The sequence below is a fragment of the Gossypium hirsutum genome, chromosome D03 (assembly GCF_007990345.1).
Source record: "Gossypium hirsutum isolate 1008001.06 chromosome D03, Gossypium_hirsutum_v2.1, whole genome shotgun sequence".
NCBI classification, from domain to species: Eukaryota; Viridiplantae; Streptophyta; class Magnoliopsida; order Malvales; family Malvaceae; genus Gossypium; species Gossypium hirsutum.
In genome coordinates this window covers 31,737,555-31,808,896 of record NC_053439.1, presented here as the reverse complement: position 1 = coordinate 31,808,896, position 71,342 = coordinate 31,737,555, and the positions used below count along the sequence as shown (strand labels likewise).

The 71,342-nt window shown below is 35.0% G+C and overlaps 6 protein-coding genes across 13 annotated transcripts in view; 4 read left to right on the top strand and 2 right to left on the bottom strand.

The window, feature by feature from the left end:
• Nucleotides 1-36,061: 36,061 nt before the first annotated feature.
• On the top strand, nt 36,062-39,873 carry LOC107949500 (serine/threonine-protein phosphatase PP1). Of its 2 annotated transcripts, none has more exons than XM_016884161.2 (4): nt 36,062-36,431; nt 38,038-38,597; nt 38,844-39,056; nt 39,501-39,873. In XM_016884161.2, the coding sequence occupies exons 1-4, from the start codon at nt 36,254-36,256 to the stop codon at nt 39,513-39,515; spliced, it is 966 nt and encodes a 321-aa protein (XP_016739650.1). In that variant the 5' UTR covers nt 36,062-36,253; the 3' UTR covers nt 39,516-39,873. The 2 variants fall into 2 exon arrangements, 1 of the variants encoding a protein (XP_016739650.1); XR_005911278.1 differs by lacking the exon at nt 39,501-39,873 and adding an exon at nt 38,686-38,760 and having other exon boundaries at nt 36,083-36,431; nt 38,844-39,032.
• A 436-nt stretch (nt 39,874-40,309) lies between these two features.
• LOC107949501 (uncharacterized) lies at nt 40,310-49,226 on the top strand. 5 transcript variants are annotated; one of them, XM_016884162.2, is made up of 9 exons: nt 40,313-40,716; nt 40,954-43,629; nt 43,717-43,820; nt 44,586-44,655; nt 45,542-46,351; nt 46,836-47,038; nt 47,987-48,110; nt 48,343-48,549; nt 48,749-49,226. In XM_016884162.2, the coding sequence occupies exons 1-9, from the start codon at nt 40,561-40,563 to the stop codon at nt 48,884-48,886; spliced, it is 4,488 nt and encodes a 1,495-aa protein (XP_016739651.2). In that variant the 5' UTR covers nt 40,313-40,560; the 3' UTR covers nt 48,887-49,226. The 5 variants fall into 5 exon arrangements, with proteins under 5 accessions (XP_040945891.1, XP_016739653.2, XP_040945892.1 ...); XM_016884163.2 differs by lacking the exon at nt 40,313-40,716 and having other exon boundaries at nt 40,950-41,059; nt 41,145-43,629; XM_041089957.1 differs by lacking the exons at nt 47,987-48,110; nt 48,343-48,549; nt 48,749-49,226 and having other exon boundaries at nt 40,310-40,716; nt 45,542-46,371.
• Nucleotides 49,227-52,902: 3,676 nt separating this feature from the next.
• Nucleotides 52,903-54,181, bottom strand: LOC107949502 (probable WRKY transcription factor 29). 2 transcript variants are annotated; one of them, XM_041089449.1, is made up of 3 exons: nt 53,740-54,181; nt 53,530-53,646; nt 52,903-53,454 (listed from the first exon to the last, which is right to left on the bottom strand). In XM_041089449.1, the coding sequence occupies exons 1-3, from the start codon at nt 54,081-54,083 to the stop codon at nt 53,076-53,078; spliced, it is 840 nt and encodes a 279-aa protein (XP_040945383.1). In that variant the 5' UTR covers nt 54,084-54,181; the 3' UTR covers nt 52,903-53,075. The 2 variants fall into 2 exon arrangements, with proteins under 2 accessions (XP_040945383.1, NP_001314487.1); NM_001327558.1 differs by having other exon boundaries at nt 53,035-53,454; nt 53,530-53,643; nt 53,740-54,135.
• Nucleotides 54,182-60,257: 6,076 nt separating this feature from the next.
• On the bottom strand, nt 60,258-64,079 carry LOC107949503 (G-patch domain-containing protein 1). The gene is made up of 11 exons (XM_016884166.2): nt 63,768-64,079; nt 63,598-63,682; nt 63,024-63,100; nt 62,909-62,936; nt 62,730-62,820; nt 62,554-62,620; nt 61,750-61,846; nt 61,255-61,433; nt 60,783-61,010; nt 60,587-60,703; nt 60,258-60,478 (listed from the first exon to the last, which is right to left on the bottom strand). Exons 1-11 carry the CDS (start codon nt 63,843-63,845, stop codon nt 60,413-60,415), a joined length of 1,113 nt encoding a protein of 370 aa, XP_016739655.2. The 5' UTR covers nt 63,846-64,079; the 3' UTR covers nt 60,258-60,412.
• Nucleotides 64,080-64,788: 709 nt separating this feature from the next.
• On the top strand, nt 64,789-68,331 carry LOC121215455 (DET1- and DDB1-associated protein 1). Of its 2 annotated transcripts, none has more exons than XM_041089955.1 (4): nt 64,789-65,240; nt 66,319-66,379; nt 67,877-67,938; nt 68,059-68,331. In XM_041089955.1, the coding sequence occupies exons 1-4, from the start codon at nt 65,154-65,156 to the stop codon at nt 68,140-68,142; spliced, it is 294 nt and encodes a 97-aa protein (XP_040945889.1). In that variant the 5' UTR covers nt 64,789-65,153; the 3' UTR covers nt 68,143-68,331. The 2 variants fall into 2 exon arrangements, with proteins under 2 accessions (XP_040945889.1, XP_040945890.1); XM_041089956.1 differs by having other exon boundaries at nt 64,929-65,240; nt 67,892-67,938.
• Nucleotides 68,332-68,934: 603 nt separating this feature from the next.
• LOC107949505 (2-C-methyl-D-erythritol 2,4-cyclodiphosphate synthase, chloroplastic) overlaps nt 68,935-71,342 on the top strand; it is a 6,575-nt gene continuing 4,167 nt past the window's right edge. The window contains exons 1-2 of the mRNA XM_016884167.2: nt 68,935-69,394; nt 69,521-69,651. Coding sequence (XP_016739656.1) covers nt 69,046-69,394; nt 69,521-69,651 — 480 coding nt within the window. The 5' untranslated portion in view covers nt 68,935-69,045. The remainder of the gene's footprint in view (nt 69,395-69,520; nt 69,652-71,342) is intronic.

The following is a 71,342-nucleotide window of genomic DNA, read 5'->3' as shown; positions in this document are numbered from 1 at the left end:
TATGGTACGAAAACGTGGTGTTTTTAGAAAAAAAACATACATCTTTTGAAAATTCGTGTCCTACTTCTATCAGATATGAATTAAAATAAGTAAAATCCCAAAATTAAAAAGTTTTAAAGAAAAATTTAAAGAGGCCTTATTACAGAACAAATACCCAAAATAAATTTCTTATAAATAAAAAGTCAAATATAAAGCAGGTGCGGTTGTGTGGCCACCTCCGAGTCCCTCGCAACATCGGTCCCTAAGATTGGGGATTACTTGTAAGATAAATAGAGGGGTGAGTTTACGAAAACTCAGTATGTAACCCCATATAAGCAAATAGCCAATGCATTTACAGTCTTGGCTTAAGCCCAATTCATTAACAGTTCAGTTCAGTTGGGCCTTTGCCCATTACAGTGACAGTAATAGTTCAGACATGCAATCAGAAATCCTACCCAATCAGCCTCTACACTCCACCCTGTCCAGCCCAACACTCCATGTGGGGATAATATCACCTACCCATCCCTACACTCTAAAATTAGCACCGGTTGCGGAACTAAATAGTATATGCAGCAGAGCTGCCAGTACAGTACACTTCCTCCAATAATAATCCAATTCCCATGCAACATATCATACACGTATGCAACATATATATATCGTGGCATGTTTATATACAGTCATACATAACATTAACATAGGGGCATAACAGTCATTTTACCACGTGGGGGCATAACAGTAATTTTATATCAGTTTGGGAGTCTAGGTCTACTTACTGACCCATTAGTAGGTCCATAGTTGTCCCGGGCGACCAGTGCAACCTTAACAGTCAAACAGTGAAATTAGGCCCAAGGCCCATAATGCAGGCCAATGTGGGCCCACACACTCGTGGCCCACATAGCCCAGAATTGGCCCCGATCGTAACATTACATAGTTTGGACCAATTTTCTCCACATGCTCGTGTGGTTTACCCGTGTGGGGCCCACAAGCCCATTGGACCCACACGGCTCATTTCGGCCCAACATGGCCTAAAACGGCCAAAGACCACGATTTGCTCATGGTGGCCTCAACAGTCTAATGCTCATATTTCTGGCTTTTCCCGGTTTATGTTTGGGCAGTGTTTACACACCTGGTATGGTTTTTGGTATGCACACACTTCTGAGACAAAAAGCACCTAAACAATAACAATTCCATGTCTAAAATCAGTCGCGCTTAAAACTAATACCATTAAAACATCAATAATTGAACTTCAATTATGTTGCTTACCCTTACCGCTCCAAAAGATGTATCCTACGATTCTGAAGGTGGAACAAGTTCGTTGCGATTTGATGCTGCCAAACACAATTCGACACCACAAAGTGTTAGGAACTTAACAAGTTAGTAAATAAAACTTCTCCAAAACATTTGAGGCATAACTTCTCCCCCTTACCAAAAGTCTTACCAACTGAATGCATCCCACGTTGAACCGGAATATCAACTTAAAGGAGAAGTCGACAGAAAATGGAGAAAGAGGGGGAGTCAAGTATTCGGCTAAGGGAAGCAGAGAAGAACCAACGGCAATTTTCCCTTTTCCGAAAGAAGCCGCAAATTAAGAGTGAAGAAAGTACAAGAATTCAGCAAAGGTTTTAAGGAAAAGAGAGAAACTGAGGTAAGTAAACCAACGAAAGAAAACGAATCGTTAGGGACAGGAAATATAAAATCGCCAGCACAATAGTGATCTTAGGGAAAGCAACGGTGGCAAAGGGAGGAGTTTAGGGAGCAAATAATTCGCCAGAAAAAAAAACAAGACTAAGAAAAATAGAGAGAAAGCCCTTCCCAAGCAGAAATATTGAGAGAAGAAAAGCAAAAACAAAATAAAATAAAATAAAAAAGTATTCAAATTTGGCACCAACTCTCATCATATCCCTAAAACTTCTCCTCAAAGTCCTCATTAACAACCCACCATAATTCTCTCAACAACTGAAACCAACCTTCACTCAAACACTTCAAAATTTCGGCTGGACCAAAATGTCTACCCGACACAAGCAATAAAATAAAACACTCCCTCGCACACACCAAGACTCAAACTCAAAACCTTCAGTACTTTCCACTCTACTTATCCACCAGACCAGCAGGTCCATTCTGACATATTTCACTAACATTTATTTATAAGCCTATTGGCTAAAGATAGAGGTTTATTCAATTAAAAAAAATTTGCCCAAGCTAAGGCTAGAACTTGGGACCTCTTAGACACTTCCCAGAACACTTAACCACTGAAGTAGACATGTATTTATGTCACAAACATACGAAAATAGATATATAAAAGATTTTTGGGGCATTGCAACTCTACCCCCTAAAAAAAATTTCGGCCTCGAAATTTACCTGATCAAAACAGATGAGGGTACTATTGTCGCATTGCCTCTTCAGGTTCCACGTGGCCTTTTCTGAGCTGTGATTGCGCCAAAGCACCTTAACTAGTGGAATAGACTTCTTCCTCAGAATTTTCACATCACGATCTAAAATCTGAACTGGTTCTTCCTCAAAAGTTAGGTCCGGCCTAACCTCAATCTACTCAGTCGAAATCACGTGTGTGGGATTAGAGCAATAACGCCTCAGCATAGAGACGTGAAACACATCATGAATCTGATCCAACTCTGGAGGTAACTCAAGTTGGTAGGCAATCGTCCCCACACGTTTTAGTAGACGATAAGGCCCAATAAACCTAGGGCTCAACTTGCCCTTCCATCCAAATCTTAGTACCTTCTTCCATGGCGAGACCTTAAGAAAGACAAAGTCCCCCACAAAATACTCAATCTCCTTGCGCTTCAAATCCGCGTACGACTTCTGTCTGTCAGATGCCGCCTTCAGCCGATCCCGAATTAATCTAACTTTATCCTCGGTATCAGAAACTAATTCAGGGCCCAAAATATGCCGCTCACCCAAATCAGTCCAACACGAAGGAGTACGACACCTACGACCATATAATGCCTCGTAAGGTGCCATCTGCATGCTAGACTGGTAGCTATTGTTGTAAAAAACTCTGCCAAAGGCAAATAGTCTTCCCAAGAGCCTCGAAAATCAATTACACAACACCTTAACATATCTTCCAATATTTGAATCACCCTTTCGATTGACCATCTGTCTAGGGTTGTAATGCAGTACTAAAGTCCAGTCTAGTACCCAAAGCCTCATGTAACTTCTTCTAGAACCGAGATGTGAAGCGAGGATCTCTATCTGGTATTATGGAAATCGGTACCCCATGTAGTCCCACTATCTCAAACACATACAGTTTAGCCAGCTTCTGTAGAGAGTAGTCAGTACGAACCGGTATGTAGTTGGTGGACTTGGTTAATCGATCCATGATAACCCATACAGAATCCTTCTTAGTAGGTGTGATGGGTAACCCACTAACGAAGTCCATAGTCACTCTCTCCCACTTCCAAAGCGGAATCTTGACTGGCTGCAACAAACCCAAAGGTAACTGATGCTCAGCCTTAACCTGCTGACATGTTAGACAGTTAGCCACAAATTCGATAACCTCTCGCTTAAGACATGGCCACCAGTATAACTCACGAAGGTCGCGGTACATCTTATTTCTGCCAGGATGCATAGCATAAGGGCTACTATGCGCCTCTCGCAGTATAAACTACCTCAATTCAGTATCTTTCGGTACACATATTCTCCCACGGAAATAGAGCACCCCTTCCTTATTCATTCCAAAATCTTTGGTATTCCCACTCTCAACTTGTCGAAAACGAAGTCCCAACGACTCATCCTCTATCTGCTTACCCTTAATCTGCTCTACCCATGTCGGTTTAATTTGAAGTTCGGCCAACAGACTACCATCATCAAATAAACTGAGGCAAACAAACATCGCTCTCAGGTCAGTCATAGCTCTACGGCTCAGTGCGTCGGCTACCATATTAGCCTTACCAAGGTGGTATTCAATAGTACAGTCATAGTCTTCAAGTACCTCAATCCATCTACGCTGCCTAAGATTCAGCTCCTTCTGAGTGAGGAGGTACTTAAGGCTCTTGTGATCAGTGTAAATGATACACTTCTAACCAAACAAGTAATGCCTCCAGATTTTTAGTGCGAATACCACTGTGGCCAACTTCAAGTCATGCGTCGGATAATTTGCCTCATGAGTTTTAAGCTGACGAGATGCGTAAGCTACCACCTTACCCTCTTACATCAATACACATCCCAAACCGACATGTGATGAATCACAGTAAATAGTGAATTCTTTCCCAGACTCTGGTTGTATTAAGACAGGGGCCTCCGTCAGAACCTTCTTAAGTTTCTCAAAACCCTATTGTTGCTTACCAGTCTAGACACACGGTACCCTTTTACCCAACGGTTTAGTCAGAGGTGCAGCAATCAAAGAAAACCCTTAACAAAATGTTTATAATACCTTGCCAAACCCAAAAAATTTCGAATCTTAGATATCGTCTTGGGCGACTTCCAATCCAGAACAGCTTCAATTTTCTGAAGATCAACTCTAATTCCCTCAATAGATACCACATGACCTAGAAATGTTACTTCACATAACCAGAACTCACATTTACTGAACTTGGCGTACAGTTGTTTCTCTTGTAGAATTTGTAGAACCACTCTGAGATGTGCGTCATGTTCATCCTCAATTCTCAAATACAGCAAGATGTCATCTATAAAATCCACTGCGAACCGATCCAAATAAGGTTGGAACACTCAGTTCATCAGATCCATAAAAGATGTCGGTGATTCGTCAGTCTAAATGGCATCACTAGGAACTCGTAGTGACCATAACGAGTCCTAAATGCTATCTTATGTACATCAGCCTCTTTAACTTTCAGTTGATGATACCCCGATCAGAGATCAATCTTAGAGAAGACTGAAGCTCCTCGAAACTGATCGAATAGATCTTCAATCCTCAGCAGGGGGTACTTGTTCTTAATAGTCAATTTATTCAGTTGCTGGTAGTCAATGCACATACGCATGGATCCATCCTTTTTTTCACAAACAGAACCGGTGTTCCCCACGAAGACACACTAGGACAGATGAACACACGATCCAATAGCTCTTGAATCTAAGCCTTAAGCTCTACTAGCTCCTCTAGTGTCATTCTATAGGGAGCGATGGACACCGGAGCTCTACCCGGTAGGAGCTCAATCCCAAATTCAACTTTACGGTTTGGAGGTAGTCCAGGTAGTTTATCGGGGAAAACATCTAGAAAATCCTTGACTGTTCTGATATCTTTAACAGACAGAGCCTCAGTATCAACACCATTGACGTAAGTTACATACGCCTCACAACCCTTATGAACCAACTTCTCGGCCCTCAGAGAAGAAATCACATTTAACAGATAATTTTGACGCTCCCTATTGGCACCACCTCATCCCCCTCCACAGTTTTCAGTACCACCCGTTTAGTAGCACAGTCCAAATTCACCTTATGCTTAACCAGCCAGTCTATGCCCAATATTAAGTCAAATTTTCCAAAAGGAAGTTCCATTAAGTCCGTCAAAAAGATGGTTCCCTAAACCTCCAATGGTACATCTCTGAACAATCTGTTCACCTTAACTGACTGCTCCGAATGACTCAACACACTAATTTCACTCACAGTGGTTTCAGCCATTATACTCAAAATCTCAGACACCGAGCATGTTATATATGAATGTGTAGACCCAACATCAATCAGTGCAGTATAAGGTACATTTAAGATAAATAAAGTACCAGTAATAACATCAGGGGCGTCTCCGTCCTCTCAGTGACGTGCAACATAAACCAAAGCTGGCTGCCTCGTCTCAGTATGACCAGCACCTCTGCCCTGTTCTCCTCGACCATTGCCCATACAATTCCCATCTCTATCCTAGCCACGGCCTCCTAGTGGCTGCTGAACACCGCTCAACGGTTGAATAGTACCCCGACCCATAGCTTCCATCTGCTCAGGCCTCCATGGACAGTCTTTGATACGGTGCTCTGATGATCTGCACCTCAAACTTGCCCTAATACTTTTCCAGCACTCGCCCTGATGGCGTCTACCACAGTCAACACATGTGTGCGGTCCAGTAGTAGCAATTGGGGGCCCAACTTTGATAGGCCCATCCACTCTGGCCATTTTTTTCAGCCTCTAAGCGGAACTCGGAGGCTCCGAATCCCTCTTATTCCTACCCTTTTCTATGTTCAGACGCTCAGTATGCTTCACCTCCTCGGTGATCTTCGCCTTGTCCACCAGTGTGGCAAAATCCCGCTCCCTCTGTGGAGCTATCAAAACTCTCAGACTATCCCTGAGGCCGTCCTCAAACCGAACACACCGCTCATAATCGATTGCCACCATACCACGTGCATAGTGGCTTAATCACAAAAATTTAGCTTCATACTCAGCCACTGATTTATCCCCCTTAGTCAGATTCTGAAACTCCCTCCTCCGGGCATCCACATAATAAGTTCCCACATACTTTCCTTGGAAAATAGTTTTGAAGAATTCCCATCTCAATCAGTCAGCCTGAGTACCCTCTTTAACTGTAAGCCACCACTGATAGGCTTCGTCTCATAACAATGACACAGCTCCTTTTAATTTCTATTCCGGGGTGCAGTTGAGGTCATCCATGATCCTCTCTGTGGCCTCAATCCAATATTCAGCCACGTTAGGGGCAACTCCAGCTATACTCCTAAAAATCTCAGCCCTGTTAGACCGGAGTCATTCTGTAACCGACCCACAGCCTCTAGCTCCAATATGGGGCCCAGCGACCCTCTCTAAAATCCTTAACATGGCCTAAGACAGTGCGTCGTCCCCAGCCGCTCGGTCTTGTGACCCAATCTCAGTGACAGACGATACTGATATCTCGCTAGTGTCTAGATTTGGCATACTACCCAGTGAAGAGGACTCAGCTCGAGCCCCTCTACGGCCTCTACCTAGGCCTCTAGCACCTCGTCTGCGAGTACCTCATGCACTCCTCGTCTAGTCGCGATTATCTGAAATAAAATTTTTATGAATCAGTTTATTTTTCAATAGTTATTAGCAGATATTTTATGGAAACAGTTTCAGTAGTTCAAAGTTTGTTTTCGTACGATGCAGTATCTTCCAATGTTTATCGATTTTACTACAGTATTAGTATACACTAACCTAAGTGTTTCAGTGCGGTCTATCTATAGTAGTTTCAATTTTAAACAAATAATAGTTTTAGAGAACTTACAGAATCAGCACCGGAGGCTCGTTGTACCACACATTTAGTATAAATATTTCAAAATACTTCCAAATCGTTTAGAACAATTCTTTTTGAAAATTCCAAGTTTTAGAAAAACCTAAAAACCACAGTCGAGTTTTGAACCTAGCATTGATACCACTAAATGTAACACCCCACACCCGGCCTAGACGTTATGGTCGAATCTGGCGATATCACATTGAAGTATATTTCGAAAACATAGTTTCAATGATAAACATCTCTATATTAATTCTCGTTTACTGAAGCTCAAGTTGTCTTTAGCAGTTTGTTGTCACATTAGTTTGTTACTGCATTTAAAAAATTGTTTGATGCGGAAGCTTTTATTTTATGGTACGAAAACGTAGTGTTTTGAAAAAATATATACATCTTTTGAAAATCCGCGTCCTACTTCTATCAGATATGAATTAAAATAAGTAAAATCCCAAAATTAAAAATTTTTAAAGAAAAAATTTAAAGAGGCCTTATTACAGAACAAATACCCAAAATAAATTTCTTATAAATAAAAAGTCAAATATAAAAGTAGGTGTGGTTGTGTGGCCACCTCTGAGTCCCTCGCAACACCGGTCCCTAATATTGGGGATTACCTATAAGATAAATGGAGGGGTGAGTTTATGAAAACTCAGTGTGTAACCCCATATAAGCAAATAGCAAATGCATTTACAGTCTAGGCTTAAGCCTAATTTAATAACAGTTCAGTTTAGTTGGACCTTTGCCCATTACCGTGACAGTAATAGTTCAGACATGCAATCAGAAATCCTACCCAACTAGCCTCTACACTCCACTCCGTCCAGCCCAACACTCCATGTGGGGATAATATCACCCACCCATCCCTACACTCCAAAATTAGCACCAGTTGCGGCACTAAATAGTATATGCAGCAGAGCTGCCAGTATAGTACACTTCCTCCAATAATAATCCCATTCCCATGAAACATATCATACATGTATGCAACATATATATATATCGTGGCATGTTTATATACAGTCATATATAACATTAACATAGGGGCATAACAGTCATTTTACCACGTGGGGGCATAACAGTAATTTTATATCAGTTTAGGAGTCTAGGTCTACTTACCGACCCATCAATAGGTCCATAGTCGTCTAGGGCGACCCGTGCAACCCTAACAGTCAAACAGTGAAATTGGGCCCAAGGCCCATAATACGGGCCCATATAGGCCCACACACTCGTGTGGCCGACATAGCCCAGAATTGGTCTCGGTCATGAATACACAGTTTGGCCCAATTTTATCCACACGTTTGTGTGGTTTACCCGTGTGGCACCCACAAGCCCATTGGGCCTACACGGCCCAACATGGCCCAAAACGGCCAAAGACCACAATTCGCTCATGGTGGGCTCAACAGTCTAATGCCTACGTTTTATCCATTTGGATTACCACAAGAGCGAGCGTACGCTCGTGTAACGTCAATTGTCATATTTTCTGGCTTTTGCCGGTTTACGTTTGGGTAGTGTTTACACACCTGGTACGGTTTTTGGTACGCACACACTTCCGAGACAAAAAGCACCTAAACAATAACAATTCCATGTCTAAAATCAGTCGCGCTTAAAACTAATACCATTAAAACATCAATAATCAAACTTCAATTATGTTGCTTACCCCTGCCGCTCCAAAAGATGTAGCCTACGATTCCGAAGGTAGACCAAGTTCGTTTCGATTTGATGTTTCCAAACACAATTCGACACCACAAAGTGTCAGGAACTTAACAAGTTAGTAAATAAAACTTCTCCAAAACATTTGAGGCATAACTTCTCCTGCTTACCAGAAGACTTACCAACTGAATGCAGCCCACATTGAAACCGGAATATCAACTTAAAGGAGAAGTCGACAGAAAAGGGAGAAAGAGGGGGAGTCAAGTATTCGGCCAAGGGAAGCAGAGTAGAACCAATGCCAATTTTCCCTTCTCAGAAAGAAACCGCAAATTAAGAGTGAAGAAAGAACAAGAATTCAGCAAAGGTTTTAAGGAAAAGAGAGAAACTGAGGTAAGTAAACCAACGAAAGAAAATGAATGGATAGGGACAGGAAATATAAAATCGATAGCACAAGAGTGATCTTAGGGAAAGCAGCGGCGGCAAAGGGAGGAGTTTGGGGAGCAAATAATTCAGTAAAAAAAATAACAAGACTAAGAAAACTAGAGAGAAAGCCCTTCCCAAGCCGAAATATTGAGAGATGAAAAGAAAAAATGAAATAAAAAGTATTCAAATTCGGCACCAACTCTCATTGTATCCCTAAAACTTCTCCTTAAGACTTAAAATCCTCACTACCAACCCACCATAATTCTCTCAACAATCGAAATCAACCTTCATTCAAACATTTCAAAATTTTGGCTGGACCAAAATACCTACCTGACACAAGCAATAAAATAAAACACTCCCTCGCACACACCAAGACTCGAACTAAAGACCTCCAGTACTTACCACTCTACTTATCCACCAGACCAACAAGCCCATTCTGACATATTTCACTAACATTTATTTATAAGCCTATTGGCTTTGGGTTTATTAAATTAAAAACAAAATTTTGCTAAAGTTAAAGCTAGAACTTGGGACCTCTTAGAGACTTCCCAGAACATTTAACCACTGATGCAGACATGTATTTATGTCACAAACATACGAAAATAGATATATAAGGGATTTTTGGGGCGTTACAGGAATTGTAGATTATGAGATATAATAATTTTTGTGAGACAATGTCAGAATGATTTCGAGGTCCCCTATTCTAAATTTGAAAAATTATTATAAAATTTTAAAAAATATCTAGGAGATTAAAATTATATGGATAAAATCTTAATGAGTCTATTTTTAAGGGAAACAAAGGGATCATATATACATATATACACATGTACACAAAGGATGTGGGATAGAGAGGAGGAGGAAAATAATTGAAGAATTATAATACTAAGAAATTGTTACAAATGATGGTTTTGCTAATACATAAAGGAAATACAAATATTTTATTGAAACATTAAGTGACTGATATAAAAGTAATTAAGGAGGCCCTATTTGATAAATTGATTGGTAAATGTTAATAATAATGACATGTAGAGAGGATAAAGCATTTTTATAGTAGGTCCTCTAAAGGACTTATTTGTAAAAGGTTGATAACTGCGTTATTTTATAAATTTGGAATTAACGACATGATCATATGGTTCATTAAAAAATATCATATGTTTAAGAAATAAGTGGTTGGGTAATGACTTTTGATAATAATTTTGATATCTATTAAGGATGAAATGAAAAAAGGACTTAATTGTAAAACTTGAAATTTGCTGAGATAATTATATGCTCATGAATTGACACATGAAATTAGGATTAAAGGATATTTGGAGATAATTTGGAGATAATTTGGTAAATGGATTGGTATGGTTAAATTTGACAAGTAAATAGGGGCTATAAAGAGGTAAAATATGAAGGACTAAGGTGGTCACCACGAAATACTGCTTATTATTAGTTAAACAGTAGATAACAGTGAGCCAATATCTTCTTCCATTTTACTTTGCGTGCAAAAACTATTGAGGGCAATATAAAAATGGTATTAATGTAATTTATGAATAATTTTATTAAACCAATTTGTTCGGAAAAAAATACAAGTATGCAGAATGAATATACTACACTTAGAGCACTAGATCTAAAAGTGTCATTATTTTTGGGGAAACATGGAAAATGTGCGCAACAAAATTTTAAAGTTTTTAATACATATAGGATAAACTTGGATAGTTAAGAACAATTAGGTCATTGAAAATCTAATGCCTACATGTGTTCTAATCTACTTTAACAAGTTGGAGAAGTTGATTTGCGATTAAACTTTAATTGTTTGTAGAGAATTGCACTCATTTGCAAAAACAACCATATCTTGGGTTGTAGAACTTTAACTTTGTTTATTCTAAAGATCATGGCGAAGATGTAACACCCCCACCTATCTCAACCTATTGTACAAATGTGATGTGTCACCGGAGCACATACTTAAAAAAAATCTTAGAGAGTTTTAAAACTTTGAACATTAAAACAATTTTATAAAACCATAAAACCATGTTTAGAATAAGTAGGGCTTTAAAAACATTTTAAAATAGTTTAGAAGTGGTTTAGGCATGATCAGAGGTGTTTTGGACCCAAAACAAGCTCCTAGAAGCCAAAACGAGCAAAAAGAGTGTAATGGGCCATGTTTGGCCTAGATGTATCGGTACCTCTAGGGAGATGTACCAATACATTTAACTCAATGTGCCCATTTTCCTCTCTAACTTGGTTTTCTCGAAACAATTGCACCAGGTATTGATACATTGGTCCCTTGGAGCCAAAATTGAGCTTTTCACATAGTTGTTTCGATAACTAAATGCAAGATACTAAAAATTTGAAGCAAAGTACCAAAAATTAACTTAGAAACACCTCCAACACACACACACACAAAAAAAAAGCACCCCTAGCTAAGCAACCATGAAACATACAAAATAAAGGCATTTACAACCATGCAAGCACAAGCTCGAATAAGAACATCAATAATTTTTTTTTAATTTCATTTCAAACATAAAAATATGAATCCAATTTAAGTCTACATGTGCATGCCAATTCTTAAACACAATTGAAATCTAAAAAAATGAAATAAAATATTCATTATTAGTATGTTCATGTATTCAATTTCTTTTTCAACTTATTAGCTTATAGCCCTTAGTAAACTTTAGTAAAATGTGACTCGAATACTGGGAATCCATTTAAACATAACCATAGATCATATGAGTGCTTAGCCATAAGACATCATATCAAATCCCTCCTGAACATCCCAGTTTCTAGTGGTGTCAGAAAAGGCGGTTTTGGGACTCCTTTTCTGTAAACTGAGTCCGTAAATATTTAATATAGGTATTTACAAGGTTATCATATTGATGAATTGAAAGCTGGTTAAGTGATTTAACCAAAATTGTGAGTAATTACGGCTTAGAGACTAAATTGTAATAGTTTAATTGTGATAGAGTTTAACTAGATTAATGCTTGGGGACTTAAATAAAAATTATCCAAAGGACTAAGATAGCAAATAGACCTATTTTAATTATATGTTAGTGGATAATGATGTAAAAAGGTCATTAGTTTAGTTAATGAAAGGTTTATGCTTAACTAATAATAATTAATTTAATTAATCAAGCTTAATTAACAACTAATCTTATTATATACATAAATTTTAGAGGAAAAAAAGATGAACATCATCTTTTTCAAACTCCAAGTAGTCCCTTATTAGAGAAAACCTTGAAAATTCTTTTAGCTTTTGGTCATAAATTACAAGTCCCTAGATATTTTTCTTTGATTTTTATGAATTTTTTTATCGTGGGAGCTTGATTTAGCTAACCCATGTACTAATTTGTGAAATTGTTAAATTTTTAAAAAGTTTCCATGGGTGATAATTGAATATTTTGGTGTTAAATTGTTAATGTAACATCCCAAAAATCGGGGGTTAGTAGAATCAGGTTTGTAAATCGAGAGAGATTGATCATGCCTTAATCTTTGAAATTATCTATGCATTTTTAGAAAATAAAAAAGGTATTGGTTTGTTGGTTAAGTGTTAGTGTAATGTTTCTTGAAACCCAAGCTTAAATCCCTTCTCTCGCAACATTTTTATTTTTATTTTTATTTCAAATTTTGCCTTAAACCCTAGTATGTGGCATGCCTTATTTTATTAAAATAAATATTTCAAATCATATCAGGAATGAGTTATTGGTTTGATGGTTAAACATTAGTGAATTTATCCTTGAGGTCTTAACTTCAATTTACTTCTCATGCAAATAATTTAATTTTTTAACAAAAACCCCTTATTTTAATGTGTGGGTCATCCAAGCCTAGTTAACCTAGGTATAAATACTAATTTTTTAGTAATAATCAGCTTTTAATCCTCCTCCTCATTTCCCTAGTCATTCCTCTCCTCCTCTCATTCTCTTTGATTTTAATTTTTTTTCCTTTCCTCTATTGTTGTCTTCGCCTACACCTAGTTTTACCATCTCTTTCTTCTTCTTCTTTTTTTCTACAAGATTTTAACATATTCTCCACCCTATTGCTGTCATTTTTCCTAATTAAAATCAGCCCCAAATCTGAAACCTTGAACTCCAAGATCGATCACGAACATTGCCAAGAAAGTGTCGTTGTCGTTTCTCTCGACTAGCTTGGGAAATGTCTCTTCTCTCTTCAATTTCTTAATTAATCTTGTCCATTAAAAACCTAAATTTCTAGATATAGAATTTGGGGTATTTTAAATGATTTCAAAGGTATTTTTCTAAATTTTAATGAGATCTCAAATTGTTTTAAAATTCAGCGCCAACTTTGGCCACCGTGGGTGGTGGTGCGTTTGCCTACATGCAAGAAAATGGGCTATTTTGTTTCTAGGTTCTTGCCTATATTTTTCTAGAATTAATTTGAGTTCTTGAAACCTCGTAATCAGCTTTTCAACCCATTTCAATTAGGGAAAAAATTCTTGATCGATTGACCATTTGGATCCCACATATCGTGAAGCGTAAGTGCAATTAAGGGTAACTAGTTTGTTATTTCAACATAGTTATTGGGTAAAGGTTATGAATTGCTTAAATGAAGGAATCTAATAATTAATTATATACTGATTTTCTAGTATATTATTGAATTAGGTACAGACCCAAATGCCCCAAATCATTCGTAAAGGTGAAGAACGATTGTACGTACAATTTGCATCGATACGGTGTAAGGAATCTAACTAGTTTGGATTCATAAAATAGTTATAATTTCAACATTGTTTTGAACTCATAAGTGCGTGTTTGGGGGCTGGTTTAATGGTAAATTGATTGAATTTATACTGAATTTTGGTTTAGGTTTGTTTAAGGAATTATTAAGGAAAATTGGAAGATTCGCTAGTGTGCTGCGAGAAAGCGAAAAATAAGGTGTGGGTCCTAAACTCATAAAATTGTTTGAAAATGGTAAATATCATTTTATATATGATAAATTATCTTGCTCATTGGATTCTCTTAATAGCCAAATTATTTATTTTCTGAGTGGCTGAACTAGATATGTTTCGAGCCTTAAAAGATTGACATGTTGGCAAAATTGCTAGTTTGATAGTATGGATGTTTAATTGAGTTTGTAATTGCATATTTGAGTTATGAGATATGAGAATGTTTGACTGAATGATATAATGTGTGGAGATATTAAGCTTAGATATGATTTAAACGCATGAGATATTTGTTATATTGTGTACTGAAAAGGGTGTTATTTATGCACAATGAAAATCCATAAAGTATGTGAAATTGAACGATATTGAACACAATGGTAATTTGAAATATTGGAACACTGTTTCCATTTACTGAAAGTATGAGATTATTGAGGACATGCTAAGCATGTCAAATGAATATGAAAAGTATTGATATATGATTATGTATGAGACTGTGTGACATATTGCATATGCATTGGGTTGGGATTTTGTGGTTGACGGAGGAGTTCTGCAGAGTACCGGCGGCATATTAAATCTGCATTATTCGTAGTCAGTGCACTACACCTGAAGTACCGAGGGGATTGGCGATTTGATCACATATTATATGTTATTAGTGATTTTATCGCACTATTTGATTTTCGGTGGATTTTTTACATTAGTGATTATTCGGTGGTTTTACCACATCGAGTTATGCTCATAATATTTTAGAGTTTGGTAGACAGGTTCTGGGGAACTCGTGGTGTGTAGTGGATGGTATGGGTAGGAACCTTTTTTCATTGCATCATGTGCATGACATATTCCAATGTTATTGATTTATGCTACGCATTGTATTTTGTTGTATTGAATGAATGATGGCCTATGTTCATATACCGTTTGACATCAATTTAATAATGGTTATGTAATGACATGAAATTCCTATGATAGTTCTGTTTTCTTCTGTTAATGCTAATATGTTTCACTGTATTTGATTTTTTTCCCGTTTAAATAATTATCCGACTCACACTGAACTTTTCATAAGCTCACCCCAATAGTGTTTAACTTTTCAGGTAAACCTCAAAATTAAGACCGGACTTGGCATTCGGGGAATCACCTTGGACCTCGTATTATTTTTTTAATAAGTATTTTTAAGTATTTATTGGTTTTGGTTTGTAATTTTTAATTATTTCTGGTCTATGGCTTGGTAACTTTTCTTTTGGGGATTCTTGCATGCATGGATTACTCAAGCATATTAACCGGATAATACATTATATTGGGCTTAAGTAAAATTTGATATTGTTTCCTAGTTTCCACTACATTACAAAGGAATTGTTTTTGAAAAACAAATCGATAAGGCAACTAATTTTCCAAAATGACTTGAAAAAAGGTTTTTCCACTGGATTAGTTTAACTTCGAGTTTTTTTTAAAGAAGAGCGACAAGCAAACGATTTTTCTAAAAAAGCACTGTCAACAATAAAATGAATCCTAAGCATACACGACCTAACGAATGAATGCTTTTAAGCTAACTCAAAGTACAACTACGGTTTTCCCTAAAATGAGTTTATTTGAAGTCTTAAAAAGTAACGTAAGTTAACTTAACCATTTCAGTGGCTAATGTAGCCTTCTCAATCTAGCCATAACGTCTAGGCCGAGTTTAGGAGGTTATAGTTAAAAGTAAGCTTAGTATATGAAAAGGACTAAATTGTAAAGCTAAATTGTTAGTTTCATACATTAGGGACCAAATTGAATAGGATGAAAAAATCATAAATTATTGGTGGAGATACAAAATAGAGTGTCCCTAATGAGTATTGGTGAAATCGGATTTTAATTTGAGGCTTTAAAGTCAAAGTTATCTTTGTCCCGATTTTAAGGACTAAATTGAATAATTTACAAAAATAGTAAAAATTGGCATTTGATTCTGATTTGGCTGGAATTTAATAATGTGATATATTTTATGATTTTTTGTAGCTAAAAACAATATCAAATCACCGAGAGGAAAAGGAAAAGTGAAAATCGTCAACGAGAGACGCGCGAAACCTCAATTTGTACTTTTATAATTCGGGATAGAGATATTTGATTTTTGTATTTTTTTATTGACTATTGAGTTTCTGTAATGATTTCATAGTGACTATATAAAATTTTTAGGCTAAATTGCTTTTATTGAGTTTTAAATATCGAAATAGAGGACTAAAATGAATAAAATAGGAAATGATATAAAATACTTAAATTATGATAATATGATATGAAAATTTATATTGAAACATATACTATAATATGAAATATGTGTGTTTGATGATGAAATGGGTTTGTGATTGTGAATTTGACAGAGAAACAATATATGTACTAAATTGCAAAATAATTTTTATGCAATAGAGCAATGTACAGGTACGAGAATGTATATGTGACCAATTACAGGGTATGAATATGCAATTAATATGATTTAAAGGTATGCAAATGCTTACATATATAATTGATGCCCATGTAAACTTAGTAAAAGGTTACGATACGATTGGCATGCCAACAGGGTTTAATGCGCACTTGTACGGGATATGTGTTTGTATAAAGATCACTATAGGTTATACCGGGATCTAGCATTTTTTACATATCACCGAGTATAATATGGTATGGTGGAGGGATGTATTAGCATATGAATATGCATTTGATGCCTTTGGGCTTTACACTTCGGTGCCCTAGTACGTTGTAGTTTAAGCTCATACAAGCTATTTAGTGTGGTGTAATTTACCCGTGTAGTTTACTCGTGTATTTTTGAGCTCTATTGCTCAGCATACGGTTGTTCTTTCCATGCGTAGGTGTTGGTATTCCTCAGAGCTCCAGGAAGTGAAGTCATCATCCAGACCACTGATTTCAACTCAAAAAAGTTTGTATAGTTCATTTCATTTTGGTCTTGTGGAATATACCTAAGGGTATTTTGGTTTAATATCTCAAATGGTTAAATTGTATAGAATATGACCATATGCTAATGTTTGAATTGGTGTTGAACATGTCTATATAGTCATTTTGGTGTCTTATGATAAATGGATATGAAACTAAATGAATTTTTGGTTAGTTTTGGGTTTGGAAAGTTGAAGTTGGTATGGGATATATGAAGTGGTTGTATGAATATATATATATATATACGTCTGTGATTTTAGGTCCCTTTCAACATGTACACAGGTTGATTTTGGTAGAAACAAATTGCCACGTCACGACGACAAACTTCTGACATTGCAATAAGAAACAAAGCAGAGTTCTTATGGTGATGTCTTTGCTTCGAGTCAAGGTCACAATGAGTAACCCCCGACTTCGCGACGTCAACCCAAGATCTTGAAATTATTACAATTTAGTCCCACTTCGACTTCGGGTTAGCGAAAGAGCTTTCAAAAGCTCGTATAAGACCCAGAAATGATCATGTATCATTTTATACACCTATTTTAGTTACATTTGAATGTTTAACAGTTTGAAAATGATGTGAATTGACCGTAGTTGATTTGGGAATGAACGTGACACCTTATAACTTGGACCCGGTGATCGAATCAGGTAATGGGGTGTTACACCTCTAAACACAACCATATTGCACATAAGTGCATCCATCGAAACACAACAAATATAAGTGCATGACTTGAAGGAAATTGATAGTGCACATAAGTGTAGAGCCCAAATGCAACAGAAAAGCTCTAACCCCCTTATCTCCTTGACCAAACATATATCTAATCTCAATTGGCATGTCAATTGTATCCTAACAATTTCACTAAGTCTACTAATGTAACACCCATAACCCGTACCTATCGTCAGATTAGGGTTACAGCGTATTACTATACAATTCAGAACAAATAATAACAAATAGCATCAAGTTTAACAAATTTAATTAAAAAATTCATAAATAATCAGATTAAAGTAAAGCATATAGTTATGGACCTTAAATCGAGCCTCGAGGCATTCAAATTAGTTTAAGAACAATCAAGGACCAATTCGAAACAAATCAAAACATTCAGGGAAAATTAAAAAAATTAAAATAGGGGGTCACACAACCGTGTGTCCAGGCCGTGTGACAAAGCCCAGACCATGTGGCTTCAAACATGGTCATGTGGCTACCCCACACACCCGCGTGCCTACCCCACACGTCAGTGTGCTCATCTGTGTAACTCACTGACTTGGCTTGTACGGCCGTGTCACAAGCCATGTTCTAGCTCATGTGAACCATGCACCTAACACCTTCAGGGCACACACCCGTGTGGGTTGTCTGTATGTGACACACGGCCATGTGACAGCCCATGTCTCAGGTCGTGTGTGCCCAAAAATGACCCAAAACTTGCACATTCCACATCCAATTACTTAGGTGCCTAATCCAATTCTCAAAACATGATTATAATAATTCAAAATGCATTTCAATGACACCCAAAACATGCCAAACCAAACATCCTAAAGCCTAAACAATGTGTCACCAAAGACACCACATTACAAACACTTAACATTTTCACCTACCTGAATTACATTACACAAGTCTCAACTCACTCAAAATAACTTGCATTCAATTCTAACATACCTTGCTTAATTCATATCAAACTTACCATTCCATGCTTGACCACTTATGTTTAAACTAGGAACTTAACAAACATACCACACTAGTTACTCATTCCACCACACCAAAGCACAACACATAACATATTACAAAATACTTGTGAACCATACAATCATGGCCAAAAGGTCTTACTACATGCCATATAAGCCAAGCTAAATTCAAAATCTACCAAAGAGGTCATCGGATAGTGTGAATCTTCGAGTTGATCTGATCTCCCGACTTCCACAAATATGTAATCTACAAAGAAGAAGACAAGAACAAGAGTAAGCCTACATAAAGCTTAATAAATTCGTCGATTAAATGACAAAGCTTACTAAATCAAATATAATAATTCAAATAATAAGATTAACAAACACAGTTCCTATCAACAAGGTTATTAACAAAATTTCTGTCAATCACAGCTCTCAACAGGTGAGTAATGTTCTCAACAGGTGAGTAATGTTCAACAATAAATACAAATCCATTTTTCCACATTTCAATAACATTTAGTATTCATTAGACAATGCTCGATGAACGATATACGGACACAAGTACTTGGTTAACCATCCAGAACATACCAGACACTCATACGAGCTAATCCAACCAATAACACACCAAGGCACTACGTGCCTAACCCATAGGCTAACATTCGCCCCCATAACACATCAAAAAGCACTGTAGTTGTAACACCCCAAACTCGGCCTAGACGTTATGGTCGAATCTGACAATATCACATGGTAGTACTTTTCGAAAAAATATGTCGTTGCTAAATCTTCTTTTCTATTTAACCATTTTTTTATTATCTTATGTTAACTTCAAATCATGTTGTTCATTTTCAAAACATGATTCATTTACAAATCGTTATTAAATTTCAAAACTTTTTTTTATTTTTATTGTGGAAGCTTTTAAACAGTTTCCTTATTCGTGGTATTTTTTATAAAACATTCATTTCATTTGAAAACCCAAGTTTTACCTAACACTAGCACATCTAAATCATAAAACCGTATAAAATCCAAATTTCAAACCAAAATTCGTAAAGGCCATAATTATAGCAAAATACCCTCAAATAAAAGTAAAATCATAAATAGCTTGTAAACAGCGTAAAAGAAGTCGTGTGGCCACCACTAAGTCCTCCGCTGCACCGATCCGCCTATATCTAGGGATTACCTATACAGATTAAATAAAAGGGGTGAGTTTACGTAAACTCAGTGTGTAATCCCCATACAAATGAACAGCACTAAACAAATAATCACAGTCTGGGCTTAAGCCCTTTTCAGTATCAGTATCAGTCCTGTTAGGGCCTTAGCCCATCACAGTACAAAAACAGTCATGCAGTAGGGCTTTAGCCCATCACAGTATCAGTAGTAGTAACAGATATGCAGTCACAAAAATCCTACCCATCCAGCCTCTACACACCATCTTCGTCCAACCCTACACTCCATGTGGGTATATAATAAACCCACCCATCCCTACACTCCAAGTAGTACCGAATGCGGCACTAGACAGTAGTTTGCAGCTAAGCTGCCAGTAAATTAGGCTCAAGGCATTTCAGTACACTTCCTCCGAACATTATAATCCCCCAATCCAATGCAATGCAATATACAGATATGACATGCTATAACATAATATCATGCATGTAAACAGGGCATACAGTATCAAATCAGTGGGACATCATCAGGCTTAATCATATGAATCATACAGTCATTTCAGTTAATTAAGGGTCTAAGTAAGCTTATTAACCCTACAGTAGGTTCACAGTCGACTTGGGCGACCCGTGCAACCTTATCAGTCAAACAGTGAAAATGGGCCTACAAGCCCATGATGTTCACCCGTGCTAGTTAATTATTCATATGGGTTTCCATTATTTACTCATATGATCCTTCAAAGTTGTCTATTTGAGTCACTGTTACTAAATTATTTGTATCTTAAGCTACAAAATTCCGAATTAATATCTGCAAATTTTCCTTGAAACCAGACTCACATATCTTCTTACCATAAAATTTTCAGAATTATTGATTTAGCCAATAAGTGCAGTTTATTCTTTAAAGTTTCACCTATTCTGCTGTCTGATAGTTTCGACCTTTCTACACTAAAAATTAATTATCTTCTCGTACAAATTTTGGATGATGTTCCTTTTTGTTTCTCTTTCAGGATTTTAAACATATAAATTCTAACCCATAATTACTTTTATACAATTTTTAATAATTTTCCAAAGACAGGACAGGGGATTCCAAAATCATCCTGATCATGTCTTACTAAAATTCAAATATCTCAAAATCTGAAATTCTTTTGCTTACTTCGTTTCTTCTATGAGAAACTAGACTCAAATATCTTTAATCCCATATTTTTCTCATCCTCTAATTTGTTTTCCATAATTTATGGTGATTTTTCAAAGTTAGCCTACTGCTGTTGTCCAAACAACAAGCAATTTCAGCTTTTCATTGAATCCCTTATTTTTATGTTTCGGACACACACTTGGTTTTGTTTGATGGTAAAATAGTCCCCGAGCACTAAAAAGCCTATAATTGAACAAAAAAGACTATAATCAGTCTTACCTCGTGATTAATCAAAATCTCGAAACCAAAATACTTACTCATAAAACGATGAACACTTACCGCAAAAACTTCAAATCGGTACATTTACGAAAATCATGATAAGAACCTTAATCCTCGCGAAATGCTACCGCCAACACCCCAAAATTAGACTATTGAACACAAAATAATCTCTTAAAATGATACCCAACAACTTACTGAATTTGCACAAGTGCTGCTTAACACTACGAAATCAAGAGGAAAGAATGGCTTAGGGGGAACAAGGGAATTTCGGCAGTAGAGGAAAGAAAAGAAAAGATAGTCGAGTGAGAAGCAAAGAAGAAAAAAAATTCGATGGAGATGGGGGAGAGAAAACGTCAGAAAGATGAAGAGAAAAACGACTCTCTTTTTTTTGAAAAAGGAAAAAGTGATTACATTTTGGCTATTCTCCCCCATAATCCCCTAATCCACTCCTAAAATCGCTCCCTTACTTCCCACTACACATCCACCACTCAGAAACCCATTCCAGCACAACTCTTGTCGAAATTAGGAGTAAAAATACAACCTTTGCAGTCTCAAATATTCGAACCCATGACCTCCCTCACACCAACACTCTACTTATCCAACAGACCAACAGACTCATTCTATTAATTGTTTTCCAACTTTTACTTAAAAGCTTACTGACCAAAGATATGGCTTATTCATAAAAATACCAAAATTTGCCCAAGTCCTGGCTTGAACTTGGGATCTCTCAAACACTCTCAGAACACATAACCACTAAAGCTGACTGATGTTTGTGTCACGCATTCACAATACCTGAAATTAAAATTTTGGGGCGTTACAATTCTACCCCTGAAGAAAATTTCGTCCTCGAAATTTTCCTAATCAGAACCAATGAGGACACTATTGACATATCACATCCTCAGGCTCCCATGTGGCCTCCTTAGTGTTATGATTACGCCATAGAACCTTTACCAGTGGAATGGATTTCCTTCTCAAAACCTTAACTTCGCGATCCAGAATCTGAACCAACTCATCCTCAAAGCTCAAATCTGGCCCAACCTCGATCTCTTCAACAGGGACAATATGAGTAGGTTCAGAGCGGTACTAGGAACTCTTTCGGTGCCATTCTATAAGGAGCGATGGACACCGGAGCTGTGCCAGGAAAGAGCTCTATCCCAAACTCCACTTCACAATTCGGAGGTAAACTTGATAGCTCATTAGGAAAGACGTCCTGAACATCCTTTATCGTTCTGATATCCTTAATTGTAAAGTCCCTAGAATCTGAAACACTTACATAGGCCAAGAATGTCTCACATCTCTTACGAACCAACTTTTCCGCCACTAGTGCAGAGATCACATTAGATAAGTAGTTTCGACGTTCTCCGATCATGACTACCTCCATATCCTCCTCAGCGATTTTTTCTTTCTCGACCAAGGTAAAAAGATCTCGCTCCCTCTGTGGGGCTATTAGAACTCTCAAATTATCTCTGAAGCCATCCTCAAAGCAGACACATTGCTCGTACTCAGATACCACCATACCTCGTACATAGCAGCTTAGTCTTAGAAACTCGGCCTCATACTCGGCTACTGATCGATCCCCTTTTGTAAGATTCAAAAACTCCCTCCTACGTGCATCCATATAACTAGCTCTGACATATTTCCCTTGGAAGGCGATATTAAAGAACTCCCAAGTCAGACGTTCGGGCTGAGTGCCCTCCTTAGCAGTCAGCCACCACTGATGAGTCTCGCCTTGCAACTGCAAGATTGCACCCTTTAATTTCTGCTTAGGGGTGTAATCTAGATCATCCATGATCTTCTCCGTGGCCTCAATCCAGTACTCGGCCACACTAGGGGCGACCCTAGTGACACCCCTGAAAAGCTCAGCTCCATTGGACTGGAGTCATTTCATAACCGACCATCAGCCTCCAAATCCAGTATTGGGCCCAGCGACCCTCTCCAAAATCCTTAGCATAGCCTGGGACAATGCATCGTCCCCAGCCATGCGATCTTGAGACCTAGTCTCAATAGTAGGCGACACTGGCATCTCACTCGTATCCAAATTTGGCAGATTGCTAGATGACAAAAACCCAGCTCGAGCACCTCTACGACCTCTACCACGGCCTCTTGTACCCCGTCTGCGAGTACCTCTGGTGCTCATTGTCTAATTGCATTTTATTGGTATTAACAATTTTATACATCAGTTTACAGTTCCAGCGTTTATTAACAGATATTTTATGAAAATAGTATCAGAAGTGTAAAGTTTGTTTCATACATCGCAGTGTCAATCAATGTCTATCAGTTTTACTACAGTCTCAGTATACATTATTTTAAGTGTTTTCAATATAGTCTATCTATAGTAGTCTCAGTATATACTAATTATCAAATACAGTTTCAGTTTCAGTTTAAACAATTCATAGATTCAGAAAACCTACTGGATCGGCGCCGAAGACTCGACGTACCATACTTTCAGTAAAAACATTTAGAAATCAGCTCTCAGAAATTACGTCTTAAAAACCCACATCCATAGCCTAGTTTTGTAACCTTGCTCTGATACCACTAAATATAACACCTCAAATCCGGCCTAGACATTATAGCCAAATCTAACGATGTCACATGGTAATGCTTTTTGAAAAAATATGTCGTCGCTAAATCTTCTTTTCTATTTAACCATTTTTTATTATCTTATGTTAACTTCAAATTGTGTCGTTCATTTTCAGAATATTATTCATTTACAAATCGTTTTTCAATTTCAAAATGTTTTATTTTTATTTTTATTACGGAAGCTTTTAAACAGTTTACTTATTCGTGGTATTTTTGATAAAACATTAATTTCATTTGAAAACCCGAGTTTTACCAAACACTAGCATATTTAAATCATAAAACCGTATAAAATCCAAATTTCAAACCAAAATTCGTAAATGTCATAATTATAGCAAAATCCCCCAAATAAAAGTAAAATCATAAATAGGTAGTAAACAGTGTAAAAGAAGTCGTGTGGCCACCACTAAGTCCTCCGCTGCACCGATCCGCCTATATCTGGGGATTACCTGTATAGGTAAAACAAAAGAGGTGAGTTTACGTAAACTCAATGTATAATCCCCATACAAATGAACAGACAGTAAACAAATAATCACAGTATGGGCTTAAGCCCTTTTCAGTATTAGTATCAGTCCTATTTGGGCCTTAGCCCATCTCAGTAAAAAAACAGTCATGCAGAAGGGCTTTAGCCCATCACAGTATCAGTAGCAGTAACAGATATGCAGTCACAAAAATCCTACCCATCCAGCCTCTACACACCATCTCCGTCCAACCCTACACTCCATGTGGGGATATAATCAACCCACTCATATTAATCACTATTGTGACATATTAACATGTTTATTCTCATTAATATAACATTTCATACATACTCATATATAAAAAATCATTTTATTAACCATTCCATGGCAATCATATTTTCATAGAACATTTATAATTCATGATTAAAGCTTATTAAGCCAAAACTTATCAAATCTAAATTTTCAGCATTTTAAGCCATGAAAGTTCTCACACATTCATTTACATACTTAATTTCATATTTTTATACAATTTTATTAATTTTCTAAACATATTAGAATAAGAGTAAGAGTATCTAAAGGTCCTTACCTCTTGGATGAATTTATACATAGAACTAAGCTTTCAAGCACATGAATTCATCTTTTCCCTTGCTTGAAATTCCATAATCCATCATTTTCTCATACACAAAAATATAATTACATATTAGCACCTAAGCTTTTCAAGCTTTCACATAGCAACCAAACTCAAATATCAAACTAAGAAAAATGGAAAACATAATTACTTACCTTATTGAAGCTTTCTTTCTAGCTTCAACTTTCTCTCTCAAGACCCATACAAACCCTAGCTAAAAATGGAGGATTTAAAGGTGGACTAAAGTTTGAATAAGATTTTTGCACTTGTTCTTAACAAAAGATCAAGGATGAAGGTTGAAATTGTAACACCCTACACTCGACCCAATTTATTGGATTTGAATGTAAGATGTCACAATATTTACATACTTAACAAAATTGTTCAGCTGGCGAAAAACCATACTAGAGAATCTTCTTATTTATTTAAAAATATTTTCTAAGTCAAAAGATTTGAATGAAACATTTACCATTTATAACAGACTCTTAAAATTAGTATAAAGCATTACAACTTAAATCTTTGAATAAACTGACATATTTGTGGCGTGTAAAACTATTTTTCATTTGAAAACATATTCCCAAATTGTCCCTCTGTATGCATAACATTGCACTACGATCATCCACTTTGGCAAATCCCTGGCTTGGTCCCTTCTAGTGAACTGATTCAACTTAAGAACCTGCATTACAAATAAACATTCATAAGTTCGATTGGACTTAATGAGTCTCAACCAGTTTTACCTTTAAACGATAATGTTGAATTCCTCGACTTAAGAATTCTGGACTTCCTTTCAGATTTTAGAGGATACCTTTATGATTCCTAACAGATAACTACACGCCAACTTCTATCTTAACCACCTTATACACGTTCCACTCAATTGACGGATTACACACTTCCCACCTTATAGCGGATCCTATTTTGCGATTGCTTGAAGATAGAAATTGGATATGTTTCTAAAAATGATATACCTATGGACACTACTCTCGGTGGATTCATTTACTAGCTTTGGCAGTTGTCAGAATACTAGCCACGCTGTATCTTCACATTGATCTGAACAACAAATTTGTTTTGATGAAGGTAATACTTTAGATCACACAATTGAAGTTCAAATAACTTCAAATACAAAAGGGGCAACTCCCAGATTTTACAGACATATACACCATCCATAATTACTTATTTATCAAGCTCTCTTTTTGACCTAGTAAGTTACTCTGGGGATTCATCAGTCAAGTACTCTGCTAAGGACACCTTCAGAAAATGCCTCAAAGGCATACCCAGTTCTTACCATAAGGCAGACTAACAACTCGCCACTTAAGTGATATAGAATTTACCTGATAGGCTTTCCAGACATTACGCCACATAGGCTTTACAGGTGACTTGCCACAAAGGATTCCCAAATAAAACGCCACAAAGGTGTGGTTTGGTTTGCCACCAAGGCACCACATAAACTATCATGTTTGACCACATGGATTTTCCTAAACTCGACATTACCTGATGTTTGCCCATCATCACCCCCAGGACACGTAGAAACCTTAATAGACAAATGCGGCTCATCCGCTATTCCCAGAATGTGTCATGGCCATGGTCTTTTACATATATGCCACTCTAGCCTTTTCTCATTTTTACTATCTCGACAGACCTCTTATTTATAGTATCGACAAACTACATTTTTCCATACTAGCCTTCGTCTTTATTGTCCCAACGGATGTCATCAAATTACCACCTCAGGGTCCATCATTGTATTACTTTCTCGACACTTCACCGGAACCCCCTTATCGCCAACCATACTTGGTCTTCCATAACTCAAATAACATAATGGATACACTTACATGAATTTCACTCATAATCTAAACAAAATCATACTTCCTAACACAATTTCCCATGCATGCTTACCACACATTGCCATATTCATGTAGTGCATAATACACATCAGAACATACATACAAATGCTTCACAAAGAACATACAACCATACAACCATACAACAACTTCTCAAGAAGATATGCACATCAACCATACAAGGAATCATTATAATATAGTGTGAAGAAGTCGAGTCTAGAGACTCACCAGAAACCTACCTTTACTTTGACCTAAAGTTTCTGTTTCGATTGTCTTTCCCAATCTAGTAGCAGCAACTATTTACAAGATCATAGATTTTCCATTAGAATCCCTATTTATAGATAGTTTAACAATGTTTCAACCACGTGCGAGCCCCCATGCAAGGCCTTTCATTCATGTTTTACTGTTCTTACACCTTTCATCATCCTTACTCATCAACAATCATAACATACATGGTTGTGAGACTTATCATAAGGTTGAATCATCCATTGATTAATCGAGGTCTTATCCCTATCTTATCGAAAAAAAAGAATATTTAGGTTAAAAGAAGAACCAAAACATAAAATAGAAAGAGAATCATCTAGAAGGTCTTCTGCCTTCACTAAATATAAACTTCATGTCCCCCTACTATGGACTTTGACAAGTGACGATGCTTACCTAACCCAAATCTCCTATTTTTCTCAAAAAAATCTAGGGGAAGGTAAAGAAAATCCAACGAAGATCTTTGTCACTATTTGACTAGTCATGGAGAAGTTCTAATCAATCCAATTGACTCCCAACTAATGCCGTTACGAAAACGAACTAGAACAGTGCTCATGTAAACCCCACGTACTATACCATGGTGGTAACTCACGTATGGCATGGTCTTAAAGACAATCAAATCTCCTAAACTTTCTCATACACTTGATAGGCTCTTCATGTTCAGCCAATACTTTGGGTGTACTCTTCCTTGGGCGTAATCTTTCTTTGCTTGAAGATAACTTATAGTTAAATCCTTAGGTAGCGTTAATAGAATGATACTTTAACGCTAGTATGGGCTAATACACTGACTCACCAGCAAGCCAACAAGGTGGTGGATTATGCTACCATAGTGCGCCAAACAATTTACATACATGCCTTACCCACCTTTTCGGATCTGCCACTTTGGGGGTGTGACAAAAATTTGTGGAATCTTGAAGAAAAAACTAGAAAAATGAAAATAAAAACCCCATGGAAGAGAGGTTGGAATGGCTGAAAATGCTAATAAGGATGAGTTTTTTCCTCTTCTTTTTGCCAATTAAAACACTAAAATGAAAATTACCCAAGTTAAAGTTAAATTTAAAGTGCTCAGCATGTGGTCCACGTTTAATCACCTCAATTTAATCACCTTCAAATGTCCAAGTTTATTCCATATATCAAATATCTCATCAAAATAATGTTTTCAATATAAAATTCTTGATAAATAACTAAATTGCCCTTATATGTCAAAATTATTATTTTGTTCTTTTCACTTCTTATGTAACACCCCTCACCTGGTCTGGTTCCCAGACCCGAGCTACAGAATGCTACTGTAAAAATTAGAGCAAATCACATTCAATTTAGGTTTTAAAAAGTCAATTAAATAAAAAAAACATTTCATAGTCCATGCTTAATATGATTTATAAACTAAACCGAGTGTAACACCCCTAACCCATATCTATCGTCAGAACAGGGTTACGAAACATTACCGAAATTTACAAAACATAAAACAAACATTTCATAACATTTATCATTCATATCAGAAATCAATCATAATGTCCCTTCTATGAGCCTTCGAGGCCCAAAATATGCATTAGAAATAAATCGGGACTAAACCGGGTTTTCAGAGAATTTTTCATAAAATCTCAAAATTTTCTAAGGTGCTGGGGACACATGCCCGTGTGGTCAGGACGTGTGACTCACACGGCCAAGAGAAACGCCAGTATCTCAGGCCGTATGGGTATTCGAAGTAGGGCACACGGTCGTGTCCCAACCTATGTCCAAATTAAGGAGGTTACTGACTTGGGTCACATGACCAAGTCACACGCTGTGTGCTAGGCCATGTGTAGGTGGAGGGGTCACACAGCCAAGCCACACGCCCGTGTGCCAGGCTATGTGAAAATCTTAAGCATTCTATTTTAAAATTTTAAGATGCAAGTGACGCACGGCCAAAACATATGCCCATGTGCTAGGTCGTATGTCAGACACGACTGAGACACACGCCTATGTCTCTACCTGTGTGGATGAAAATAGGTCATTTCCAAGGCCACTTTTCTCACCCAAATTTGCCTTGCATCTACGTTAACACTTCAACACATTCCCAAGCCAATTCAAAAAATTTAAACCAAGCTAAATCCAAGTCTTATGCATTGTATATTACCTCATATAACCAAGTATACAAACTTATTTACTTACCTACTTGATCAAATATTCATATGCATAATCCATACTCACTTCACTTCAATCTTTTTACCATACACAATAACTACATAAAAACGCACATATATACATCAATATATATATCATCACTAGCTATTCCAATGGCTAATTACAACCAAATATTTATATGTTATCATTTGGCCAAATTAATCTATACATGACATTATACCAAAATAAAGTTTTCTATTTATACCGAAATGAGTTGAAGGATAGTGTGATGTTGCTCCGAGACACGTCCAAACTTTACGAGCTTCCAAGTACTATAAAACAAAAGAAATAAAACAGAGTAAGCATTTAATGCTTAGTAAGTTCGTATAACGGAAAATCAACTTACCAATCATTTACATTTAAGGTAAGCATACAAAATTCATCCAAAGAAATTTGGCAATTTGCCTAAACACATATAACCTCAAGAAACTTGTTAGTCATGTATTTCATGTAAACATCAAGAATCAAGGATGAGCTCATCATACAACAATTTTCATATACATAAGCTTCCCACATACATGTATTTATCAATCCAAGTATCCAAGAACATTTACATATCATATCTTTATATTTCAAGAATTTCTTATAGTAATTCATCTTGAATTCATATCATTTCATATCAGAACCTTACCTGTTGAATGTTTTAAAATATCGATGGATACAAGGGTAGTACACATGAAGTGTACAAAACTGTAAACCGTCAATTCATATTCAGGAGTGCTCACTAGAGCACATAATCAGGAAGCCCTCTCTCCAGCCATATAACGGGAAGCTCATGTAAGCCATGTAATGAGAAGCTTATCCGGGCTGTATAATGGGAAGCTCATAAGAGCCATATTCAGGAAGCTCATGCGAGCCTATAACGGGTAGCTCTGAAGAGCCATTAACAGAAGCTCCGGATAGCCATATATTGGGAAGTTCGAGCGAGCCATATCGGGAAGCTCTGGCAAGCCATTAATCGGGAAGATCACAGAGAACCTTTAATCGGGAAGCTCATGAAGAGCCATATAACGAGACACTCACAAGAGCTGTGGTGTGTCTACAACACATGCAGAATCACAACCAATGGGGATGCTACAAATAGCTATTATCGGGAAGCTCGCAAGAACCATATAACGAGAAACTTGAGAGGGTAAATATCAGGATGCTCTTTCGATCTATGGTGTGTCTGCAACATATGCAGAACCACAACCAATTCGGGAACCCTGTATCCATCGAATCTTATTTATTTCAAACGTGACTTAATATTTATCAAATATTGTCGGTATGCGATTGTTTTTATATACATGGCACATATACATTTCAAATACACAACATTCAACTTAAAACATATAAATATACAATTTAGTTACACAAACTTACCTCGATAAATGTTCGTGTACGAAAAATCTACTAATCCGATACTTTTTCTTTTCCACGATCTAACTTCATTTTTGAATTGTCCAGATCTATACGAGTAAATTTAACTCAATTTAATACAATTCATATTCAATTCAATTCAATTCACATCCTAGGAAAAATTACCATTTTGCCCCTATACTTTTAATTAATGACAATTTCGTCCCTGTGCTCGGAAAATGAAATTCATGCAATTTAATCCTTATTCCAAGCCTAGCTAATTTTTACATGTAATATTTACAGCCCATGTATTTCATAAATTTTATAATTTTTTCATGAATTTTACAACTTTACAATTTAATCCCTAAATCAAAATTTCATCAAAATTCACTTTACAAAAGTTGTTTATCTATCAACAACCTTTCATTTTCTATCATTAATTTCATAATTCATCTATATTCATTCATGGAAAAACCCTATTACTTTGATAAGTTTGCAAATTAATCCTTGAGATAGCTAGATTAAGTTATTACAATCTCGAAAACATAAAAATTACTAAAAATAGGACAAGATTACTTACCCAATTAAGCCAAAATAGCTTGCTTGAATGATTTTCTCTTAGCTAGGGTTTCCATGGAAATAATTTGGGAAAGATGATGAAAATAATGATATTTTTCTTATTTTATTAATTTATAATCTTTTCATCTTTTTCTTTCTAATTTCATCCTTTTCATTAATTAAATTTCCATGAATGACTAATCATCCTTATCTAATAACCCCACTAATAAGTCTAATTACCATATAAGGACCTCAGATTTTGAATTCTATAGCTATTTGATACTTATGGCTAGTAAAACTCAACTTTTACATTTTATGTAATTTGGTCCTTTTCTCCTACTTAAACATGTAATCGATAAAAAAATTTTAACAAAATTTTCATACATTATTCCTATCATAATGCAAACCATGCAATAATATTAAAATAAATTTTCCTTTCTGAATCGGATTTGTGGTCTCGAAACCACTATTCTGATTTTATTGAAAATGGGCTGTTACACCGAGTCTCAATCAAGCTTAAAAAAACTCTTAAGTTGACTCGAGAATGATTAAAAATCAATCTGAAACTTTTTCAAAAATAACAAAAATTTTTGCAAAAAGGGTTCACACAACCGTGTGCCTAGGACGTGTAACTCTCTATGACCGTGTGGTATAAAAACAAACTTTTCCTCTAATGGTCGTACAATCGTGTTACTAGCCCGTGTGCAGTGACACATGGTCGTGTAACATTTAGAAACCATGTAGATCCAAAGATTTCCTTTTTCCAGTGGCCACACGGCCATGTCACCAGCCTGTGTGGGACACATGCGTGTGGTCAAACCGTGTGGTGCAAAAATAGGTTATTTAGTACTTGTTTCAACCTAACCTTACAAGACATCTGCTTAATGCATTTAGCATGAATAAAACCTATTCAAAACATCCAATAATTATGCTATCACATATCATACATCATCCTTTTAAACATTTAAACCAATATGACATTCAATGACACCTCACATAATCAATTCAAAGTTCTAGTTTGGTTCATGCCAAAATAGGCTAAAACAACCTATACGTACCCTTTTGCATTCAATACAACATATTCATCATACCATTTCCACATCAAAATGTCATTTAACCCATCAAGTATAACATGAACAAAGCATCAACCACACACTTTCATACATATAATTTACATTCATCCCAATATCAAATATCATAAAGAGATCAAAGCAACAAATCTTGAAAACAACATATATACTCAATGACAACTATGTACATGCCACGTATAATCAAGCCAAAATGGAAAAAGTCTACCAAATCGTAGAACGGGTAGTGTGAGCTCTAGTGTGATCCAATCGAATCAAACACAATCGACGATATATAAAGAAGAAAAAACAAACAATGGTAAGCATACTAATGCTTAGTAAGTCTGTATGGAAATAAACTTAACTAACCTAAACATTAAATAATTAAGCAATTGAAATTACAAAGATACAAGCATGAAATTTCCCTTGACATCCTTATGCAAATTCACACAACAAACCAATTGGTTAGTTCCATATCAAACCATGAACATCGAATTCATTCCATACATCATTATACCATACCATTCCATCGTCTACTATTAAACATACTAATCGTAAAACTTCACCTTGAAATCTCATTCAATATTTACGATGATTACCTTTCTATTTAATTTAACATTTTTGTCTGGAGAACTATAGTAAATTAATTTCAGATGCTCAGGACTGGATTGCTCACACAAGCTATAACATATAAACTATATAACTTGGGTTTACTTACACAAGTTGTAGGTCAGGATATCTCATATAAGTGTTATTCGATGTTGCTCACTCAAGCTATCAACAATCCGCAACAACTACCAGATCTCAGCCATCGATAACTAAATCCTGAACTAGTACCTAGTCTGTATCATTTGGGTTTGCTCTCAAAAGCTAGAGGTCGGGATTGTTATGCTTACTTTATTCGATGCTGCTCACTCAAGCCATCGAGAATTTGCAACACATACTGGATCTCAGCTATCGATAAAGAAATTCCTGACCAACACCCAATATCTTTTGAACTCTAATGGCATGACATTCATATTTAAATCATCTACTAAGTTTACACTAGCCTATTAACGAATTCATACTAATTCAATATATGCAGCCATATACATACTTATCATACTTCAAATAGCAATTCATATACATTTAAACTGTGTAATATCATCTTGTAGATATCATCCAATACATCATATCTATTTCTATATAATTTCAAACCCTGTAACCGAGCACACTCTTTTTTTTATATATATTTTGGGTAGCAATCTTTAAACATTTATACCTTGTAACATCACCGTATACATATGATACAATAACATATCAATTTCACATCCAATCAAAATCAAGTATCTATACATATTATTCTTTTATTACATATTTATGATTTAGTCCTTTTGATGCCAAAAGACAATATTTATAAAACAATTCAAACCAAAAAGCAAAATAATATAATACAAACATAGATTGAATTCATAAAGTAAGTTTCATATTAACTTACCTGACAAAATTAGCAATTAACAAAACGTCGAGGACAAATATACTAATTTGCCTTTTCTACGATTATCTACAGTTAGGTCCAAATCCCAATCTATACTAATAATTCATTTCAATTATCAATTCCAAATACTTAATATCGATCTATTATATGCTTATAAAATTTTAATTCAATTTTTGAATGTTTTCTAAAGTTTTGTATTTTATTCAATTTAATCCCTAAAACTAAAAAGAATATAACTTTCACAATTGAACTTTGTTTTTCAATCTGATTTCAATTTCATCCTTCTACAACACTCTAATATCTATAATTATATAAATTTCATAATAATTTTAAAATATTTACACTTTAGTTCTTATGTTAAAAAACTAGCATTTAAACTTTATAAACTATTCCTTTTTCATTTCTAAGCTCGAAATCTAACAAATTAACATCAAAAGCTTCAAGAATTCATCGATGGAAGCATTTAAAAACTCTAACAGTTTTGAAAAATAACATACATGTTAGCTAAATCAAGTTACAACAATCTCAAAAATATAAAATTTACTAGAAACGAATTCCTGTAACCTTACCATGCAAGGCTGATTGTTGAAGCTCCAAAAATGGAGTTTTTGTTTCTTTTTCTTGCGATTTTCGCTGGTGGAAGATGATAAAAGATGATGATGTTTTAATTTTATTTGTTTTTATCATTTTAACATATTTTAATAATTACTTAATAAAAAAATTAATAACCATTATTAGCAAAAGACACCATCAACCATCCATCTATCTTTATAATGGCTTATTTATCATTTAAATAATTTGTTTAATGATATTTATCCCTTTTTAACAAATAAAAATCAATAGTGATTAGATTTTACAATTTTTACGAATTAGGCTTTGTACCTTATTTAGTCACTAATTCGAAAAATTATCTATCTAAATTTCAATTCACTTATACAGTAACTCTGTAAATATTTTTACAAGCTTGATTTACGAAAACGAAGTCCTAATACATCATTTTTCAATACCGTTGACTTTAGGGTCGTTATACTTGTACCTTAACTAACTATCCAATTAACGAGTAAATATTAATTAATAATATTTAAGGAATCATCATAAAACGAAATTCTGAAATCACTGTTTTCGACACCACCGAAAATCGAATTGTTATATCTTATTTCACTTTTTTCACAAACTCAAATACCATAAATCACATTAAACTTTAATATATGTCATTGCAATGTGAAAATTGCATTACCTCTCTATCGATAAAAATAAAAAAGTTACAATTTAGTCCCTATATTTTCAATTCTTTTCCAGTTGTTGCCAAAAGTGAGTTGTTTTACACCAAAACATATTCAGATTTATTCTCATACCAAATAATCAATAATAATTCACCTTTCTCATTTAGTCAAATTTGCACTTTTATCCTCTAAATTTTTAGAATTTTTAGTTTAATCTTTTTCCATATTTCCACATCTACAATTTTTTTTATTGGTTTCCATCTTTAGTATCAATTTTACTTTCATAGAAATTCTCCAACTATCTCATTTTTTAAATTTTCTCAAAATTTCACTAATTTTAGTCCCATAATAGTGCCAAATGCCTTATCGAAAATTTTGAGGAATTATAGAAGAGGACTCGAAGATATACGATCTAGGTACAAGAATCACCCCAAAAGGTGGTCACAGGGTATTGAAAAGTCTAGTTGAAGTTATCTTTATAAAACCCAATGATTAATCTTGAGCTTCCTTTAGAAAATTGCGTTGCTCTATGAAAATGACTATATCTCTGAATAGATACCAAGAACTTAGGTTATTCAAAAATTATTTCAATGATAATTTGAAGCTTTACGATTTAAGCACCATAATCACTCAAAAATTTGGTTGAAGCACTTAGTAGAAGTTATGATTCAGACCACAAAATTAGGTGATTCAAAAACCATTTTAAAGATAACTTGAAGCCTTACGATTAGGAACCATAATCACCCAAAATTCTTGTTGATGCATCTCTAAATGTCTAAATGAAGTTGACCCTATAGAATCCTATGAGATTAGTTTTGGATTATCACATAACTTTAATACTATAAAAAAATTTTATAGAAAAATCTAAAAGTATCAAATTGATATTTTAGTTATAATTTAAGTATCCAATTAACTACTAGGCCTATGAGTTAATGTGGCACATCATTAGTCCATTATTGAGTTAACGAATGAGTGACCAAAACGTTAGAAATCGAAACATTAGTGATCATTTTATAATTTTTTATAGTTAGATGACCAAAATAAAAACTTATTAATAATTGAGTGACTAACACTATATTTGAGGGATAGTGACTTAACGGTTAACAGAGGTGTAATTTAAGTCATCAATTTCAAATAGTTGAGTGACCAAATTATAACTTTTTATAATTGATTAATTGAATGACCAAATTACAAATCTACGAATAATTAAGTGATCATCAGTGTATTTTACCCAAAAAAAATTTATCTTTTAAGCAAAAATAAAGGGGATATAAAATGAGTTCTAAAAGGACTTGCACAAAATCTGTCCCCTCATTTCTTAAAAAACCCACAATTCACTGCTGCTCTATGAATGCCAGTAACGCTGAAAGAAACTAACGAAACCCATCTTAAGAATAAAGATAATCTATTGTTTTCTGGTCCAGTTTGAGAGAAAAGGGTCTTTGTTGTTTTAGGGTTTTTTTAGATGGACGAGAATTTGCTTGATAATATCATAAGGAGGCTGCTAGGGACGAAGAATGGGAGGAGTACAAAGCAAGTTCAGTTGACGGAGGCTGAGATAAAGCAGCTTTGTGCTGCCTCCAAAGAGTGCTTTCTTAGTCAGCCTAATCTTCTCGAGCTTGAAGCCCCTATCAAGATTTGTGGTAAAAACTAACAATTTAAAGGCTTTATTTTCCTCCTTCTGTCATGTAAACCTGGCTGATGTAAATTTACACAATTGATTGTTGCTTTATTTTGGGGTATTTTGGTTACTTTCTTTTTGCGTTAGTTTGGTTTATTTTAGTCATTGAATGTGTCAATCTTGAATATCTATGGATGTAAGAATTTGCTAATTTATACCCAAAATTTGTTGCTCCTGATTGTTATAGAATTATTGAGATGAAATTGTTAATTATAAAAGATGCTTTTTGATTAAAAAGCAAAGAGTTAGGAAGATTGTGAAGAGCAGTCAAAGTGGACTAAAGGGTTTTGGGGTTAGACTGTCAAGTGAATTGTCATTGGCATTTGATAATGCGTTATTGGGGGATAAGGATCCTAGATACATGATTGGTTTGTCAGCAGGTAAGTCTTTGCAGTCCTAGAAGATTATGCCAATTCTTTATTTGGTAGCACCGGCTTTTCCAATGTAATTTTGGCTGTTGTTTATGTACAGATTTTGAGTAAAATGTAATCTGATATCTTAGTAATACAACTCTAGGTCGTTGTTAGGGAAGCAGTAGTATCATTGATAGGTGAATTTTGTGTAAAGATATATTTACTGCACGCACTACTTGGCTAAACTGTTGTAGCTAGTTGTATGTAACATGCATTATGCATATGCCATAATGAGATGATACTTTAGCCTTTCTAAAGTTTTGGGCGTATTAGTTATTATTTAGTGTGCTTATGATCTTGATTTTTGTTATTGTGCTTTGATAGATGCAGTCCGGTGGACATGGGACAACTTTTCTATGACAAGGGTCTCAATTTGGAAAGTTGTTGGCATTTTGTGCTATTCGGAAGTTAAATAAATTATATTCCCCTACGTGGTGGAAAATAATAAAAGCATTTATCAAGGGAAAGTGAGAACTTTCATACTATGATAAACATTTTCTAACAAGACTACTGCTATCGTATGAAGGTTCTGAATTTGCTAGCATTATGTTAACCCTTAGATGTGGGGCTTGGAGCACAGAATGTCTTTGTGTCTGGCTGAACTTAAAATAAGATTTTAGAGCTGCACTCTGTTTGTATATTTGTTCCTTTCCGTAAAGATGGACTTGGTCCCTTTTTTCCTATTCTTTTTACTTCAACACTTAGTATTTTTTGTTTGTATGTGTTTGGGGGGTGGGATGTGTAATAATTTTGCTTCCATCTGTACATCATATGTCAAAAGGGTTCATCGGAGTTTGTGATGGTTTTAGTGGGCCTTAAAGTGTCATTAGAGTTTTGCAGAAGCTGTTGTGCCTTGAACGATAGCTCTGTGTGTTTTTTTCTCATTTTGGTTTGTATATAGGATCACATGCTCAATAATTTCAAGGTCTTTTATTTCAGTCAGTTAGGTCTGCTTGGTAATTCTAGGGGCTTGGACTTCTCTAATTTGAATTTATCTTTCATTCACTACCACATTAACTTGATCTTCATCAAACGAGCTTGGTGTGCATTTTTTTTCCCATATAAATAATATAATTTTAATTTCTGTAGGTTTTTTAAGTTTTAACAAATTGGGAATGTAATAATTCTGCGTTTACTTTCATACTATTTTGGCAGGAGATGTTCACGGTCAATTTTCTGATCTTCTACGCTTGTTTGAGTACGGAGGATATCCGCCTACAGCAAACTATTTATTCCTAGGTGACTATGTTGATCGTGGCAAGCAGAGCATTGAAACAATTTGCCTTCTCCTAGCATACAAAATCAAATACAAAGAGAATTTTTTTCTCCTTAGAGGCAACCATGAATGTGCATCAATTAACCGTATATATGGTTTCTATGATGAGTGCAAAAGAAGGTTTAATGTTCGTGTCTGGAAGTTGTTTACAGAATGCTTTAATTGCCTCCCTGTTGCTGCTCTAATTGATGAGAAGATCCTTTGCATGCATGGTGGATTATCTCCTGACTTGAAAACATTGGATCAGATCCGTAGCATTTCTCGCCCTGTTGATGTGCCAGATCAGGGCCTTCTCTGTGATCTTCTTTGGGCTGATCCTGATAAAGATCTTGATGGCTGGGGAGAGAATGATAGGGGAGTTTCATATACATTTGGGGCTGACATAGTTTCTGAATTCCTTAAGAAACATGACCTTGATCTCATTTGCCGAGCTCACCAGGTATTGTTATCCGTATTGACCTTAACTTCGTTTTGTTTTGTTTTATTTATTTATTTTGCTAAATTTGCATGACTTGATGGTATATTAGGAACTCGTGGGAAACTTGTGAAAAATGAAGAGTTTAGGGTTCCTGGAACCTTCGTGTTACTGCCAGTATAACAATGTGGGCAGACTGACTAAATTCTAGTAATTAATGTTTGTATTCTTTATTGTCTTTTAAATTTTATGTTTTTATGCTTCGTTTAGGTTGTAGAAGATGGCTATGAGTTCTTTGCAAAGCGACAGTTGGTGACCATATTCTCTGCTCCAAACTACTGCGGGGAATTCGATAATGCAGGTGCCATGATGAGTGTGGATGATAGTTTAACATGTTCGTTTCAGATTCTTAAATCTTTAGAGAAGAAAGGAAAGGGTGGATTTGGCAACAACACATTCAGACCAGGAACCCCACCTCACAAGGTAGGAAACTATTAGTCATCATGAATTGATAAATTGAATCACCAAGGAATATATGTATAAAGGTAAGCAATTCCGTCCTATAATATTTATCGATAATCAGGTATAAAGCTTGAGTCACCAGATATATGTATAACTGCGTCCTACTGTTTCTGGTCAATGGATCAGTTATTACCAAATGGACATAGGACCCATGTAGAAATATGCCACAGAGAGAGAGAGAGGTTCAACCGTTTACTATCAAAATTTCCTTTGACATTGATTGCTGCTTTGTCAACGACTCAGCGCCTTTCTGAACAGCCCCTTCCCTGGTTTCACTTCTTTTTTACTTAGTGATGGGAGTGCAGCTTTAGTTAGATTGTCCATTTTCAGCTGTTTTTATCAGATTGTTTCGTTTTATTTTTCTGGCACTAAACCAATTTGTGCCCTTTTTTTATCTTCTTTCAGGGTGGGAAGCGCTGAGTAAGACCGTAAAGTTCAATGTTGGATGACCAATAGACCAATAGGGTCGTTCTTGTCTCTACTTAATGATGGTGTTTTGTTGAATGAAACTGTGATGGCTGGCTGGACTATTGTTGGATGCAAAAGGAAATTGGAAGGTAAAGTTGCTGGAATGACATAGGAGAAGAGCTATGGAGCTCGGTTACCAGCCGGAGCTTGGTTTTTCTTATCATATGTAAAACCGGATTCTAATTCCAGTATGTTGATTTTTAATTCTTGTAGGTAACGAAATATCATTTCGTATCGTAACTGTTTTCAGCTTCTGTTGTGGTTGGGGTAGTACCCTTCCAAGTCAAATGGAAAGAAAAAAAATTATGAACTTGGTGGCTATGGCTCTCGGCCGTTTTATGCTTTAACATTGAGATTTTGGTAACCTATGAACAAAAGCCTGAAGTAGTTTCAGGCACTTCAGCGGCTTTAAAATCAGAACCATCCATGATACAATGCGATGCGCTTTCACAAAGGCAAAATTTATGAGAGTTTGATAACATCGTAAATCTTAAATACTAATAGCTTGGATAAAATAGGGAACCAAGATTTACAATTGGCTCTTACTTTCGATGTTATGTGGGTTGTATTTGGAACTTTGTTTAAATAAATTATTAAAAATTACATAAAATAAAAATAATTAAAAAGGTCCTATTCAATTGTTGGTTTATATCGGTTTATTGGTTCAACTTTAATTGGACCGGTCCTGTCCTGGTAAAACTTAAAAAAGAAATCCTGAAAAATATATAATTAGATCAACCTTTTTCTGTTCATTTTGCTAATTAACTAAGTAGAAGATTCTCAAAACTCTGGCAAAATTATGAAGTGCTGATGAATAGAGAGAGAGTGGTAGTGGTACCAGTAAAAAGTTCATTCGAAAAGATTCATGCCCAGAACAAAGAAATAAGCAAAAATGTATATAGTGGTATCTGGGTCCAAAATATAGACACTTGCGCATCGAATTTGTAATAAAAACGCAGCCTTCAACACATTTGAAGGCAGAGCTACTACATAGGCCATGAAGTGCCGATCCATGGCGTGTATATGGTCAGGCACGCCTCCGGTCCATCGTGTCACAGCCACAGCCGCTCTCAACCACCCTCCGACTCTCTACACTGGCGGATCCGATGGCTCCATCCTCTGGTGGAACCTCTCCAATTCAGATTCCCACTCGGTAACCAACTAACTTTACTCGATTCAATTTAGGAAAACAATATAACTAAAAGATTCGGGTTCTCTTCTTCTTATTAAGAATAATTAGCTTATTATATTTGTGTTATGCAATTGAATGACCAGAGAGCTTCAATTTGATATTATATATGCATTTGCTCGGTAGTAAATCTGGGTTTTGCTAGGGTATAGTTTAGATTGTTGAATTTAGACTGATGGTCGAAATTTGTATCATATTCAGGAAATTCGACCAATTGCTATGTTGTGCGGTCATGCTGCACCAATAGCTGATCTCGCCATTTGCTGTCCCATTGTAGTATCTGGAGAACAAAGCATGGACTATTCAAGTAATGTTGCTTTCAACTCTAGCTTTGATAATGGGGGTGCCTTACTAAGTGCTTGTACTGACAGTATGTTGTGCGTCTGGAGCAGAAGTAGTGGCCACTGCAGGCGTAGAAGAAAACTGCCACCTTGGGTGGGCAGCCCATCGATTATTCGTACATTGCCTTGGAATCCAAGATATGCTTGTGTAGGCTGTTGCTTTATTGATGCTGCACATTTAACTGACCACCAGTTGATGGAATCTGCCGAAGGGGGTGAGATTTCAATGGATAAAGAATCTCAGAACAGGAAGCCTCCTAAGTGTACTGTTGTTATTGTTGATACGTATACTCTTACTATTGTACAAACCGTTTTTCATGGGAATTTGTCCATTGGGCCTTTGAAGTTTATGGATGTTGTTTCTTCAGTTGATGATGGAGAAATACATTGTTCACTCTTGGCTGACTCCTTTGGTAAGCTACAATTGTTTCCTTTGACAAAGGACTTTCATCAAGGTAGTGAGGGTGAGACTAGGTTGCAGAAATCTTCTAAGCAAGAAATAGAGGCATGGGAAGATGGCCTTGTTGAGGCTGGACAAGTAGTGTCAATTGCAACGTGTAGGACTACTGTTGCTACTGTTTTAAAAGATCGATCTATATTTAGGCTGTTGGACGGTGCCATTACAATAGGAGTGATTCTTTTCATGAACAATGTCCTTTGTGTTGAAGATGATCATGGTCAGTCACATGTTGTAGGGGCTATGTTTCTTGAAAGTAAAAATTATGGGAATGCACAAATTACTGGTGTAACCCATGAATCTGAAATTTTTTTAGTGTGGAATAATATAGGATCTGCAGTTTTGTATGCAATATCATATTTAGATAACACATTCAATTATGAGCCTCTTTGTGAAATCCCTGCCATGTCATTTCCCCTGGGTGCAAGGTTGTCGTTTTCTTTTGTCCACTTGAGCCAAATACTTCTTCGGGTTGAATCAGTTTGCTTCACTATTGAAGACTCATTTCAATGGAAACCACGTGTTACAATCTGGTCACTTCAGCAGAGATGTGATCGTGGCAAACTCTTTGATGAATGCAAAATGCTTGGACAAGGCATTTCGTTTCTTGGCTGGACTCCGACTGCTGGTTTAGATCATAAAAGCGAATCTTTGGGTGGATTCAATACCAAATTAACATCTATTCAGAGCTCTGTTTCCGTCTCAGAAACTGTCGATAGCATACATGTAGATGATAGTTGTTATTCTGTCCCAAAGGGACAAATTGTATCTTCTTCCATGGTTATTTCTGAAAATCTTTATGCTCCTTCTGCGATTGTATATGGCTTCTCTAGTGGTCAAATCCAAGTTGTGTGGTTCAATTTGTTTAGGGGGCTTGATTCTCCAGCTGGAAGTCCACGCCTTGAGGTAGACTCTCATATATCCAAACAAAACTTTGCTGGGCATACGGGTGCTATACTATGTCTGGCAGCACATCGGATGATGGGTGCTGCAAAAGGATGGAGTTTTAGTCAGGTTTTAGTTTCTGGAAGCATGGATTGCACTATTCGTGTATGGGATCTTGATTCTGGTAATCTTGTTACAGTCATGCACCAACATGTTGGTCCTGTGCGCCAAATCATTCTACCCCCTGCTCGAACTGAACGCCCTTGGAGTGATTGCTTTCTCTCTGTCGGAGAGGACTCTTGTGTTGCTCTTACTTCACTTGAGACATTAAGGGTGGAGAGAATGTTTCCTGGACATCCTGACTATCCTGCAAAACTTGTTTGGGATGGTGCAAGAGGTTATATTGCATGTCTCTGCCGGCACCATTCCAGAGTTTCTGATGCCATTGATGTTCTATACATATGGGATGTGAAGACCGGCTCCAGAGAAAGGGTCCTTCGTGGGACTGCTTCACATTCGATGTTTGATCATTTCTGCAAAGAAATTAGCGTGACTTCCATTTCAGGTTCATCACTGAGTGGAAATACCTCAGTTTCATCATTACTTCTTCCAATACATGAGGATGGGAACTTATCTCAGCACAGGTTAAATAATTCAGAAAGTGGGGTTTCTTTGTCAAAAATGACTGGGTCTAGTACTTTGCTAGCAAATAATAGTAAACTGAATTCTGGAAAGGCACCATTTGATTCTCGAACTAGAAAGCAACCCATTAAATGCTTTTGCCCATATCCTGGAATTGCTACCCTGAGTTTTGATCTTGCAGCATTGATTGATCCTTGTCAGAAGCGCAAGCGTATATCAAAGAATGGTGATGGGCGAGAGAATAGCTATATAAAGGAACATTTGAGTGAGACATTTAGTCCCCGTCATTTAAATTCGGATGATGGCTTTAACACTGATCAGAGTTCGACAGATGCCATAGAAGAGCATGACTGGATCAAGTCACTTGAAGAATATCTTGTTCGATTTAGTTTGTCCTTTTTGCATTTATGGGATGTGGATTGTGGTCTAGATGACTTATTAATAGCTGACATGAAGCTGAAAAGACCAAATGGTTTTATAGTATCTTCTGGCTTGCAAGGTGATAAAGGGTCTTTGACACTGACATTTCCTGGTTTTACATCAAGTCTTGAGGTATTTTGAAGGAATTGTGTTGATATTGACACTTCTTATCTATTTCACTTATTTCGACTGCTCCTAAGTTGTTAATCAACATTTCAGCTTTGGAAATCATCGTCAGAGTTTTGTGCTATGAGGTCACTGACAATGGTTTCTCTTGCCCAACACATGATTAGCTTGTCCCATCCAAGTTCATCTGCCAGCAGGTATCATACTTGTTCTTCCAAAAGTAGCACACAGAATGAACCTGCTTTTATTATTTATTGGCATATAGACTAATCTCCATTTACTTTGCCCTGTTAGGTGACCTCTAACAAAAAAGCCTTTTTTATTTCCCTTTTTTCTTTTCCTTTGTTTAATCGATGTAAAGCTGTTAACAGAAATAAAGTAACATATGAAACTCAAGCCTTACCAGATATTTGATGTTATGGTTCAGAGATATTATAGTTGTGGATGGAAACGTGATCTTTTCAACGTTGGTTTCTGTGTTGTCAACTCTGACCATACTTAAGGGCATGTTGCTGGAAATAGATTCTCCCTTTTTTTAGTTCAGGATACATTCTGTTTAAGTGATTACTTATCCTGTGCTTACATCTTCTGTGAAATGATAATCATTTTATGTTCACAAGATCTTCAAAACTTATGTTGAACTGAAGATTGGTTTCACCTCTCTCTTTATTTTGGTCAATCTTGAAGGTGGGACTGCTGACTATAGGGTTAGTCTTCAATGACATGCATGTCTGGCTTCTGGTTATTTGCATGATGTTTTACGTGTCCGTTGCATTAATGCTGATATATTTCATTAGTATTTGCTTTCCTCTAATAGATTAACAGTGAAACAAATTGATTAAGCACTTATTTTTCCAGCTTGTACAATATTTTCCCCTATGTATCTTATTTGTTATTAACAGCCATTTGCATTTATTGGCAGTACTTGAGTATTTTGCCTTTATTGTGTCTATTCTTTGCAGTGCCTTGGCTGCATTCTATACTAGGAATTTCGCTGACAAATATCCAGACATAAAGCCTCCTTTACTCCAGGTCCCATGTCATGCTGATAATTTGGTGTTTTGATAATGGATTTATATTTGATGCATCATTGCATTTTATACATTATCAGTGAACAATATGTTGCCATGTTGAAAGTGCAAAAATTCAAAAATTTTATTCCTAAAATGTAAAAATATCAATAAATTTTAATTTTTAGAGGAAACAATATGTTCCTTCTCACTAATCACAAATTAACTTTCTCTACCAGTATATTTTATTTCTTCTCCAGAACCAGCCTCACGCCAGTCTTTGTTTCTGGTACAATAACTTATTCTTTCAAGCACACTCAAGCAAGACGCAGCCTAGAAACTAATAATTTATCCATACAAACAAATAACAAATTCTTCAACTCATCCTTTCCCGGGCAAAAAGAAAAAGAAAACCATGAAATCAAAACCAATTGGTTGGGTAGAAGATCTTGGGTTTTTTATTTGATGACTTGGAGAGTGGAAATTTGGGATTGGATTAGAGTGTCATAGTATTTGACAGATATTAGGAAGAAATAAATAAGAAAAAGCTAGAAAGAGAGGGAAAAGATGGTGTGATTACTGAGTAATCTTACAAATTGGTCTACCCCATTAGAGGGGCTTCTAACTTCTAATTTTCTCATTAATGATGTGGCAACCTACTGTTCACTGATGTTGGTGCATCAAGTATAAATCCAATAATAATTGTCAAAACTTTCATTGTTTATCCACCTTTTACTTTTATTTTCTGAGCTTTTAATAATTATGGTGAGTGCCTTTAATTCTTTCCTTGAGAGCAGAAGGTTGTTGGTTATGTTGGTGATATTGTTGATCAGGTTTTTAGTTCATTCATTGGTTTGCTGTCTTAGGCAACACTGTGTTTATTCAGTCTGTTTTAATTTTCTTCACAGCTTTTGGTGAGTTTTTGGCAAGATGAAAGTGAACATGTACGTATGGCAGCACGGTCTTTATTTCATTGTGCTGCATCACGAGCTATTCCAGCCCCACTCTGTAGTCAACAAGCAACTAAGCATGCAAAGCTTCTGAGATCTCTGACTGGAATTGAAGAAAGCGAAAATGAAATTTCAAGAAAAGAAGAAACTATAGTTGGGCTGAGTTCTGAATGTTTGTTGGAAACAGAGGGGACTTCTCAGGTTGAGAAAGCTAAACTGCTTGGATGGCTAGAATCTTATGAAATCCAAGACTGGATTTCTTGTGTTGGGGGAACAAGTCAAGATGCTATGACATCTCACATCATTGTTGCTGCAGCATTGGTAATATGGTACCCTAGCCTTGTGAAGCCAAGTCTTGCCACACTGGTTGTTCAACCATTGGTGAAGTTGGTTATGGCAATGAATGAAAAATATAGCTCCACTGCTGCAGAGCTACTTGCAGAAGGAATGGAGAGTACATGGAAGGCATGCATTGGCACTGAGATACCACGTTTGATTAGTGACATATTCTTTCAAATTGAGTGTGTAAGTGGTCCTTCAGCCAACTCAGCTGGTGAAAATCCAGCTGTACCAGCATCGATCCATGAGACATTAGTTGGGACCCTTCTTCCAAGTCTAGCAGTGGCTGATATTCTTGGGTTTTTAACTGTAATAGAAAGCCAAATTTGGTCTACTGCATCTGATTCACCTGTCCACCTAGAATCTCTCGCAACTCTCATTAGGGTTGTGCGTAGTTCCCCAAGAAGCTTGGTTCAGTGCCTTGATAAGGTTAGCATAACCTGCTCCAAGTGAGTAACAGTCCATATTCTAGTAACTTCGCTTTAATTTGAGTAAAATAGATCAAGTCATAGATACAGGAAAAAAAATTTAATAATCAGTTTTGTGATATTTATTCTAGGTTGATATATTATCTTAAATTTGAATGATAATGTACTTTTTAATTCTTTACTGCACAAGGTATTTCGATGGAAATTTGGTTATTTCTGCCATTTGCTTTTATCTCTTTGTTTGCACATGTTGCTTTTTTCAGATATGTTTAATTTTCTTCATGGGCTGTCAACATACATTTCCTTCTCACGGAAATCTGAATCACTTCAGGTTTTCCTTATTACATTTATGCAAATAAAAAATTCACCATACTCAGGTGTTAAGAATCATAGTTACTTTCTTAGGTAGTAAATTAGACTTTGCAGAACTATTATTCTGTTTCAAATGTTATCATGAATTATTCTGATATTGGACAGATTCACAGGTGGTTAACTTCATCCTACAAACTATGGACCCTGGCAACTCTGTCATGCGCAAAACTTGCCATCCACGTTCAATGACAACATTAAGGGAAGTTATACGTGTGTTTCCAATGGTAGCCATGAATGAAAGCTCCACTAAGTTGGCTTTTGGTGATGCTATTGGGGAGATTAACGGGGCTAGCATTCGGGTATATGACATGCAAAGGTAACAAGATCAAAAATAGATTTTGAATTAAGAAGGCTGTAATTAAGGTAAAAAATTATTATATGGTAACTTTCATCCATTTGACATGAAATATGAATAAATCCTCTACAACAGGGTTTCATTCTACCTAGTTTATTGTGACTTGTAAGAAGAAACTTGCATTGGAGTGAAGCTTAATGTGAAAATGGGATGGTCATTTATTTCTATAATAATTAGCTGAATATTAAGGTTGTTGCTGGATATCTCTATCTAGATTGTTGCTAGCAGTAACAGAGCACTGATGACCGGATATCCCTTATCTAAATATGTATCCATGATGATTGGTAGTGTGAATGTCGGTTTTGCATTACTCATATCATGAAATCTTACTGCTTTTCTCAATAGTCAATACAGTCTGATTTTCTTTCTGTTAGCTTGTCCAGTTAAGTTTCAGGTATCTTCTAATTTAAAACTGAATTAATCCAAAACCCGTGCCCTGAATTTCCCTCTGGTAAAACAAAGAGTAATGGTTTTTGAGTTACCCTGATTTATTCATTGGGAAATTCCTGTTAGTTCACATCGAATAACAAAGTTTAATACATAAACATCTCCCCCACTTTTTCTCATGTATCAGAATCTAATGGTGCTTTTGGGGGATTTTATCTTTCATTATAGGCAAGAAGGGGATCCGAAAACATCTGTTTATTTCTCCTTCTAAATGGAAAATTATTAGTGAGGAATTCTATCTGTAGCATCCCAGAGGTTACGTGGCAATGATATCTTGTTATTCGTGATTCTTTTCAGGAGATTATGTGACAATAATATTCTGTACTTCATTTTTTGTTTTGTTGGTTAACTGTTATTGTATTGCTATCTTTCCAGTTTCTTCATTGCTACATGTTTTTGAAGCCCCGGTAGTTTTCATATTTGTTCTACTAGAAATGAAGTAGGTTTTGTTTCTCTATGTAGTGCGACAAAAATCAAAGTTTTGGATGCAAGTGGACCTCCTGGACTTCCAAGTTTGCTTTTACGAGCACCCGAAATGTCAGTGACTACAGTAATATCAGCTCTGAGCTTTTCACCAGATGGAGAGGTATATCTAATGAGTCTATTTGCCCTAATGCCAGAAATTACAGTTCTTGTACTAGTTACTAATGCTGTTGTTGTATCTTGGTATTTTCTTAAAAGTTAAAATATTGCTGAAATGATATTTCGTAGTCAGACAGCTTCTTTTTCTCAATTGTTATCATTTTACAGTGGGTTTGAACTCTGGTATGATGATGTGTTTCCTTTTACAATCATTTACATATCCCTACCATTTGCAGGGGTTGGTAGCTTTCTCTGAACATGGGCTGATGATCCGATGGTGGTCCTTGGGATCCGTGTGGTGGGAGAAACTGAGCCGGAACCTTAATCCTGTCCAGTGTACCAAAGTTATATTTGTTCCTCCGGGAGAGGGATTCTCACCTAAAACTTCAAGATCTAGCATAATGGGAAGCATATTGGAACATGATACCGAAGCCCATTCACAGGTAATCATCCCTTCCTATGAGTAAAAGAATGGATCATTACTGGTTTCACCTCCGTGTTTGTACTTTTGAGAAAGGTGAAACTGATAACTGATCACGTTATAGGCTACACACCATTGCATGTATTGTTTACAGTTAATACTCTAGTGATTGCTTTGCTCCTTCCATAATTGAACACCATTTGCTGTTTCTTTTTCTGCAGGAAGCTGCTGCTTGCTTTTCAGATAAATTAAAACTCTTGATTCATAACCTTGATCTTTCTTACCGTCTCCAATGGGTCGGCGAACGTAAAGTACTGCTGACTAGGCATGGCCTTGAGATAGGCAGCTTTCCATTATAATAATGACGGCAACTGCTCGAACTAGTTTCCTTTTAAAAGTCGAACTTGGACTAAAACATTGACATCGGATGCAATCTATTTATTTGTGTCTAGCAGGATCGATATATCTTCGGATTGATTAGGTCCATGCACATTCTTCTTCGGGGAGCCGTTGAATGCATTACTGGTTAGTACAATCAATTTTGGTTAGAAAAGGATGCATGATTTATCGATTACACAGGCTGCTGAATTGCTGAGAATTTATTTACGTGATGGTTTCGAGGATTTTGCTATTTAAATTAGACGTGGATTTAGATAATAATATTGAAATAGTAAACATATAATAAATAATTGGGTTCTAGATTATCATATTTTTATTCAAAACATTCTTGTAAATATCTCATATCCTCTATTTAGGATCGTAATGCTTGATTTTCATGTTTGAATTTTAAGTTTAATTATTTGTATTTGATATTTACCAATATTAATTAAAAATTTTGATTAAGCTCACAGCTATTCAAACATTAGAATACTAAATTTTGGTTTGCATGATAGGTTAAGCTGTGCGGCCTTAATTTATTAATGATTGAATTTGAGTTTTTACGAATCAAATACAAATAATTTTGAGCAAAAATGTCTTGATTAAACTTATATCGACTGTAATCACTACACTTCCCTCTGCTTTTTTGTTTGTTTTTTTAAATGGTTTCTTATTTACATTTATGCAATTCAGCTGAGGGAAAAACAAAACAATTTTTTTCCATTTATGAAGTACAAAAAATATCTTTTTTCTATATGTTGAGGGGAAAAGGAGGGAAGTAGAGGTTGTGATTCATATGGTGACATGCGGAGAGTCGTAAGCAAGGGATGGCGGCAAACAAAGTCCGGTTCTTGTGTAAGATATGGAGAAGGGAGTTATAGTCAGGAAGAATATCCTCTAGCTAGGCTAGAATGCGATATTTATAGGTGTGGGTGGTCTCTCTTAACTTGGGAGTCTTGACATCTGCACAGTGTGAATCTATCATGATCGGCCATTGGGGAGCCATTTTAGCTTTTAGATGTGCGTTGATGAGATAGAAATAGACCAAGCGAGGTTCATGTGTGACCCATGCAAAGGAGGGCTCAACACTTGTCCTTGGCAAGGTGGTTTTAAAAGATCTAGGCGTCCTGTATATGCGTTATTAGATTCCTAACTCTGGCGAGTTACCACCTTTGGTGAATTGAGATAACAAGGTGAGGTTATGGTGTCGAACTTCTTTTGCTCAAAGGATGGGTCACACGTGTTGTAGACTGTGATGGAGAGTGTTATGTACAAATGTAGATCTCATGTGAATTTAATTTGAATTAAAAAAGAGGTGTCTCTCTAATTAATTAGAAAACCACATTTAATGGTGATTAGGTGTTGGAACAACACTTCACTATTGCTGTCCAAGTGACAAGCATTGATTAGCTTGAAACTTCCTTGGCATGTTTTTCTTAGCCTCGCCATTCTAACTACACCTTCCCGCCTTGCTCTTGCCAAAGGCGGTACCTCTCCGTAGTCAAGAATTCAAGAGTGTATATGTAAGACACCTGGAAACTTTTAAGGCTACCTTATCAAGAACAAGTGTTAAGCGCTCCTTTACAAAGGTCACACATGAACCTCGTTTAGTCTATTTTTATCTCATCATCACCCACTTAGGAGCTATAGCGTCTCCCGAGTGGCCGACCATAATAGAACTTGTGTTATACACATGTCAAGGCCGCAAGTTAAGGTTACACCTATAAATATCACACTCCAACTTGGAGTGAGGATCTTCTTATTCTCCCTACAAATCCCTTACTCAAGATTCAGACCTAGCTTACCACCATTCTTTGGTTACAATGCTTTGCAACCACCATGTGCACCGCCACTTCAACTTCCTTCATTTTCCCCTGAACACTTTATATTAAAGAAAAAACTCTCAAAATTTTGAAATCGCAAAGCAATTAGTTAAGGTGGACTATAATGGCAACCTATGTTTTCATGATTCAAATTGTAATACAAGTTTAGGGTGGGTTTGGATGGGCGATTGGGTGCGGGGCGGTGCGTTTAACTTACTTTTTGTCTCACGCTACAGTATCGCTACAGTATCTAATCTCACCGCCACCGCTGTTTTTACACTAACCGCAGATAAATGCACCACCCATCCAAACTCACCCTTAGTCTAATTATGTCTATTCTTTGCACATTTAAATTTAAATTTCTCTATTTTTTGAATAAAATATTTAATATTATTATTAATTGCTCAAAGCATCAATTGCTACAACATCAATAAATATATAAACAATAAAAAAAAAGTTGCACAAAAATTACAACTAGCAAAAATATCCAAACACAAAAAATAGGTATTATTAATTGGGTTTAAATTAGAGACTATGAGCATAATTAGACTATAAGCTTATATATTAAATTCACATCCAATTAAGTCTCTAGTTAAAATAATCAATTAAGCCATTTCATAAACGGTATCATTGATTGCGTTAATGGAGGGGTTTAATTGATTATTATGATTAACAGTAGAGACTTAATTAAATACGAATTTAATATTAAAGCTTAATTGAATTTTTTTTTTTTGCATTTTCTTAAAAAAAATTTTGATATGGAAAGGAAAACAAATATGAAATACCATTTGAATTACCAATCAGATTACTCTTCTTCCCAAAAAGCAACGTACGTTAATGCAGGTTTGTTGGATGATTAATTTTCCTTTTATTATATTATATATGTTGAAACCCTTTAAATTCCCAGTCACGGGGATTTAATTAGTTTTTATTTAAGCTTACGGGGAACAAAATCCACACGAAACATGGTTGTAAAATATTATATATCTTTATTTGACCACTTCAACCCTAATCTTAAGCAACAAGTCAAAGCCAGCTGGATTTAATTATCAATACCCAAAGCCTAATTAAAATTAAGATTATATAACTAACCAACTTCTATAATAAAGATAATCATAATTGCAGATTTGTGCTATTTATCTTTGGGACCATATTGAATTGTATGGCAATCATTTTCCCTTATTGTAGTGATAGAAAAGAAATTTAATAAAAATATACAAGTAAATAATAAACATTAATCTTATTACCTTATGTCTTTTAATCTTTAATTTATAATTAAATAAACTCTTAATATAAACCAAAGTTTCATTTAAAATAAGAGCTTACTTAAATATAAATAAAACGCATAAAAGCTTAGCCAATTCCATTAGATTAGATTTTTATGTAATGGTCATTAAGAAATAAGCGTAGCCTATCTTCTTCAATTATAACACTTCTTTTTTTATATATATTAATTAATTTTTGGCTGACGTTTCTCGTTACAGTTAGCTAGGTGGCATTGAATTGAAAGAAGAAGAAAAATTTCCAAGTAATACAAGTTGGCTTCAGATTAATATGATATATTCATAATAAAATTACAGTAACATAATTTAATTATTTTATTTATTGTCATCAATAATAATTTTTTTTGTACTAATAATTGTTGAGTATTTTCAAAGGAGAACCTACGAGATAGGGGCAAAGCCAGAAAATTCTTCTGGGCCCGGAATAAATTATATATTTTTATGAGTTAAAATGTCATTTTTTTTAATAGCCTATATGTTTATAATCAATTAAATGATTAAATCAAAATTGTCATTTGGGGAGAAAGTACAATTTTATCTTATACTAATTTAAAATTTTATAAATTGTAAAGGGTCAAAAATCAAATTTTCTCATTTTAAGGAGTGCTGAGCCCCTCTCACACCCCCTAGTTTCACTCCTACTTGGAGATAACATAGTTGAAAAGAACAATTATGAAACCCAAACAGTAAAATGAATACAAAGATTAAAAATAATAATAATAAATATTTGTATAAATCACATTGATTTAGGGCAACGTTAAAACCAAAAAAGATTTTTTTTTACTTTTTTATAAATCTATCTGTATATTTAATTTAATTTCAGTATGATATTTGCAAACTTCTTGGAAGAAGATGGATTACATAAAACTGAAAGTGCAAAACGAAAGGCTATAAAAGCTAAAACGACATTGCCTCTTATAGAACTACAAGTTGATGCATTATTACATGACTGAGACTATGATATTCATCAACCAATTAAGGTTGTCGGATGGGGGTGTTCGGATCATTCAAGTTAAATTGTTTGGAGTTTGAGGTTGGGATTAAGATTCATGGCTCTATACGGATTACATTTCACGAGAGAAATGGGGAAATTGATCTACAAAGAAACCTTCATCAAAATCCTCTAACCTTCGAATTAATTCATCATCACTCAACAATAAGTCCGGGCTCAGAATTTTACCCCCTTCTTCTTCACCATGTAATTCAACCTCCATTTTCATCCTCTCTTGTTTCACAGTCTCACCTTTTGCATGAGCTTCAATACTTTTAGCTGCCGTTAACGGTTTGCTTCTAGTACTTCCGGCGAGCGAACTTCGCCGAGTCGGATGGCCATGACAGTGCTCAGCGGTGTAGGTAATAATAAAAACACGAGGATCCGAACAGCTACGCTCCACTTGTTTCCTTGCCAAACACCCTTTTGAGCTACTACACCTATAATAGCTCCTGTTTTTAAAAACCAAAACAAGCTTGTTACGATTTGGAGTCTCATCAACAATCTTATTTAGTTGGAGTTTTTACCTTGGAAATGGTGAACCTTTGATGGGTTTTTGCCCATATTTTCTCCAAGCCCATACATCCGACGGAAGATCATCTGCAGTTACATGCTCTACCACTCTATTCTGCTGATTCTTCCTGCTGAAAACATATATATGATTAATTGTTTTAATTCAATATATACATATACATATGAAATAAACTTAGGGTTTCTATAAGTATAAATTTAGGAACCTGAATCTTCTAGGGTTGGGTGAAGCAGAAATATCAGATTGAGAAACAGTAAAAGATGGCCTCTTTTTTCGTTTCTCTGCTGGTTCATCAACATGTAAAGGGACTGGTATTGAACTTGTAATGATTGTTTGAGTGGAAAATGGATTCAGATCAGGGTAAAAAGGCTTGTAAAGTTGCTCCAACTCATCTAAAACTTTAGGGTTTGTTTCAAAAATTTCAGGGAAACTCATAAAATCTTCATCTTGCTGAAAACTCCAAGGACCAAAACTGAATTCTGGGTTTGCAATGGGATGATCATTGCTGCTGTTTCTTCCAACAACTGCTTGCAAATCCCAGTTCTCCATTTACAATATTAACTCATCAATATATGAAGAAAAGCAAGGATATGAGAGGAAATTCTAAAACGGGCCATTTGCCTATATATCGGTAACAAGGATGGAGATTTTTTCTTCTTCTTATTATTAAAATATTTTATTTTGCTTGAAATTAAGCGCCAATATATGTAAATATGGTTTTGCATTTCCACTGAGTTGACTTTTTTGAAAAGTCAAACTGGTTGCTGTTATTGGCCTTTTCGGTGGCTTCTTTCAATGGTTATACTATAATCAAACGATGTCGGTGATTAAACTGTAAATAATTTTAATTATGGTTTTATTTTTTTAATCTTTTACTTGCTAAAAGTAAAAAACTGATAAACTAATCATATATTATTTTAAATAGTAAACTGATCATTCTATTTAGTTATTTCATCAACTTTGATCCAATGTATGTGATTAATTTGTTCAATTTTTTAGTAGATAGAATAATATGTAATTTGATTCCTAATATAAAACCTATTTAATACTTTTATAGTTCTAATTTGATAATTTAATTTAAACATTTCACCAATATCTAAATTTATTATTGCTTTTCTCATATAATCATTTTAACAAAAGCTTATAAAAGTAAAATAATAGAATAGAGGAAAAAAAGCATAATCAGAGAAAAAACCATTTTAATCCAATTTCTTAATAAAATACTAAATTGCATCTTGCTAAACGATTTATTGGTGAGAAATAATGATTTAGAAATTATTTACTATCAATTGGGGATGTAGATTAATAATCATTTACTCACTTTCCTCTTTCATCAACCTTTGGAAATTAAAATTTTAGATCAAATCTTTTTTATTTGGCTTAAAACTAGAAAAAAAGAAATTAAAGTAGTCAAGTAATTCAATTTTAATAAAAATAATACTCACGAGTCTTTAAATAATGGTTGATGATGCCATAGCTAAGATGGTGGATAAGGGGGAAATTTTAAAAATATATATATATCTTAAAAGGATTCTAAAAAATTGTTTTAAAAATATAAATATTTTAAAAATTATAAATAAATAAATAAATAATTACTAGTCCTTTTTATTTTCACTCATATATTATTCTACATCATATATCAATCTATCTATATCAATTTTTCTTGTATTACCCCTCAACCAAAAATATTACTCATCACTCACCTGCAAAACACTAATCTCATTGTCACTTAATCCCCTCACTCCGCACCCCACACACCACTATAACGGTTTAAGCTCTCCATTTTTCTTATTGCTGAAACCAAGCACTATAGACTAGACCTGTCCATGGGCCGAGTCGGGCCGGGCCCAAAAAATTTTTCGACCCGCCTCCTAGGCCTGGGCCCGGCCCGACCCGAAATATGGGCCTGAAATTTTACCCAGGCTCGGCCCGAGAAAAATATCATAAGCCCGAGCCCGGCCAGGTCCGGCCTATTTTTAAAATAAACATTAAAAAATTATTTTAAAAATAAAAAAATAAAAAAAAGTATTTTAAAAGTATTTTAAAATTAAAAATAAAAATAAAAAATATATATTTATTATATTCGAGCCGGGCCGGGCCGGGCTGGGCCCGGGCCAAAAAAGTGGTGCCCGAGGCCCGGCCCATTTTTTAAACGGGCCTTGTTTTTTTGCCCAAGCCCATATTTCGGGCCTATATTTTTACCCGAACCCTCCCATATTTCGGGCGGACCGTCATGGACAGGTCTACTATAGACGTACAAAATCTCAAAAATTCTCTATAGTTTTTATATTTTAGAAATTATAACCTTTTAATAACTTTTAGTTTTTTTATAAGTTTTAATCATTTTAGTATAACTTTTTATAACTTTTCTTAGCTTCTATAATTTTTAATTAATTTTTTAAAGTTTTTATAATATTTATAATATATTAATCTTTTTATAATTTTTCTCTAATATTTATATATCTCTTCTAATTTATTTATAATTTTTAAACAATCCATTTAATTTTTCTATAATCTTTATCATTTTTAATTTTGATAATATTTAATAATGTTTAGGCTTAAATACGAAAAACTCCACTTAAAATAATTAAAAAATTAATTAAGTCTTTATAAAATACTTAAAAGATAAATTTAAATTATCATGTAAGCTGCGACTCCAATTTTTTCATGTCAACTACAACTGTAGTTGTCATGTCAATATATTTTTTTATGAAATGTTATATTTCAAGAGTTTAATTGAGTACAATTTATAATTTGAAAAGTTCAACTTATCATTGTTTTTATTAAGAATTTAAATGATTTTTAATTATTTTATGATAGTGTTTTTTCTTTTTGGCATTTAAGTCAATATAATTTACCTAAATTATATGCAGGGTCAATTCTACCGTTTGATTTTAAATTGGTCTCTAAATTTTAAAATATTATGATTAAATCGTTTAAGTATTAGTATCGTATCAATTAAATTATTCTATTATTCTTATTATTACTTCTAGCTTTAAAGTTTAAAAAAGCGTATATCAAATTGTAAACATGTATATACTTATCATATGAATAGCTTGGGTCTAATGTTTTAAGAAAAAGAGATAATCCTCCTAAAACAACATTTTCTATCCCAAACTGTTGGTAAGTACACACATGTTCTAAAAATACTCCACATAAGATACAAATAGGTATTTGAAGTTTAAAATGACTATTAGATTAATATAATAATATGATATTTTGAAAATTCAAATAAATTAAAATATTTTGAAGTTTAAAAATGATATGAAAATGTTAGAGTTAATATTAATATCTAAAATGGAGTATGGCTATGTCATAACCCCCATATGTTTCCACTTGCCACTATGTATATAGGGGACATTGCCATGTTTGGTCCCTATTCTCATATAGACTCATTGAAACCATAGGCTTCCGTTTTTCAACATTCTCTCTTTCCATTTAGGTCCAGTTTTACACAATCCATGAATCATGATCCAATCCTGTCTTGATCAGATCAAAAGCAATTGCTAGCAGATGATCACAACTGCGGTCAAGATTTAAAAAAAAAAAAGTCAAAGTCAAAGAAAGAAGCTATATGTGGAATGTATATGAGGAGTAGCTATCTGCATGCAACTTGCAAATGGCAAACAAACACTTACTGTGTCAACACTCTCCATTTGCAGCACTGCAAAAGATAATGCATGCATTATAGCTATATATAGGCTTTGAGCTTTTTAGTAGTGTGAGAGGGGAATTGCTTATGGGTCTTTGGCTATCAACATTTTGTAGAAACCAAAAATATATTGCTTGAACTGCAGGGAAACTCCATAGAATGGAAGCTTTTTTGGTTTTTGGACCACAAAAAAAGGCCACCACTTAACCTATGGGATTTTTTCCCCTTTTTATATTTATTCAGAATTTAGCCCTTGAATTATATTATTTTTCATTTTGGTACCTAATTGTTTTTGTCCAACTTTATTCTTAAAACTATCATTATCGTCTCAATTTACCTACAAAATATAGATGGCACCACCTACCATATGTCGCGTTCTTAACTGGCATTGAGCTTCTTGAGTAAACTGGAACAAAACAATAGTTTAAATCATGGTTGCTGGAAGTGGATCAAATCGATAATTGATTGATATATCGGTCCAAAAAAAGAGTTGAACTGACTTTTGAGCGAACCACTCAGAATCGGTTGAACCAGGTTAAAAAATCAATTGAACCAATTTTCTCTATTTTTAATAATTTATTTAATTAAAATCAGATGAACCAATTGAATCAATGATTTGATTGATTCAGTGATTTAACCAATGGTTCGATTTTTAAAAACCTTATTTAAATACCAAATGGATCAAAATAAAGTTGAAGTATGGTAAAAGTACCATAGAGACCCATGTGCTAGGAGTCATATTATATTTTGCCCCATTTACTCAAAAAATGGATAAATTAATTAATATACGTTAGATCAATAAGCAAACTGATCATTTTTGTTAAAAAAATTATCAATTTCTATTGTTAAAAATTAGTGTAGATAACAAAATAACTACATAGTTACGCGTAACATGCCACATGTACTTCATGTTGACGTACATGGATTAGTTTTTAACAGTAAAAATAGATGAATTTTTTAACAGTAATACCAGTTTACTTTTTGATCTAATATATAATGACTAATTTGCTCACATTTAGTAGAAAAGATAAAATGCAATCTGACTCCTAGTACAATGACCTTCATGATACTTTTACGGTTTAAGTACTAAAATAAAAAATTAGATTTAATTCATAGACTAAATCGTGAATTAAACCATTTCTTTTCCTTGTCATTCAGCATCCTGCTGCAATTTGGTTTCTAAATAATTTTCCTAGTAACCAAACAGTAAGCTAAATCCCCCCTTTTATTTCTTGCAAATTGGCCCTGTTTAAGCGAAAAACTGATGGGGGTTAGTCCTCTTTGTATAGTATATAGAAAGGAAAAAAGATGCAGCAGCAGGAAATGTTGAACGAAACCTAATTGCAAGAATTTTCCTCATATTTTCCGCGTGGTACAGTCCCAATCACCAAAATAAACAGCTTTCATTTCATTATTCAAAGATTTTGCAACCGACGTTTGAAGTTAATTCATGTTATAATAATGTTTTATAATATATTATATAATGGTACTTGCTATATCCATCCATGTTAAGACACGTAGCAAGTTAAGAAGACGCTTAAATAGTGAGCCTGCAACCTTTAAATCGGGAGGTCATTTATGAGCTCACCCTCCTAGGATGACTGCCCAGGCAATAAATGACTTAATCTCTATTGAGAACATGAATTTGTTTGGTCACCAAGCATAATGTGAGCTCAACTGCTTTATCCCATTAGAATTAAAATGAATGACATGATATGTTTTGTCATAGACATCCCTATCCTATCGAAAACATCCCTCCCACGTACTTCATAATAATGGTTAGATGGCAAGTTCAACATGTTAACACCATATTACACGGGATTCTTGTTTATAAATACCCCTAAAAACGATGAAGGAAGGATCGATCCTTCAAGAATACCAAGTCCGCACCTTGCCAACACTTCCATCCCTTAACCTTCAAGCTATCTTCACTGTCATTTTTCTTAACCTCCAACTCTCCGTCCCAATTGAATGAACCGGTTTCCACAACCACCATCTCTCTCCCTCAGTACTCCTTATTGTGTCACTACATAATACAAATATTAATTGTAAACATTTGGGCATCTTTTTGGCATTTAGGAGGAATTAACTAAAATAGCTTCAAATATCTAGAACTTTTAGGTCCATTTGCATAGAAGATAAAATTGAAAAATAAAAATATCTATAGCATTGAAATTACCATAAAGGTAAGGGTAAAGTGGGTTACAATAAAGAAAAACATTAAATTAAAATAAAAAATTATTTGAAATTTATAAAGTAAATAATGTTATTAAATGGTTTATTTCAGTGATGGAAAATGAGTCACATTTACTTTCTTCTAAGTTATAGGTTTTATTAACAATTTAACTTCTTTATAGTTGAAAATATTTTTTTTTGTGTAAAAATGATATCTAAATTATCGACAAAAAAGAATGTGATTAATAGCATATACTTACCTTTTTGAAGTAAAATGAAATTAAATAATGTGCGCACATTTATTGCTAGAAATGATTAAAACTCTATGATATACTTAAAAGTTAAAACACTTGATTTCAACCTATTACATCTTCTACCCCAATTTGTAAACTTATAATGATACCAAAATTAGAAAATAATAACTTTTTTATAATAATTTAAAAACCACTTTCACTAGAAAAAACCATGGATTAAATGAAATAATGTTATCAAAACAAAACCGACCAATTGATTTAACTAGTTTAATCAATTCAATTGAATAAATTATTTAAAAATATAAAAAAGTTGGGAAAATAAAAACCATTCAGCTGGTCCAATCACCTGATTCAACTAATTCACAAATCGAACTGATCCAACCACATACTCAAGACAATACCCAAGCCGGTTCCCTGTCCAGCCCAGTTCTGGAAACTGTGAGATGAAATCCAAAGGTACCTTAAGGGCAGATTGGCCACACTCGACTTGATCTATAGATTAAACCCAAGCCGATTATTACTAATCGAATGCCGATATATTTCTCCTTCTAGATTTTGCCACTTCTAGCACTGGGTCTATCACTGCTATTGATCTCTTTGCAACTAATAATACAACTTAAAAACAGTTTACCAGTTTCAGGCTTTAGGCAGAACTTAATTTTGTTTGACATGACTGTTTTACACAAACCTACCTACAAAATTGACATTAACACAATATTATAATATAAATGCACTATTTTAGTCTTCACAGCGTATAGTGGCTGTTGAAATTTTATCAAAATCGTATCATAAGTTGATTACCCGCCTCTAGATGTAAGACTCACTCGCTTTCCCTCAACAGAAAACTTGCTACTACCTTCAAGCTGCGGAAAAAACCAAAAGATATCAAATTTCCAAACCCGAAAGCGATGAAAAAAGTTTATGAAATGTTAATAAAATTGCAAAGTAACGCTTTTAAGAGATGAGCGAACCTTTCGCTTTAAGTAGGCAATAGCATCTTTCTTTGAAGAAAAGCTGGAAAAAACCAAAGTTGACTGTTCATCAATAAGAACTTTCAGCTGCTTCAACTTTAATGAATCTCCAGGTACCTGAAGTAGGAAGATGGCTTTTAATTAATGAAAGACTTATGACAACGATTTTGAACAGCTTGCATTTTAGATCAAGTACCTGACGAAGAAGCCGTTTACACAGCTTTTTCAACCTTAGTTTTGGCTCATCAGCTTTCTCCGTTTCTAATGCATTTTCACGCATTCGTTTTGCTGGAGGACCAACATCATCAGAATCCTCGCCATCACTATCGCTGAATGATGTCTTTTTCCCCTGAAAGTGAACTCCAGCTACTTTCTTTGGTCGGTCTTTAATGCCCAGACCTTGCTTTCCAGTTGTGGCTTTATCCTGAAATTTGGAACAAAAGATATTTTTTTATTTCTTTAATCTCCTAGTCTCCAGCATGATACTAGACTCACATAACAAAAACGCATGTAGAATGATCAATTGGAACACTGTTCACAAGACCATGACAGTTTCATCTTCGGATGAAGGTTAAAAAAGACATGGAATTATAGTTTTTCTTTTCATCATACAAATAAATTTAGCACAGTTTTCATACCCCAAAAAAAGTCAATTCACAAAGACTTACTTGCACAAGTTTGTAGAGATTCTCTTGGTCATCTTCATAAAATACAGTTCTCTCAGTAGAATTTTTAGACTCTCCAGTTTTTATTGATTTCCTTCGGGTAGTTTCTCCCAGAAAACCTCCAGAAACAAATCCATATTTAAAGCCCCACCATTCTGGAGAAACACTTTCAACTTTATTTCCTACAACAAAGAGCCAAGTTATTTCATAAACGATCAACAGCAGACAGCTGCAGCCAGCAAAAAGAAATGAGTTACAGAAAGAGGCCAAGAATATCCTTTGCCAGCAAAGGGCTGAGTCCTTCAGGTACAAGATAAAATACTCCAAGGAAAAGTATTTTAAATAAAAAGTCCAGCCTGGCTTTCAACCTTTAATATTACTGCATAGACCATAAAGACTAGCAATTTCTGAACTATGTAACACAAAGGAAAATACACCTTACTGCAAGAATTCACCCAAGTTTTTCAATATGAGCTTGAGTTTATTTGAAGCATTTACCTTCAGTGGAAAAATCATTTGTTTCAGTTGTCTCTATGATCTCCATTTCACCAACCACATCAGGATTTACCTGTGGTGACTCCTCAACCTTTTTGGCCTATTGCAAAACATCTATGGGTAAATACAGTGATTGTTTAAACCAAAAAAAATAGTAAATGTTAGTTAGGCATCAAATCAAATGCTAATTCCAAGGGAAAAAAATCTATCTACAAATAGGAATTGATAATTCTATCAAAGAAGACATAAAAAGTGCTTTAAAAACCATTTTGATTTCCATATAAAGTTGTGTTTATTACTGAACCACTATGTTTTAACAGTGCTTTGTGTTTCTACCTTTTCTAACTCATGACATCTAGAGTTTGTTCAAAAAGTCGAGTGACTCCATGGTGAAGGTAACATGGTATCTGCCTCTCGTGCTAATATGAAACGAAGACCAAATCAATCAAGTATTAAACAATTATCTTGACAAATCACAGCCAGAATGACAACTATTCTAGATTTAACTTATCCTTGAGCTCATTTATATTTCTAACCACGAAAATCTTGTTAAGATTACGGTGGATGGTATTAACAAATCAAATTTTAAAAATCAGTGACAAATGAATAAATTTCAAACCAAATACTTGACGCGATACATTTTGATCTCGTGTAATCATAGAATAATTTTGCATCTTGAAAGGAACATTAGACAAGAATGTACAAAAAGAACATAATTGCCACAGCTGCAAGCAAGTAAAAACCTTAACAATTTAAATAACACTGAAGAAAACAGAGTAGATAAGACAATGAAGGTTTAGAACTTACAAGAATTCCTTCAAGATCCCTCGAAGAATATGCATGTACAAGCTTCCCTCTTTCTCTTTTCTTATATCTAAGATCCGAAAAAAGTAAAATAAAAACAAATAACATCAAACATTAATTAAATAATTGGCAATAATCTCCTACCAGACCATAAAGAAACATAGAACTAATGTACCAACCTTCCCTGTGGCCGGGTAGCCTTAACAACTTGTTCTTCAGTGTCATTAGGCTCATCACTCTTTGTTTCCACTTGATTTTCATTCTTTTCAGCTGTTCAGAAAAGTTAAATTACTCATCAATCAATAACAACCTACTAAGTATAAATATGAGAGGAATTTTCTCTGGGTATCAATCATACCTTCATCGTTGGTTTGCACTGCTTGCTTCTAAAAAATTAAAAAGAAAAAGAAAAATGAGCTTTGCATCAAATTGAACACAGTACTAGACAATCAAAGTCAGAATGAAATACGCACCACTTTCAATCCTTTGAGAATACTATCAAACTGAGCTGTATCAAAAGCCCACGGATTTGGCTTATCTAATCCAATACCTGCTCCATATTTTTCAAAAATAAATAAAATTCCAATATTAAAAGTATTTTTCACCATCTCCTCCTATTCTAATTCTCCGGAAAATTAATTCAATATCTATAATTCAATAAACAAATCAACTAGCTTATAACCAATGCTACCTCAAATTCGGATCAGTCCGGTATAAGGATACAAGAACAAAAACTAGAACACAATTTGCTATTTCTATAAAACGTAATTCGATAGGGATAATCTTCTCAAATTTGTTTAGTAGAGGCATGAAACAATTTATGAGAATATTATATACATAGAGAGAGAGAGAGAGAGAGTTTGTGCTTAATAAATACATACTTCTAAATATATAAAGTCAGAAATTTGTGAATTGTTTTATAATAAACTCTATACGATTGTGATAGTTAAAACAAACTTGGATCGCATTTCCGGTAACAGAGCTTTAAAAAAAAGATTGAGAGACAAAAAAATAAATATGAAAAAAAGAAAACAATTAAAAACGAACCGGTAGTATCCTGCTTGTTTTTAACTCTAACGTGACCTTTGATCCCTTGTTTATCTTTCCCGAGACCTTCTCCTTCTTCCCACCCCTAACCGGGTCATTCAAACAACAAAACAAAACAAATCACAAAACACGCCCGCATACGAGCAAAATATACGTACAGGGATACGTACCATTTGCTTCATGAGGCGAAAAGCAGCAGATTGGCGAGCGACGCCGACATAGCAGAGAGGAGCTTCGGGTGCGGCCATTTTCGCTTTTTTTTTTCCTTTTTAATTCCTCTCTGCTACGCCGACGACTATACTGAAGCGTTGTTTTTAGAATGTTAAAGAAGGGAAAAGCGAAGAAAGGTGCTTTAGTGGGAGGTCTCAGAACAAAAAACCCTAGGTGGAAGTGAGGGAATATTTGGTGCTTCGAGCATTTATGGATTTTGATGGACCCGTGGTGATCTAGCAGTGGATATTTGATTAAGATGGGAATACGGAATTATGGGGTGTAGGGTTGGACTGTGGGTCCCTTTTTGATCAAGTTTTCGGTGCGTTGATGATCTGATGGTTGTAAAGCGCTTATTCTGTTTAAGCTTTGGCATTTCACCTATCATGCAAACGGTGCCGTTTCAATGATTCTTCAATTATTTTGTTTAATTTTTGTTTAGGTTAAATATGTCATAAAGTCCAATAATTATCAATTTAGTCTCTATATTTTTGTTTTTAGGAATTTATCTATTTAATTTTCAAATCTTAAAATTTAGATTAAATTGTTAATATTAGTAAATATTTTTATTAAATTAGTTGGTTTAATATTTTAAAATAAAAAAAATCTCACTTGATAATTATACAAATTAACTTAAATTTAATCAAAATAATAATGTTAACATTTAAATTTTCGCTTAAAATTTGTATATCACTAATTAAGAAAAAAATTAAAATATAAAATTATTTAATTATTATTTTTATATTAATTTCAAGAGATATATTTAAAGGCTCGATTCACATTCCTCTATTTTTTATTTATGTTTAATGATGAATTTAGTTAACAATTTTATTATAAATTTTAATTAATTTTTTTAATATAATTTTTAAAATTACTCATAACTCATCTTTAATCCAATTACAAATAATATATCTATCAATTAAGTTACGACTCAATCCAAGTGTCTTCAATATTAACCGATGTAATATTCATATCTAACTTGCTCAAGTTTTTTTAATAATATATTTAAAAATTTAAGTGTACTTGACTATTAACAAATGTCATGGTAAATTTAATTTCAAGACTTCGGAAAAGAAATTATAAATAATTATTTTAATACAACTGTTTATTATTAATTAAATAAATTATAGAAGAATTTTGAAGTCCCCAGCATTAGCGGGGATCCATGCTAGTTATATAAGCATCAATTTACCCATTAATGATCCAGCTCCAGCACAAAGAAGGCTGATTCTAGAACCGAGTCAGCCATTGTCCTTATTTTCTCTCTCTTGGCCGGGTTCTCTTCGTAATCTCCGGTGATTGTTTGGGTGCAAGCCACAAAACCAGCAATTTTTTCTTCTTTTCCGATGATGGGGTCTATGCTCGGTGACCTGCCGTCATTTGACCCCCACAACTTCAGCCAACTTCGTCCCTCCGATCCTTCTAATCCTTCTGTAAGTAACCTCATAATCCCTTTTAACCTAACCCCATTTTGCATAACATGTGAATTTTGTTTCTGGGTTTGAATTGCAATGAATTAATCCCCACATGCAGTTTAGATAAATAGTGAAAAACCTTTTAAATTTTTATGTTTATGTTTCTCGGTTTACCCTGATATGATGTTATTGTTATCTGTTTTTTTTTTTTGTGAAAAGTATTTATTATTCATGAATTTCGGACCTTAATTGTCAGAATCTTTTTGGATAAAGTTGTTTGTGGTTACAAATGACTAGGGGTTTAACTTTAAATGTTTCATAGAATTCCAACTCTGGTATTCCTACACTTTGTTTTTTTTAATGGTTTGCATTGCAAGATATATTATTTATTATTTAGATGTTGATTAATCTAATTGATTGTTGTGTAATGCTTCTATATGAAGCATGTAAATAATGCTAATACTTGTTATTATTTGTTTGCTAAAGTTATAATTATATGTTCACACAAGGATCATGCTTTTTTTTTTTTTTTGCATGGGATGATGATGGATTTTCCTTTAAAACTTCAAGTTCATGCTTTCGAAGCTTTCTTATCTTGCTGTGTATGTGGTAGTTTTAGTTCTTAGAGCTGGTTCTTAACAATGGTAACAAAGACAAGTTCTATGATTAAGACACAAATGAGAATTTGTTTCTATGTGGGTATACATATGCATAGACAATTAGATATTTAGACATATTGGTATTTATGTATTGGTTTTTTTGTTCCAGTGGTTTACAGTGGTTCCTTGCCTATCTGTTTAACCATTTTTAAGTAAGCTTAGACTGGTTGAAAGGTCGAAATGGTTTTAAAAAAAAAAAACAATTTTCACCTTCCCTTCTATCTTTTTGAGCTATTTCAGCATGTGAGATGCTATAATATTCATGGAGTTCATATTGAGCTCCTCTATGTTTTAATCTGAACAGTTATATTATGATAAATGAGTCTTTTTGCTCTCATTGGTTAGCCTTTAACTAAAATTACAGACTTCCCTTGTATGGATTTTATTTTGCTTGAACATTTTCGGGGGCATAATTTGCTTGAATTTTTTTTTCCTAGAAAGTGGTACCTACCACCTACCGCCCCACACATAGCCGGACTTCTCCACCTCCTGATCAAGGTATCGAACAAATATTCTCTTTCTCCTTTTTTTCACTACGAAAACAATATTCTATTCTGAGTTAAAGTAAGATACTATTGGCGCTTTAAACTGTTTGTGGTGATAATATGGTAACTTTGGTTGGTTAAATTACTTTCAGGCTTTATCCACAAAGCATGCCATTGCCATATAACATGATAATTATTAGTCTGGGTTTCCTTCTAGGATGTTGAATGTTGACTTATGTTTGAGACCATCCAGTGCTGGAAAATTACATTGATATGTCTGAATTGGAACTTGATATGAAATAATTTTTCTGAAAACCTTGTGTTGTGTTCTCCCTTTGCATCCCTTTTTTCTTTCTCTCAGATTTCTTGATTGGTAGTGATTTGGTTCATCTGTCTAACTTTGGTTGACACTGAGCAGCAAAGTGTTTTGGATATTTCAGGTTCCAATCACAACAAATTGGTATTGAAGTAAATTATTAGAAATCAATTGGTGTTGTCTTTCGTAATAGCTTTTGGTAATGCTAGCATTAGCAAGAGCTTTGGTGTGAGAATGTCATTGAAGATGGATGAAAAATTCAGTGTTAGAAAAGTAGTCTTATTACGGTTCGTTTCTTGTTTCAAATTTTTTTTATTGGTAAAACTCAGTTTATCAGTCTAATTTCTAAGTGGATTACTTTTAGCAGCTTCTGCTTCAATGTGTTTTGGATATTTTTGGTCTGAATCCCAGAAAACTGGGGTCGAGCAAATTCTTGGAAATTGATTGGCTTTCAATCTAGCACTAAGGAAGAGTTTGATGTGGGATGATGTCGAATATGGATGTCAACTAATTTGATGGTAGAAAAGATTTTAGCCTTTGTCATGTAAAAGTAGAGTTGTTCTTATCTCCTTCTCAATAGCCATTGTTGTGTAAGATCAACTCTTACACGCCAAACGTTACAATATTTTTTACTATCAAATTTGTTAACATCCATCTTTGATGTCATCCTTTTACCCAAACACTTGCTAATCTTAAGATTATCGAAAGCCATGACAAAATGATTGTTATTGCACCCGAACTCTTGCTAGTCTTAAGATTATGGATAAGCTCACACCACAAAATGCCTCAACCGGATTCCCAAGTGTTTCTCATTAGCTAACGATAGTACACAACTAAAACCTGACCCAAGAGACAATTTACGAAACTTAAAATCTTATCTTTTCATTCTTTTTATTTTCACTCTCTCATCCCTCTGCCAAAACCAAGCATCAGTGCACCCCTGCCATCTTTAATTCTCAACACCCAACCTCATGTCCCAATTGCCAACTTGTCTTACACTTTGCAAACTTCTTTAGTTGAAAATTTCGGCTAGTTTCAATAAATATAAAGGTACTAGTGATTGAAATTGCATTATGATGCAAAATGGCACAGCTCATTGGCTAAATCCTTGAGTTTTAAAGTTGAATACGATTTTTAGTTCACCTTTGAACAGCTTCTTTATTTGAGACTGACTTCTGAAGCACTTTTTTACAGTTATAACTACCGAAGCCAAGAATATACTTATTAGAAATTTTTACCAGCGTGCCGAGGAGAAGGTCAGTAATTCATTTATGATTTTCCATAGTCATAGTTTGAAACTCATAGACACATGCATAAACTTTGAGAGTGAGCGTGTTGATACTTCATTTTGATTCTTACTGCCGTTCTCATTGCAGTTGAGACCGAAGAGAGCTGCTACTGAACACCCAACACCGGAACATGGATGCAAGCAACCTAGGGCATCCACCACATGGTCATAATGAGATTTTCTTTTGGTTTTTCAATGCTCATCTAAATGTATCTTCTCATACCAAATGTGTGTTGTAGAATCTGTGAGGAAAGTTGCTTTGCACATTGTTGTTAATCAGGATGCCATGCTTGTGCATTGTATGTGTACAAATTAAACTCATAGGTTAATCAATAACAAGAAGTGTTGTTATGTTTCTGCATTCTCTTCTGGGTATTATTGATTCTTGTCGGCATGGCATGGATTGTTGAAATGCTAAATCATGTATGCTCCTTTAAGAACACAAGATCTCATCTTAAAATGACAAGTAAAAATGCATCTCTAGGTAACCCCCAGGTTTGAAAATATGAATTGGGCCTTTGGAGCACCATGTTTTTACCATCCATAAAAACAATGGAAATGGGATGGTCCAACAGTTGGAAATGAAAATGAATGAACTTTGATTGGTTGCCGCATGTGTGTATTAAAAAAATATGTAGAGAAAAGGGAGCACTAACTTATGGCCACAAATACCCAAAAGGGTTGATGTCACAGTTAGCCCCTAAACTTTCATTCAATATGCAATGTGGTACCTATGCAAACAAAATGTCTAATTTGATACTTGCCTCAAAACGTTTAATTTGCACACCGAGTTGGCAGCAACAAATAAATGAATGCTACGTGTCGTTACAAAATAATACGGGTATTAAATTGGGCAATTCCTTTTTATAGGTATCACATTGCATATTGAAAGAAAGTTCAGGGGCCAACTGTGACATTAACCCTACTCAAAAAGAAACAAAAACGAAACCCAAAAAAACGGAGTCAACAAAGATAGTCGAAGCAAGTTCACAAAAACGAAACCCAAAAAACAGAGTCAACAAAGATATTCGAACCAAGTTCACGAAAAACAGAGCCCCTTCTCTGCATAGACGCGATGGCCACTCGCTTTTACAGTTGTTCTCTGATTCCAGCAAGACCCACCTCCGGATCAGTCTTAAACAAGTACAGTTTGTTGCCAAATCCTCGTATCTCAATCACCCGACGTCATACTACCCTTGTTTCTTCTTCTTCTTCTTCTTCATCTTTCACACTTCGAGCTTCAGTTTCATCAGCTGCTACTTCAACTGCAGTCGATGGAACCATCTCCTCCACCAAACCTTCCAAGTCTTTGCCTTTCAGAGTGGGTCATGGATTCGACCTTCATCGTTTGGAGCCTGGCTACCCTTTGATCATTGGTGGGATTGATATTCCTCATGATAGAGGCTGTGAAGCTCATTCTGATGGTATTTTTTTAATTCCCTACACTTTTGGGTAGTTTAAATTTATAAACATCTTCCCCATTTTTATCTCGAATTTGTATTTCTATTTAAAATTCCCACAATTTTGCATTTGGGATTAATATGTTGTAGGAGATGTACTGCTTCATTGTGTTGTGGATGCAATATTGGGAGCTTTAGGGCTACCTGATATAGGGCAAATATTTCCAGACTCTGATCCCAAGTGGAAAGGAGCTCCATCTTCAGTTTTCATTAAAGAAGCTGTGAGTATTTCTTTAATGTAGATCCTATTTATTTAATTTCCTGGGGTGTTTATTTTCCAATGGATGCTTTGAGCCTTTGATATGTAAAGTCTTTGATAAGCGATGAATGTTCCTTCAGAATATAGCCTAATTTATTTATTATTGAATGGGATTAAGCTTTTAGAATTGTGATAAACTGATATGCATCTAGCCTGCAAAGTGATTCTCTATGCAGATGCTCCTTATAAACATGATTTTTGACTTTAAAGTTAGGCTAAATGCTCGGTTTGGGACTAAACCTTGGAGGCACTGAGTGAATAAGGGTGAAACGTTCGAAGCTGGTCTTTTGAGAGGATTAAATCTGAGAGCTTCCCAAAAAACCCAAATCAACAATAGCTTCCCAAACCTCCATAAAGAACAGACTGTGGAATTGATATAATACTTGAAGTTATAACAATCCTGTCTTGGTTAACATAGTTGAAGTTGAATAATCTGTTTGTCTTGGAATGGATGGTGGTAGTACTAGTACGTCCTTGCCCAAGCAATTCAAGTATCCTTTTCTAGCTGAAATCATGAGTGATTCCGTTGTCTTGGGTTCAGACTATGTTAGACTTTAAAACTTGAATCCTTTTACTTCGTTTTTATAAATTGGTTTTCTTTAAGTATAAACTGGTTGGATTTTGGTTGGTTTGTTGCATATTAAGGTTTCTTGTTTATCAGTAATTCATTCCTTAATGATTTTTAATTCTCTTTTATCATTCTATTGTTTTGCTGAATGGGATATAAGATATGAAAGATTCAGCATTCAAAAGTATCATTGCTATATAATTATTTCAAGTTCAGCTTTAAAGTTACCGAGAATTTTCTAATTAAGTTTTGTTTACAATAAAGGATCTACATTTTTTTTATTTTAACCATGCCATGCCTTTTTTGTCTATGTAGATGCTTGTTCTTTTATTACTAACACTTCTATCAATAGTAGTTGCAGGAAATATCATTCACCCCTTGGGAACAACTTTCCACGCTAAAAAAGCTGCGGAAGTAATCTTAGGAACAACTAACCTTGGGAACGATATTATGTTAGGAACAACTAACTTTTGGAACGGCATTATGGTGGGAACACTTTGGAGCTAACCTTGGAAGGTTGGCAGGATTCTTGGGTTGCTCCACCATTGGGATGTCTTGGAGGCTCAAAATACGAGCATTGTTAAGAAATACACTTCTTAACCTTTCTCTGAAATATGAGTGCTTCCTTTCCTGGTTAAACGGAATGTACACTTGACCCTGAACATACAAGTAATACTCTGTTTACCAGAAATAATACGTGAGTATAACTACCACCTAATTTTGTAATTGCCTTATTTCTTAGAAGCACATTTTCTAATTTCTCTCAATTCCACTACCCATTACTTTAACACGTTCACTCCAACTTCTCTCTACAACCGCTCCTTAATAACTTCCTTCTAAGGCCTATAAACAGAGTCTCGAACATTTCATTTAGGAGCTTTTGATCTTTTGGCAAACTTGAGTATTCTCTCTATTATTGTTACAACCACACAACCTTCACTGTCCTGGACTGTTTATCACTTCCATCATCATGAGCTGCCGCCACACTTGTTTTCCAAAGTTTGCTCCGGTCTTCATCTCCACCATCTTTTCACGGCATCTTATTTTCCTAGCTTGTAATGTCTCCTCACCTTAACAAAAGAGTC

Excerpts from the sequence above, each read along its gene's own strand:
- LOC107949500 (XM_016884161.2), top strand. The coding sequence starts at position 36,254 with ATGGACGAGAATTTGCTTGATAATATCATAAGGAGGCTGCTAGGGACG. Across the intron at positions 36,432-38,037 it reads AGCCCCTATCAAGATTTGTG|GAGATGTTCACGGTCAATTT; the intron begins GTAAAAACTAAC and ends CTATTTTGGCAG. Across the intron at positions 38,598-38,843 it reads TCATTTGCCGAGCTCACCAG|GTTGTAGAAGATGGCTATGA; the intron begins GTATTGTTATCC and ends TGCTTCGTTTAG.
- LOC107949501 (XM_016884162.2), top strand. The coding sequence starts at position 40,561 with ATGAAGTGCCGATCCATGGCGTGTATATGGTCAGGCACGCCTCCGGTC. Across the intron at positions 46,352-46,835 it reads TGGTTCAGTGCCTTGATAAG|GTGGTTAACTTCATCCTACA; the intron begins GTTAGCATAACC and ends ACAGATTCACAG. Across the intron at positions 48,111-48,342 it reads GCTTTTCACCAGATGGAGAG|GGGTTGGTAGCTTTCTCTGA; the intron begins GTATATCTAATG and ends TACCATTTGCAG.
- LOC107949502 (XM_041089449.1), bottom strand. The coding sequence starts at position 54,083 with ATGGAGAACTGGGATTTGCAAGCAGTTGTTGGAAGAAACAGCAGCAAT. Across the intron at positions 53,647-53,739 it reads CCCAACCCTAGAAGATTCAG|CAGGAAGAATCAGCAGAATA; the intron begins GTTCCTAAATTT and ends ATATGTTTTCAG. Across the intron at positions 53,455-53,529 it reads AAAGGTTCACCATTTCCAAG|GAGCTATTATAGGTGTAGTA; the intron begins GTAAAAACTCCA and ends TTTTAAAAACAG.
- LOC107949503 (XM_016884166.2), bottom strand. The coding sequence starts at position 63,845 with ATGGCCGCACCCGAAGCTCCTCTCTGCTATGTCGGCGTCGCTCGCCAA. Across the intron at positions 63,101-63,597 it reads AAACAAGCAGGATACTACCG|GTATTGGATTAGATAAGCCA; the intron begins GTTCGTTTTTAA and ends AATATGGAGCAG. Across the intron at positions 61,011-61,254 it reads ATCTCTACAAACTTGTGCAA|GATAAAGCCACAACTGGAAA; the intron begins GTAAGTCTTTGT and ends TCCAAATTTCAG.
- LOC121215455 (XM_041089955.1), top strand. The coding sequence starts at position 65,154 with ATGATGGGGTCTATGCTCGGTGACCTGCCGTCATTTGACCCCCACAAC. Across the intron at positions 65,241-66,318 it reads CCGATCCTTCTAATCCTTCT|AAAGTGGTACCTACCACCTA; the intron begins GTAAGTAACCTC and ends TTTTTTTCCTAG. Across the intron at positions 66,380-67,876 it reads TTCTCCACCTCCTGATCAAG|TTATAACTACCGAAGCCAAG; the intron begins GTATCGAACAAA and ends ACTTTTTTACAG.